Genomic DNA, 71,129 nt, shown 5'->3' on the forward strand with positions numbered 1-71,129 from the left:
ACTTTGACCAAGGTATCAGACAAGATATTTACTATTTACACACTGTGATAGTTTCCAAAGGGGGGGGGGGGCTAGTACTAGCTACTAACTATGCAGGGTGATCAAACCTTAGCTGAAGGCCCTTTTCCTTTTCTGTCATTCTGAAAATGTGAAAGATTATGGATCATTTCATCTTCCACATCTTCCACTTGCTGAATTGTCTACATTTCCAGAAACTTTGACCGGGGGTGTCCAAACTTTTGCATGCTACTGTAGGTTGTGGTTTACATTCAAATCACTGCACCGAGGTAAAAGTTGCTGTAGTCTGAAGTATTGGCATCGTTTTGAGGGAAGTGTTGTCCGTCTGTTGTCGCTGATACACTGATACACACACATATACTGTTAATGAAGGTGACTGCGGCAAGAGGAAGAGCATTAGGCCTCAGCATGGTGTTTACTCGTATACAGAAACAGGCTGTTACCAACTATGATCTGTAGACATGAGTAGACATCGATCCTGCTGAGCATGAATAAGAAAACACATTAACTTCACTGTCAGGTTAGTTCTTCTCTGCTTTAAGACTGCTGATCCTCATCACAGGATGGGTTGTTAAATCAGCACCTTCTAAAGGATTAACATATCGACGTTAACTGTGGTTGACACAGGCACACATTGATTAAAAAACTAATTGCAACAATGACCCAGCAAACAGCACGAGGCCTCTCGTTGGGCCGATACAATTAAAAGCCTTCTGAAACAAGATACAACAGAGACATGACAACACAGGACTCGTGGATCAATAGCAGATGAGGACCGCACCAGCAGGAGGAGACAGTCAGAGGACGGACAGAGCTACAGAGCACTGCGTCTTTAACACTTGCTGTGAACGCAGGAGTGACCGTGACAACAGTTTCACTGTCAAACTTACACGATGCACATCGAAGCTGAAAGATTCACAAATTATGAATTCATCAGTTGGCAAAAAAACAAAACACCTCAGTGAACCAGCGGTGTCATTTTTACAATGTGAGGTCAGGTTTAGAAGAAAAGAATTCATAGCAACAGTCTAGGGCAGTGGTTCTCAAGCTTTTCAGGGCACTGGACCCCCTGCATATTTTTTTAGCTAACCCTGAGGAGCCCATTTGCCCCCCCACCACTACCCAAGCGTGAGGTTGGGGGGCAAAAAAGTCCCAAACCAATTTGACAGAAATAGAAATAGCATTTTTGATTGCATTATTGCATATTTATTAATGGTTCTGTAGGCAAACATGCAATTTCAAAAGTCGCTGTACACTGAACATCACATGTTAGTGAGTTTTACACCATCTTCCTGTGTGATATTTCACAATAAAACCCCAATTAAGTCATTGATGGTGACTGTACACTGGAACGTTGGGGGGTGGGGTGCTCATAATTTGAAAAGAGCACAGGAAGTGTTGAGTTTGTCTTTAAAAAGACAAATGAGAGTGAATCAAAACCATCAAAATGTGGTTTATTATTAAAATATGACAAATAAAACATATGGGATTGAGAAAAATGCCTTAGCTAAGCTTGGCTTGATGGCTCCGGTCACTATTATAGTAAAATGATCAATGTTTGTAAAGGTCAATCACTCAAATGATAGTTTATAGTTTTAAGTACACCTACACCTAGTACTACCACTAGGGGTCCAGGTACCCTTGGTTGAGAACCACTGGTCTAAAGGACAGTTTGGAGCTACGGCCTTATTTTAAATAAGCATTACTGGCTAACTGGCTTTTTTAAAGTCACATTCAGATAATGATGACTCACTGATTCACAGTATTGTACCCTGCAGGGCTCTGTAGAGAACCTGCATGAGGTCGTTCAGTTCTTGCTTTTGCTTTTTCAATTTGTTTTTGCTTCTCGTAGAACTTGGAGAACTTGTTGAAGATGTTGGTAATGGGCAGAGCTACGATCAGCAGCCCACAGATGATGCAGAGCGTACCTATCAGCTTCCCAGCAAACGTGACGGGGAAGGTGTCCCCGTAGCCCACCGTGGTCATGCTGATGGTGGCCCACCACCAGCCGATGGGGATCGTCTGCAGCTCCGAGTCCTCAGACTCCTTTTCTACGAAGTAAATGAGGACGGAGAACACGGAAATGCCGACCGACAAGAAAAGCACCAGCTGGCCGACCTCGCGGGAGCTGTGCTGCAGCGTGGCACCGAGAGAGCGCAGGCCGGACGAATGGCGAGCCAGCTTCAGGATGCGAAACACTCGCATCAGCCTCAAAATCTGAACCACTTTCCCAACGTTCTCCAGGTCCGTGCTCTCACCTTCATCCATGATGTCGTAGGCTATGGTCACGTAGAAGGGCATGACTGACATCAGGTCAATAATATTGAGAGGGCTGCACAAGAACTTCCTGGCTGACGGTGCAACAGCCAAGCGGACAACGAACTCTGCAGAGAAGAAGAGCACGCAGAGGTTCTCGAAAAACGACAGCACCGGGTCCTCGATCTCTTTCTCATTGGCGTCCAGCTGATGGAAGTCCGGCATGCTGTGAATGCACATGGCCATGATGGAGATGATAACCATGCTTAGGGAGGCCACAGCCATCACTTTGGCCGAAGTGGAGTACCCTGGATTCTCCAGTCGAATCCAAATGTTCCTGCGAACATCTGCACACCAGGAGCCTTCAAACATTTCTATGTCCTCCTCTGAAGACGACCGGTCCTCAACCGAGAGGTCCTCGCTGCCGGACTGCAGGTCCTCGCTGCTCCGGTCCCAGCACTTGTCCTCGGCGAGCTGCCTCAGTTCAAAGAACTTGTTGCTGCAGCAGAAGTCCAGGTGCCGCTCCTTGATGCCCCAGTACTCGATCTCTTGACAGAACGAAACCACACACAGTCCGTCCACCAGGTGGATTTTACCTGTGAGGTAGAAGTTGAGAACATAGGAGAAAAAGCGAGGATTGCGGTCAAAGTAGTACTCCATGTCCGAGGGGCTGAAGTCGTCGCAGAGCTCCAGGATGGCCTCGGTGGAGCTGCAGCACAGGAGGCGTCCCAGGCGCGTCTGCGGGAACCTTTCCAGGACGTTGTGTTCCAGCCGTTGTTTGAAGCCTCCTACGTTGATGTTGATGAAGCAGCCGTCACAGCCGTGCTGATCAAAGATCTGACCGTACACCATGGTGCTTGCCTGATCTCCACTGGTCCCCGGTGAAAATCGGTGTGGCGTCGCAGCCTGCACAGAGAAGACACACTGACATTGGTGCATCTCACACTTTGTTGTTTGTCATTTGAGCTTATTGAAGAGCATTACATTAGAGCGGACAGTATCAAGTAGCATCTGGGTTTCTGTGACGCCCTGGCGTGGGATGATTAAGACACAGAATCACTTACTGTGCAGTTTTTTTTAACCTACAACCTTACAACCTACAAACCTACTTGCTTACAGTTCTGCCCTACAAAGGCAAAGTGCAGTGTCTGTAAAAATGCTGAACTGAGAAAAACTGCTTCTTGTGTTTTTCATTGTCAGGTTTAAGCATCAAATTATGAGTAACTACCAAGTCTATAATTGACTAGATAAAGGTGGACTGAATTAAATGTATTTTGTAGTTTGTCTTTCTGACCAATTTTGACAGTTTTATGGCAGAGACTGCACTTTTGCCTTGGTTTTAGCTACAGATACAGCACTTTGCCTTGGTTTTACTCCAGTTGAATTATAGAGTACATTATAGAATATAGGGAGTATAGTACTCTTTGCAGATACTGCACTTGGTTTCACAGTGCTTTTTTTTTTGATGGACAGCAAAATAAAAAGCCCAATAAGTCAGTAGTACAGCAGTACCAATATCAAATTCTACCAGATTGAAGAGGATATGCCAAACTTTTGATTGGTCAAAAAAAAAAAATGAAAAATTGAAAAAATTGAAAAAAATGCAGATACTGCACTTTGCCTTTGTTGGGCAGAATTGCTGAACAGGATTAAACTTTTAAATATTGATATTTTGCAAATATGTATAAGAAATGCATCAAACCTAAATGCGAAACTGCTGGCTCACATGTCATTGAACTGGTGCTACACCATCTGTCTTTCCAATAAATCGGTGATAACCAGCCAATATTGTTTACATGTAAACACTGAGTTTCTGTTGGTCAGCAGCCAGTCATCAATACCCCCCATCTGTCGTGCTTGCAGCTCTTAACCCAGCAGCACTGCCTCACTCCTATTGTGTTACACTGTAATACAGCGTTTCAAATTACAGCGGGTCGCGAGTCAAGATCAGATTTGACACATTTCTACGTTTCTAGGCTAAAAGGTTGTTAGATACTTTACACAAGGAGTCGATGACTGCGGACAAGAAACTGACAAACCAGACTTTTGCACACTTTAAAGCTGCTCTAAAACAAACAAACAAGCAAACACACAATAAATAAATAAATAAATAAAAACAGTGCAGCAAACTCTAAAACTCCGGATAGAACAATAATGCTCTGCAGGAGAATTAAATTCTTCGCATCTGGTAATAATAAACTCAGGAGTTGTGAAGACTCGCAGCAGCTCACCTGTCCATGTGTTGACCTGCAGATGTCCAGATGTCCTGTGTCCTCTGCTGCGCTCCGTCCGGAGAGTGCGGCGCACAGCGCAGTGGTGTGGTGTCTCTGCGTGTGTGTGTGTGTGTGTGTGTGTGTGTCTGAGCAGAGCGGGGCGGGACGCAGCACATAGCCGGTGTCACGGCTGTGATGTAGACTCCACTCACCCTTCAGCCAGAATGATCGCTTTAAATATTTGATCATTCTTTAGACTAAGTGTTCCCATTGTTCTTCTAGGCCGGAGGATTGTTGCTCTTTGTTTGCGTCTTAGTGTGGGATTTAAGACATCTAAACTAAAGTCAGTGCTGCTGAAAACACACTTAAGGAAGATACATACTGAAGATTCCACATTATACATCAGAGGGGATGAGTTTGAACAATCTGTCATGTGCAGGTTTAGACTGATGCTTCGTTTTGTTTTCTTCATCTTCACTTTTCTCTCTACTCTCTCTCTTCTTTATACACATCTGAGCTGTCTTTTTCTTTCTTTTTTTTTTTTTTTACTTTCTCACTCTCCCATCTCGCATGTATCTTTCTTTTCTTATACTCTTTCTCGAGTTCTTATTGACAGGCACATACACATAGGCACAGACTACATTCCACCGCAACATCAATTCATATCCATACAGTATGTAGCCAACAGCACTATTTGCACCAGTATAGCACTTATCTTTGTTGTCTTGTCTTGTTTAACCCTTTAATAAATTGTTCTTTGTATGTTGTTGTTTTCCGCCCCTCTTGTATTGGCATCACTTAATAATAATAATGATTAAAAAAAAAAATAATAAAAGAGTTTAAGACTGATTTAACCTTTGATGACCCGACTGCAGCACAGGAGTAAAGAGTGTGCAGGAGGAAGTAGTAGAGAGTGAACATGCCACATTATCAGATGGCTTACAGCCTAACATCAGGTCCGGGGGGTCAGTCAGAGTGCACACAGTGCTCCTTTTGAAAGTGAGTTTTAGCCAAATGAACTGAAGAACCCCCAGTGTGATACAAGGTTACTTGAAATGTGATGAGAGACTGCAACCCTTCATTAAAAATCTCAATTAAAAATCACCCAAGCTAAGCAAAGACAAAGTAAAGTGAACATTCATCAATGTCAATATTGATTAAGTCCGGACAAATGAAGCTGCATTTGGAACCACCTGAATCTTTAGTGTAATGAATGAAGCAGTCTGATCACCCAGTTTATAGCTAACTATGGACAATAACCTTAAAATCTGCAAAACTGAACACAATATATATTGTATGTGTCACATGAAAGGAGTCTTTACACAGTGCCTGTTTCAGATGGATGGTCTAACTGATGCTGTTTACTCACAGCAGATGGCAGGAGAGGACTGTCAGAGACAAACCGCCACAAGACTGACTTCAGACCAGCCTTCAGCAGCAGAGCCGTCAGCACATGGGTTTAACACTGGGTTGCCAGGTCTGTGAGGTCAAAAGCAACCCAACTCAAACCAATCATAATAATTATTGTAATTAATAATAATTCATGTTACATTATGTAAGTAAGCTATGTATTTACTGTTGTACCTTATTTCAGGCAGGGAGTGGGCACTGGGTGTGGGTGGTGTGGGTGGTGTTGATGTGCTGCGCTGATGTCATACAGCATTGGCATGTCATTAGTGTGTCTGTAGGGCATGTGGGTTCAGGATGATCTAGCCTGGAGTCAGTCTGACAAGATTTGGATATAAACATTTGTCATTCAAAATATGAGTCTTTATTCAGTAGTATTATTCATATCATCTGTATGCAATAGGTCTGCCAAAGCACAACCCGAGGCCATTGTTTTGTTTTTTTTACCCATGGCAACACTTAGAAAGTAGCTAAATTCGCGTGGACCTGGAGACCAGGTTTTACAGCTTGTATGGTCATAGATATGCACAATAGTTAATTCCATTTGTGTCATGTACCAAGTATTAAAGCCACAATCAAAGCAGAGTTTCCCATTGATCCACATCTTTAATATAAACGCTGGTGCTCCTTACAAATGGTCTGCACGGACACAAGTTGTGTGGTAAGATTTCATACGGACAGTTGAAAAAAATGGAAAATATCTCCAATAAAAATAAATTTTTATACATAAATTGTTATATGTGAGGTTACAGTAATATGAAAATAGCCAACAGAGGTTATGTTAATTCAAATGAAACATTTCAACACAGATGTACTCATTATGTTACCACTTTCTTAGCTGCCTATTCAAGCATTAATCACAAAAAGGATGGAGATCATTTTGGTTTATATATTTCAGAAATGCTGCGTGTAAAAGTTTTATGAAACTGCAAAAATTGAGCCTCAGGCTACTGGACTGTGGCATAAGGGGCAGCAGTTATATTTACTGATCTCCTGCTCTAGAGCACAGTGTTTACACACACTGCACATCCAGAACTGGTACTCCTGGATGGGCAGCCCCGTCACGATGCATGTGGGCAACTTTCCTTCACCCCTACATGGGAGAAAAAGAGGATTCATGTCAGTAGTTTCACGGATTTTATGTCGGTATATTATTTATGTTGGCAATTGTAAATGAGTTCAACGATTAAAAAGAAAACAAGAAGCCTCTGACAGAGACCAGTTCAACACTGTAACTATAATTTGACATGATGTTATAGATTTCAATTCATGGCATAGTGAATTTTGAAAAGTGACAGTAATTTATAGTTCAGTGTTACATGGACCAGCTCTGTTAAAGGGATAGTTCAACATTTTGGCAAATTGGCCCATTGCCATAATCCCTATAGTCATAGCAGTAGGTTTGTTACCTTTATTTGTGGGCGCAAGCTATTTTTAGAATGGCAGAGCAGAGCGGCGAGTTGCTCAGAGCTACACTACAGTGGTTCATGGAATTTCTTGGTTTCCCTCATCAAACTCATCAAATACACAATCCAACAACTCAAAGACGCTCTGGTGGACAAGTTGTGACCTGCACATTCACCACGCTATGAGATAATAACAGAACGTTACCAGACAGAGTTGTTTTAGAGGGAAATTCATGCAAAACTGCTGATGGGCGTTCCTGTCAGGGGCAGTCTCTGCATTTGCCTTGAAAACAACTCTGTCTCATAACGTTCTGATATTATCTCATAGTGTGGTGAATGTGCAGGTCACAACTTGTCCACCAGAGCGTTTTGGAGTTGTTGGATTGTGTATTCGATGAGGGAAACCAAGAAATCCCATCAGCCTCCGTATCATAGCTCTGAGCAGCTCGCAGCTCTGCTCCGCCGTTCTAAAAATAGCTTGCACCGACAATTAAAGGTAACAAACCTACTGCTATGACTATAGGGATTATGGCAATGAGCCAATTTGCCAAAATGTTGAAGATCCCTTTAAGTGCTTCATCCTCCTATTATGTGATTGTTTTAAATTCATCTGTTTTAGAGCCTGATTTAAAAACATTTCTGGTTTTAAAAGTAAAAGAGAAAAAAGGGTTCTGCTCTGGCCTCTCTGATTATTGAGCCACTTTTTCATGAATAATTTCACAATTCTTTCCTGATTGTTCAGTGAAGCTGTGGTTTGGTTTGGTCAGTGAATTACAGTAAATTAACAAGAGGTTTAAGCTGAACACCTGGTGGACCACCTGCCTCTGTTCAAACGGACATAAAAATGACATTTGTTTAAATGAATCCTACAAGGTAAGGCTGGTTTGTTCTGCCCTCACCCCTCGGCTGATGTCTCCCGCTCCATCACGTGTGCGTCCTTTGGTGTGTACTTGGTGAAGATCTCCAGGGCGAGGTCCTCATAGAGCTGCCGCTGTTCAGGCTGCAGACTTTCCAGGGACTCCAGTTTGATAAAAGCCTGCGAGCATGTGCCGAATGCCCGGTTGGCTGTGGAGCAGATGGCCAGTAGAGAGTAGATGTCCACTGCTGGGATGATGTCTTCATACTCGCGCAGGTGTAAGGCTTTCAAGATGAAGAGAAAAAGTCCAGAGTTAGACTTCCACTGTTTGCCTGAGCCCACAATGCTCCAGCTGCTGTCTGACATATGACTGCTCTCTGTGTTTGAGATGATATCAGATGTAAACATATCTACTGGCCTCACAAGACAAACACAGCTTTACATGGTAAAAACAGATGTATGCATCTACATCCCATAAAATGGGATTAAAAGAACATGATTTTTAGTCTGTCTGAATCTGTCAATTGTTAATTGTTCATCAAGTTTTAATGTTTTTCTCAGATGATTTTATTTCTCTGTTTGTGTAGTTCTTAATGAAGCAGGATTATTTCACTACAATTTCAGTTGATTTTAGGTAAACCTTTTTATTTTGTAAGTAAGGGTTTATTCCTGTATAATAACCTGCTCATGCTACATTATCCCGCTTATCACACAGCTTATTAGTGAAATAAATAATTGTAGACAGATTTTGGTTAAAATGCTCTTATGATCTACAGTATAAACTGCCCGCAGCGATTGAACAAGCCTAAACCTGCGCCCATAGCAACAGCTGATCAGTGGTGAGTCGATGAGAATTTTATTTATAATCCACATTAAACTGGCCGTTACCATTAATAGTGGAATTAGACGGGGGGATGGGACTCGTTTGGTGTTCAAAGTGATGTCTGTGTTGTTCTCTCTCTAGCCCCGGATGGGACCAAACTGTGAACAATATTTTTATGATGATAAGTTGTTGTAATCACCAAACACCGCTTTAGGGGGGTGATCCCCTGCAGAGATGTTCAGCCATTAGTCATGACTGAACTGTTTCAATCTTTCCTCTCTTCTTTATTTTCTGAAGCAGTAGACTAATGGAAACGCAACTATTGTCAGGGCTGATCAGAGCGGCGTCCCTAGCAACGGTCTGCGATACAGAAATAACAGGCCTTAGAGCCCCCCACACACCGCCCCGACACAAGCTGACAACCGACGGCCTTTATCCAACAGCTCCATCGACTCCCTTCAGAAACAGTTGGCACAAAGGAAGCAGTGAAACACACCGCCTCAGCTACTGCCGACTACACAGCAGCCTGTACGTTCTGCGCTTGCAGGAGATGCAATAAGTCTCCCTAACAGCAGGCGGCGCTAGTCTCATGCCAGTAATCTGAAACATGAAAACAGGAAATGACGAAACAGAGAAACCGTAGAAGAAACCACAGAGATGAAAAACAAAGTGCACACAACATTATCTTGTTATTAGTTTTGAGAAGACGTTTTGGAAAACAAAGCTTGGCAGCAGAATGATCGCTCTGGCTGAGCTGATGGTTGTGTTGTCTGATCTCGTACTCGTTCTTGTTCTGTTTACTATCGTCATTTCCGTACCCGGCGGCTGTAATCCTCCGATGGCCGACGCCCCCCGACTGTGCATGTCAACTCGGGCCCAACGGCGCCCGATGGCTTCCGCGCATGAACACACCAAACAGACACGTACCCGACGTCATCCGACTCTCCCCAACTGTCTCAGGCGGCCAACAGTCGGGCCGGTGTGTTCCTGGCTTTAGAATGCAGTGATTGACCAATCCATGTAATAAAGCCATGTAATAACCTGAGGTAACATCTAATTGTCACTGGGGCAAAGGAGGTAAAACAGCTCATCACTTCTAATGCTCAGGGTTCACATGTTATACTGTAACTGAGCAGCAGGTACAGTAGGCTGCTCGGTGTTACACAACAAAGAGAAACAGTAAACTGTCGCCTTCTAACAGGAAACAGTGAATGTTCTGGATTTTTCCTTGAACCCAACAACGAATTCAGAGCTCATTCTTCTAACACTAACTTCCTCATTTTACCATTCAACTGACTGACTTCTCCTTTCAGCCTGATGCGATGGGTTCAATGTCACATACCAGTGCGCATGGCGTTCTCCATGTAGCCCTCATACAGCTGCCTCTGAGCCAGCAGGAAGAAGTGATAGGCCTCCGCCCCTCGCCAGGCGTTGTCCACGATACGGTTGTCTGAGGAGGTGGCGTCTTCCTCCAGCAGCCCAGCCAGAGCAAACGTTGCCTGAGTCAAACAAACCACAGTTAGAAAATGCATTTTACCTCAATACAATGAAAATCAGAGATCTGAAAAGCCAAATAAAGTGTTTACCTCAGACTTCTTCCCTTTGGTTTTGCTCTGCTGTGATGTTTTCACCTGCTCGTGGTAGTTTTCAACCAGACGCGCTGCCAGGACGTACAGCTTCTTCACTCTCAGTGGACGGCTCCTCTTCTTGGCCTCCTCATCTGCCACCTGCAACAGAGGCCACACAGGAAGCATTTAAAGACTCACTCTCAGTTATGAAAGGACCAAATGTCTTAGCTGTGACATGACTGGTTCTGTTTAATTGCCATACAAATAATTGCGATTAATGATTTAATTGTTTTTTTCTGGTCATTTTATGCCACTATTACAGTATAAGCCTAAACATTGTTCAATAATACACATACACCTTATAAAGAGACATTTATTGGCATTAAACACTGGAACATATAAATAAAAACTGCATTTCTGTAATTGTGCAGCTGCGTCTGTCTTTCCAAGTTCAGCTAATTTGTCTGGGTGGTGGATCTGTAGATGTTTTTTTTAATTTGTGGTATTAGCATCTTTGACTACCACCTTTTTCCTGCAAATCTGACAAATCACCTCTTGCTAGTTACAGTAGTGGTCTCCACTTGTCCCCACAGTGGTGCTGTGGTGTTTGGCTTTGTAACTAAATTCTTGATGCTGATGTCAACAGATGTTCATCAAAATGTGACCGTTGAATATTAGAAATGAAGCTCCTCCAGATAAACAGTTTGTGGCTCCACTCAGGTGTCATTAAACCATAGCAGAAGAAGACTGCACAGAGTGATGATGTCATTAAAAGAGGACCAGTCAAACCTCAAATGGTGTAAAATGACAAGGAAATATAACAATTTTGTTAGTTTCATCCAGCTGTTTTTATACAGATGAATGGAAGCCATTTAAATAATTATACAGGATGACTGTGGTCAGCTCAAAAGATTGCAATCAGGAGATTATGTAATAATTCTGACAGGCCTAGCCATGACATGAAGATGATCTGCCTGTCTCCATCGACTTTGTACCATGTCAAGGATTAAGGGATTCAAGGACAAAAGGACAAAATTTTGTTTTTCAATCAGTGAAACACCATCAAAAAAACAAATAATAATAAATATCATAATAAATATAAGCATGAACATCATAAGAGACTAAATAAGTAAAAATAAAATCCAATAAACCAGTCCATTTCCTCAGTGCATCACTACAGGTTTCTTGACAGGTGCCTAGCTGCCAATGGTGTATATGGGAAGATGGGACACGGGACAGTCCATTTACAGTATGAGTCTTAAAGCCTGTGGAAAAAAGCTATTCAGATTCCTGCTTGTTTTACAGCTGATACAACTCCACTTTGCCCTATGCCCTAATAAAACTGGTGTTTGTGTTTTTCCCCTACACCCGGTGGTTTGCATTTTGGGTCCAGAGCACAAACAAGACACAACAGATTCACTTTTTTCTAAAAATATTAACCCTGTTAAAACTACAGCTTGAAAAGGCCTTCATCAGTGTGAGCTGACCTGCTCAAATGTTATTTTGTTATTTTGAAAGTGACCTATATATTTGAAAACAATGCATACAATGTTACTGGCACAGAGAGCAGGCCGACTGTACCTTAAACATGAGTTTGGCTGCATCCAGAAAATGGTGGGCTTTCCGATACAGCTCAACCACCTCCAGAGTTTTATTCTTCTCAAGAAGATGTGTGGCGTATTTGGAAAGAAGAGATTTAATCTCCTTCATGTTGTGGGTCCTGGCAAGTTCCACTGCTTTGTTCCACTAAAGGAAAATAAATAAATCAGTCAAAAACACAAGCACAACACCATTAGGTTTACCTACAGGTTTCTGGAAATAGAATTCAATGTTATAAAAACAGATTATACTAGAAATGAAATGTCAGTAAATTCCTGTAATGAACAGTTAAAGCAGATATCATCGGCACGGCCGTTTCGGCTAATGCTGTGTTCAAGGCAGGCTTTTGAAACCGTAAGTTACAGCTTCAAGTCACAACTACGACTTGGTAGCGTTCCAGGTAACCCGTAGCTCGTGTTTTTACCGTCCTGTTGTCTGTGAAAGTTCCCTATAACGGCCACTCGTAACTTCCGACCCGTGAACTCGTACCAGATCGAACTGGTATGACTTCACAGGAAGGAAAAACACAAAGTACGAGTTTCCTTGAACGCACCATGAGTTAGCAGCCCCCGCCCTTGTCAGGCATCAATTGGTCCTCGTGCTACGTCACCACATTCACGCGCATCCCTTGGCTGCACACACAGCCCTTCATGCCGTTCTCTCCCCTCATTGGATAACACTTGTATCCCACAAGGAAAATTTTCTCCTCGGGTTACAGCAGAGCAGAGTGACGGAGAGACTCGTGTTTAGGCTGAAATACTTCATGTAAGTGATTGCTGACGGAAAATAGGACTATTTAGGACTTATATTAACAAAAACATTCCACTGATATCTGCTTTAAGTCTGTAGCTGCATGTCCCACAATGAGAACACAACACTCAGAAAAAGACTGTATTTTTTAAACCGTCTGTGGCAAAGCAAGGTAAAGCAGGAACCATCACAGTGACAGCCCATTCATTTCACCGTCGGCAACAGAACATTAACACAGCAGGAGAAAGTGGCTGGGAGGGAGGAAGTTGGATCTGATAACCACTTCTCCTTTTGGATGAACAAAGGCTTGACTCCAGCACGTATTTAACATCCTTTAAAGTCAATCCAGCTGTGGCTGAAAGGTTTTTACAAAGCCTTTGAGGGTGTGTACACTTGTCAGACACAGAATGCTAAATGTTCCTGTCTTGTGTAAATGTTCATCCTGAGTCGTTTTTTTTATTCTTGAGCCAAATGTGGAGATTTATGGTGGAGATGTTTGAGAGCAGCATTCACACTCCTGAGCTAAATCTCACTCAGGATGAGGATGGGAGTGGGAGGACAGCAGGTGCCACGGTGACTGCTGCGGTGCACAGCTGTAACAACTGTGCACCCGATCTGTGGATGGCTGAGGGGAATACCAGATGTGCTCATGGTGCTATATAAAAATAAAAAAAATCAGTGGCGCCACAGGTTTTGTGTCCCGTCTCTCACCTGGTTCAGATGGACACATGTGTCAACGGCGGCTTTGGGCTGGTTGCACTTAAGGTAGGCGTTCACAGCTTGCTCACACATGCCCACGGTGGCAAACATCTGCCCGATCTCCTAACAACACAGACATGGAGAATGGCAGCAGATGAGATGCTGTACAGCACGGTACAGATTTAGAGTCACTGGCTCCTCGTGTATCAAACTTGCATAAGATCTGGGGTAGATTCTGCTGTAAATATCAGCGTGCGGCAACTGTCACGTGTGATTTATGAAAAGCGCGCTTTTACGCTGGCGATTTCGGTGTAGAACCAGCGTGGTGTTGATAAATCAGACAGCTGAAAACAATCGCAATTAAATGTCACGTCCCGATATATAATAATAATAATATTATTTATAAAGCACTTATCATCAATGTTACAAAGTGCTTTACAATAACAAAAATAACAAGGTAAGATAAAAACAACAAAGATTGTACAACGTAATGATGGCAAAACAAAAATACGAGAAGAAAATAGAGGATAAAATGATTATGTATCAAAGAAGGCCATTTGATAAAATTGCGTTTTTGCAAAGTTTTAAAAGTAGACACTGCTTTAGCAAGTCTGAGCTCCTCCGGTAGTTGAGGACACACAGTCATCCCTAGTTTTCAGCTTAGATGTGGGGACAACTAATAAGTTACTGACTGAGGACCTCAGACTGCGAGTCGGCTTGTAGAGAGTTAACAGATCCCAAATGTAACTTGGGGCTTGGCCATGAAGTGCCTTAAAAGTAATCAATACATTTTTTGAATTAATTTTAAAGCGGACAGTCGAGCAAGCTTTAGAGACCGCGCCCTGCCCGCTTTACCACATGGAGACACGGAAGACGGCCTAGAAGAGGGACTTTACTGACATTACCACGTTTAAATATCTGGACATTAATAGAGTGATAGTTTGTGTGATTGATAAAAGCGTCATCACTGGTGGATGGAGGCTGCAGACGCACGTATCACCGATGACGTTAGGAAACAGCGATCTCATGAAATGCTCTTGAAGTTTACTAAACTTAAGTTTGAGAAATCAGAGCCTAGGCCTAATTACTGCCGTGAACATGACTTTCTAACCGTCAGCACTGATGGCATGGTTCGGCTGATGGAGGGATGTGAAACACCGGCTTCTGTCTTTGATCTAACAATAACAGGTCTGTCACAAAATGTGCGTACTCCTGGTCAGAGCTGGCCTGAGATTTCTGCGTACCCTACACTCATGTTCAGATTGATAAATGCCGATCCTTGCAATGTTTTTTTTTGGTGTACGCACGTTTGGTAAATGAGGGCCACTGAGAGCTGTGACTTCAGCATACAGCTCGGAGAAAGGATCAAACTGTTAATATGTGAGGTAAACATTGAACATGTTGCTCACTGGTAAGAGTTTATGATTCTCTGGCAGCACAGAGGTCAGTCTCTCCAGACCGTCGTAGTCCTCCAACATGTAGTAGCATTCTGCCAGTCTTTCCTGGTTACGGCCCTGATGGTAGTACTGCACTGCATTCACCCTGGAAACACAACGAAATGTACAAGTTGATTTATTTGTTCATGGTGGACGGAGGTCACATCTTTTTGTGTCTGCAATTAAAACCCTGTAGCTGATACATAGACCTACGAGAAAGGAATGATCTACTTGGATTGCAGCAAATAATGGAATAATACAAAGTTATTAAATTATGTGGACTGTATATTGTGGTAAATTGTACATTTGCACTACTTAGAACTATAATAATATGTATGCCCTGCACTATGAACATAAAACACCATCCCAAGTGGGGTTTCTGCGAAACCAGCGTTTATCAGGTCAGAGATGGATCTTCAAAATCTACATGTTCTCATAACTTCTCATAAGAACATGACTCAGAGATACATAAATGGTTTTTAATCCACCTGTGAATGATTGTACATGTGTAGAAAAAGTTTTAAATGCTTATATAATTGCTCTATGTGGGAACTGTTCTGTCTCAACCTTACCCTGTAAAGTTCCCTTGAGATAACACATTATAAATTAAAATGGTGCAGTGTTACCAGTCACTCTGTAAGTGTTTATGTAGGTGTTATGGAAACAACAAAACAACAGATCAATTAATATCACATGTTCTTACAACTGTATCACAGTGTGTTAGGAAAGCATGCAATCACTGTTTAAATAGACCATATAATATTTATGTAGACATGTATCAGAAAAAAGGGAAAAACCAAACTCAGTACCACTTCTGTCTGTCAGCAAAGTAGTCTCCGATGGCGTTGTAGGCCTGTTCCAGCAGAGCATCGTCACAGTCACCAGAGCCAGTTTTGAGGAGCTGGAGAACCCTGAACCAGTCTCCCAGCTTGATCCTGAGGCTGATGGCCAGGTCCCTACAGAGAAAGACATGTCCGTTGTCCACTGTGGCAACTCTAAGGTTGGCCTTAAATATCAGATAAACTGAGCAACAAATTAACTCTTAAAGGACAATTCCAGGCGAATTCAACTCGGGGGTGTATTTTCCTATCATTTTAGGTCTAAAAGAATGAATCTGAAGATTTTCAGTTTAATCGCTCCTGTTTTGCGGTAGTTGCGTCTGTCCCCGCATCGCCACGGCAGCAATGAATGGGAGTGGATGTAAGTTCCGCTGTTTAGGCTGTTTCTAGCCCTCAAAGCCGCAATTTTTTTCCACAGACAGCGTCAGATGGCGACTCAAACATGCACCGAGAAGTTTATTTACTTCAAGCAAGCCGACATGTTTGTAAAACTAGATCTAATTCAAAGTCTCCCGGAGTCTCGCGCGAGACCCAGTTGCCGTGCTCGGTGTGTTCAGGTGCAGTGGGAAAAGCTACCGTTTGTGTCATAAACACAGGAATATCAACTCTTTACTTGCTTCAAGTAAAAAAAACTTCTCGCCGCATGTTTGAGTAGCCACCTGACTCTGTCTGTGGAAAAAAATGTACACTTCAAGCAAGTAAAGAGTTGATATTCCTGTGTTCCTTCAGATTCATTCTTTTAGACCTAAAATGATAGGAAAATACACCCCCGAGTTGAATTCGCCTGGAATTGTCCTGTAAGTCCTACTCCAGTGGTATGGGGATAAGTAACTATCATGTGTGTACCTGCGATCCATGTCCAGGTACATTCTCTCAGCCTCCTCAAACCTACTGAAGTAAGCTGCCACCTCGGCCTGTTTCATGGGCTCACTCTGCAGGTTGCCCAGGCGCTTGACAAACTCGATGCCCTGGTAGTCTTTGCAGCGGACGAAGGCCTGCTCAGCTGTCTTCAGATCCAGCTTCTGCAGAGCCGCCTCAGCCAGCAGACGCCTAACGGGTTGATAACAGAGAGAGGCCTGGTTAGTTACTATTACCAATAATGAATAGCATAATGTGAATGCATAACACATTACACCTATTCTAACATGCTTCATCTAGATATAAGTTCATGTAAAGCCATTAACAGAGCTGTCTCTCACTGATGCACGGTCAAGACTGTAACTGCTTGTTGGTTTTAACTCTGGAGCTCCATCAGATGAGTGTAAAACTCATCTTTATGTTACAGACTGGGGGTGACTGCTGGAACAGGAAAGGCCTTTTTAATTTATAAAATTTATTTTCTGAGGCAATAACAATCAAATTGCTAGTACCACAAATCTTTAACACTGTACAACATCAACCTCAAATGCTCAGATGAAAAGTGGCAATAACAGCAGCTCTTTATTTGTGATAACCTGACATGAGAACGAGGGTTAAATTGTTTTTAAATCTCTTGTTTGCTGTTTTCCATCATCAGTATGGAATTAAACAGTTTTGTGGTGCACATAACATGTCTGTTAAGTTACAAAGACTATCAAGTCCATAAATAAATCTCTATTTATCCTTTCCCACATAACCTGAAATACCACAGAAATTCATCTTCCTCATGCAAAGCTGCTCTACAGGAGTCCCACAATAAAATCATACAGCTGCAAATAAGCATAAATATATACAATATATGAAAGCTTTTACATTTTCACTCATCAATAATGTTATTTGCTGATCACAAACCAGAATATCAAGAAAAAAATAACAGTAACAATCACAATGCACTAAGAGCCCCATTCCATATGAAATCTAAAGTAAAGGTGGCCACTTAGCATTTACCAGAGTCTGGGGTGAGGGTTGTCTTCTATGAACTGTGAGGCATCTTCAATTCCAACTTTTTCAATCAGTGCACGACTGTCTCTCAGGGAGCGGATCTCAAAGTTGATGAGGTTGTCTTTGTTTGGCCTCTCTGGATCCTGCAAGACAACACTCCATTGTGTCATACATACAGTATATGATATATGATATGACGATATATAAAGAATCTCTTTTCATGTCTCTTAACACTACAAAGTGATGAAATATCAATTCACAATTATTTGTTATGCATTACTCCAACACACAGGACACGCCAGTTATAACCAGTGTGATTCTTTCTGCTTTAAGATGTATTTAGGAAGGACAATAAAATATGCAATTTACACATTGACAGAATAAGTCTACTTGTGTTAGAATACTGGCTGTTTCCGATATGTGCAGTGCTATTTTGCTTGTTTGATTTCTTGTTATTATTATATGTTTCATCATCTTTAATTTTTTGAAATTGTGTATAACATTAGTGTTGATATTAAGCCAATGCAATTATAACTATAGAGATATAAGTATTTCTTCATTCTGCTCCTTTTCATTTATGGTGATTATGTGTACATCATGTCAATATGTGCAATCGTGTTAAGTATGTAAACCATGAATGGAATAAAACGAAATGAAATGAAAGATATCAGTATTATTGGAGACTGGTGCAACTACTACAGCACGTTTTGTTAGCAGTGTTTACCTTCATGATTTCATCAAGCAAGACAGATTTGATTTCAAGGTCCTCAAAGTTGCAAATGTATCCAGATGTTTGGATGGGCTCCTGTTTTTTAAAGATGTAATAGATAATTGTTACAGTAGCTAGATGATTATTTAGTAACAATACAACAGCTTAAAATGAGACAAACACTCACCTCTGGATCAAGGTTCCTGAAGACATACATCCTGGTCTTCTCCATCATGGCGAAGAGGTCAGGATTGTCATTTGCCCATTTCATGTCCCAAACATCTTTGCGCTCAAACTTGGATGGATCTCCTGCAGACGCCTGGCTCCCTGTGCTGTCGTCTGTGGAGGAACGAACCTCCAGGTCCAACAGAGTCAGCACGCCTGCGATGTCGATTATCGCCAGGCGACTACAGGAAGTAATGATTACAGCTGTTCAGAGCTGACAATGGATATCTGGACACTTTTATTATTACAAAATAAAATACATTGATGCGTACCTGGAGTTGCAGTTCAAGGACAGGTAGTAGGCTCTGTTGTTCAAGGTGTATTTTTGGATAAGAGCAACATTGGGGAGACTGTATCTGTGGATGGTGCCAGACTCCCGGCCCTACAAACACACATGAACCCAGCCAATCAGTGTTTTACTTCAATTCTACAACAGTACTCAGAATTGTACAATAAAAACGGTAAAACATGTACCACAATCAGAGTCTTCTCTGTGGCTGTTATACAGCAGATGGGATCTCGAGTTGCCTGAAAACGCAGAAATAAACATTATCTTTTTGAGAAAAATACTTTTTTCCCCTTTAAATTGATTCTGTTCTGAGTTAATAATACATATTAAAGTTATTTTATACATTAGCTTTATATTTAAACTTTAATTTAATTTAATTTAATTTCAATTAAAAATGTATTTATCCATACTGAGATTACCAATTAAATATAAAATAAACATCCTCTGCACTAAATGAGAGTCAGAAATCCACTTACTGTGAAGGCTTTGGTAAAATCTGGACCGCTGTCGCTGGCTCCAGATGGATTGCTGTCAATGTGATAGACCCTAAAATGACAGGAAGTGGAAACAAATGTGAGAGAGAGGCTGAGAGGCAGCCAGACAGACAAACAGCTGCCCTTTCCTCCGAGGTGACTTGTGATTTCGATACCGGGATGGTCTTGGCAGAACATTAGGTCATGCCCGACCTGTCTGGAACCTCAGTGGCATTTTTATTCAGATGAATGAACCCTTTTCACGGTGCTGTCAGTCCCAACACTCACTACACTGTAACAGTGAGCCAGTAATCCAAAGGTTTCTTCCACTGACTCACAGAATGCAGCCCTGTGGTTATCTTGCCTCCCTGCAACTTTCCATGATCTGCTTGATATGTACTGTTAAGTTCTGATGTGGTCTTTCTACTTTGTCCCCACCTACCTGGATCTGGCTTTTTTTTTTTAATACAAGCCTGATGTCTTCATGACACTGTTCGGTGTAAAGATAATGTGATGCCTTTCTGGGAAGAGGAACACCCACCTCTCTCTTCCCTCCCTCTTGGTTCTGGTCACTTGGTTGATCTCCAGGGCCGTTAGTTTCTTTGCCACTCTGTACTGCCACAGGTAGAAAGCCTCTTTGGATGCAGCAATCACATGCGTCTTGGTCATGGTGACAAACAGTGGATCTGAACCAAGTCAACAAGCAACAGATTTCATTTCAGAGGTGACAATCAACACACAGTGTATATGACTTTGAGTTTAGGAGTAAATGGATTATTAACTATTTAGTTGTGTCATTTGGTAGATCACATGTCTTTAACGCTGTGTTAAAGAGTCACTCATCAAGAAGTTTTCAGGGCTATTTGTTTTTCAGTCTCAGTATATAAATTAACAGTAACTAGTTGATTGTTGGAGAGCTGCATAAAGCACATTTTATACACTTTCAGCGTACTTCACCAAACTGCATTGTAAAATCTGGAGAATAAATGTTTGTAACTTTGAACTATAATAACCATGTTTCCAACCACTTGTCGATCGAATTATCTGATGATCGATCAAAATATTAATGCGAATAATGCCGGTTCAAGTGCATCCATCCAAGACCTTAAAAATCAAATAAAAAGCCGTCCGTAATGACGTCATGTGCTGTTTTGTGATCATACTGGTGTATCGAATCGTTTTCTTGCAATTTAAGGTGTTTCCATTCATTCTTGTACTAAATCGCAAAATAGAAGGACGTCCATCCTTTATCTTTAACTGACTATCCGAGGTCGGGCTGCGCACAGGCCAAGTGTGACGAGTTGCTGGAGTCGTTGCCCGGAAACCACTGAACCATACGCATGCTATTATATTATTATATTAAGTTCTAGGCTATAGGCTGGTGCTTATAATGCAACATGGCTGCAACATGGCTGTTATCAGAGGTGGTTTTAATGCAGATGCAGATGCACCAAGTGTTTAATATTACAGACACCGGAACAGCTTTGAACAGCTGGAATAGAGAGAGAAAATCCGATGAGATCGACAGTATTGTAACTTTGTATCGATATTCATGATATTTAATCGAATTTTACTGTTTCCATAAGGCATTTTTAATTGGATATTGCTAAATGTGAATAAAAACGTGTGGATGGAAACATGGTTTATGACATTCTGGGCACAGCATTTTCTGAGGATTCATTCCAACAGACAAGTTGAAAGGATAATACACTGTGTTCTCTCCACTTTGACTAGTCAGTTGAAAGAAAAGAAAAAACAAGGTCACCGGAGGAGAATTCTCCAAAAGGTGCACACTTGGACTCTTGTTATTTACTGAGGTGGGATATCTCATTTATCTCCTTTCAGACTTTGAGCTTTCTTGGCATTCTCTCCTCAGCAAACATTTGACCATGCCTGAATATCTGCTGAATATCTGTGTGGTATAAAGACGCCCTGTGCTCTCTGTCTATTTGCTATAGGATGCTGTGGAAACATGAAAGATGTAGTCATGGGCAGCAAGAGGCAGAATGCCAACCATGATTTCACATGTACCTTCACACAAGGTGTGATCTCTCACATTGTCTTGAAAAAAAAATGCACCAGCTCTTTGGTAAATTAAGATTTCCTTCAGCCTGCAGTCGTGCCCCAAAAAGTGTGTTACAGAGTTGACTTTTTTGTGCTCAGTTGTTTGCAAGCCTGGAGGACAAAGCAGCATGATCTTAAATGGATAGTCCAACATTTTGGCAAATTGGCCCATTGTCATAATCCCTATAGTCATAGCAGTAGGTTCATTACTTTTAATTGTCAGTGCAAGCTCTTTTTTGAACGTGAGCTGCTCAGAGCTACGCTATGGATGCTAACGGGATTTCTTGTTTTCCCTCATCAAACTCATCAAATACACAATCCAACAACTCCAAAACGCTCTGGTGGACAAGTTGTGACCTGCACATTCACCACGCTATGAGATAATAATGGAACGTTACCAGACAGAGTTGTTTTAGAGGTAAATGCAGAGACTGCTTGCTGAAAAACTGCTCCCGACGGGAACGTGCATCAGAGGTTTTGCATGAATTTACCTCGAAAACAATTCCGTCTCATAACGTTCCATTATTATCTCATAGCGTGGTGAATGTGCAGGTCACAACTTGTCCACCAGAGCGTTTTGGAGTTGTTGGATTGTGTATTTGATGAGTTTGATGAGGGAAACCAAGAAATCCCATTAGCCTCCGTAGCGTAGCTCTGAGCAGCTCGCAGCTCTGCTCCGCCGTTCTACTGTAAAAATAGCTTGCACCAAAAATTAAAGGTAACGAAGCCACTGCTATGACTATAGGGATCGTGGCAATGGGCCAATTTGCCAAAATGTTGAACTATCCCTTTAAAGATTGACTGTAGGTGTAAATCAGCAACAGGGTCCCTCATTCATACTTTTTAGACATGTCCAAACCCTCATGACTACTGGATGTCAGTATTTTTTTTACATTCTCAGAAGATACTTAATACTTATGAAGCAGGTGGCCTCTCCCACACAGTGGGACCTATGAGGTTCAAATACTTGGGGAAAATAGGATGTACGTTGGGCGGCTCTGTAGATATATTTTATAAGGCATGGCACCCATTTCTGACTGACATGCAAACACTAAAACTGTGTCACATTACCATGTGATCTACTGTACCTAACCACTTATCATGTTTTGACTGTATGTATTTCTCTATTGATCACTGATCGCTCACAGTTTTTTTGTTTGTTTCTATATTTTTGCTTATTTTCTTATTGATCTGCTTGTGTTGTTTTACATTTGCACTGTTCGTGTGTAGCTCTGTGGGAGGGTGGGATGTGGGGGGTGAAATTGGGGAATTTATAATACGCCATCATCTGTGTTTTGATATTTCATATTGACCGTCCTGTAAGTTATTGTGTTGTTGTAAAATGAAAAATAAAATTAAAAAAAAAGAATATGTGTTGCCTGTTGCTTACCGATGTCAATGTACTTTGAGTCCAGTGGCGTCCCAATGGAGTTGCACAGAATCAGGACATACTGAAAAACACACAGCACACTAACATTATACTACAGGTCAATCTAAGATCCCATATCAGAACAATTAGTCCTCATTTTGGGAGTGTGGTTTTAATTTGTACATTACCCGTGCATGACTCCCAGACTCTAACTCAGCATCCTCCTGTGTGGCATTGAATTTGAAAAACGGGAGGCAAGACAGTAGAGAAACATTTGTGATCCTTAGCTCACTCTACATCTACCACATATCTGCCCTAAGGTGAGTCTCTAAGTCTGCTCATGAGACGTATTTCATAGAGTAGATAACTAGTAAAGATCACATCTGTTACAGATTACTGCAGACCCAGTGTTTGTTAGCTTCCCTTTCACTTTGTAAGCTGTGTGTTGTGTTTGTACCTGAGGCTGGGTGTCGTCTGCCTTGCTGGCCAGGATGCAGAAGTCCCCCGAGGTTGTGATGGACATCAAGCTCTTGACATATTTGACAAACTTCTCGTTATTTTTGGTGTCCCAGAATACCACGCAGTACTCCTGTCGCTCTGGCTTGGTGTAGGCATACACCACTGTGCTGCAACAGTAGCCCCACTGTTAAAAAAAACATGACAGAGCAGGTGAGATTTACCTTCTGTGGGAGCTTTTAAAACCCTGGTTAGTGTAGTTTGGTAGGCTCACACAGAGGTTGAAAAAAGACACACTCCCTCAAATAAACCATTTGTTGGAAGGTATTAATAAAGGAATACGGTAGTAATTTGGTGGCAAAGGTTGAAGTTACATCCTTCATTTAGTAATTTCACTGTAGATAATAAGCAACAATAAGCCAGCTGACTACATCTTATTACTGTGTTATGCCTCACTTCACCATCTTCCTTTGAAATAGATCACATGATCAGGAACAGGAATATGATCCTATATTTTTGGACAGTTTTTAGTCACATGACTTTAGAAGTGAAGACTGTTTCATAAACACAATATATAAATATACAAATACCAATGACCCCAGGCACAACTGAAACATGTTAGCACAATTTTTGATTTATTGCTATTCCTGATTTGAGTTTTACTACATATTCTTTTCATAGTCCGTTTGCAACTGACCAGCATTTTAACCATGCTCATGCCCCGTTAATCACAGGTTTTTCTGTGTAAGAGGATCATGAAGAATAGTTTCTTTCAAAGAGCGTTAATTAAAACATAACCAAAGGTGTTGGCATTTACCTTGTAATCTGGTCTTATGTTTGCAAAGTAGATGAAGGAGTCCACGGCCAGGCCGATACGCAGCCCCCCTCCCTCCCAGGCCACTCCTGTCATCTGCTTCCCAGGAACCTTCAGAGTTCTCAGATGCTGTGTGAACACCAGATAGCATCACATTGAAACATTCTATCATTTCATAGCATTTGTGGTTCCCCACCTACTCAACAAAGTCGGATGGATAACTGTAGTTTAAAGGTATATTATTATTAATAGAAGTAACAAAAATGCAGTACATAAAGCACAAAAGAGACTGTATTCTTTATCAACTTCTGTTTGGTTTGCTGTGACTGCGTATGTCTTTGCTCATGCATAAATAAGGGAACAGTATCTTCACCCCCACCTCTCCAAATGGCGTGTAGAACTGCACCACATTGAATTCTTTATCCATATTTGAGGCTCTGAGAGAACCAGCCACCGCCAGGACACTGCCGCAGTGATTCCACTGGATACTGACCACATTCATCAGAGCGTCAATACACACTGGGTCTGTGAAACAAGGCAGCAGCACAGCTCATCATTACTGGGAAACATTTCATTGAGGCATAACCTGGGGAACATACTGCAGTCTTTTCTTACTTTCATCATTCTCGTAGCGCATGATCTGACACCGTCCATTGTCGAAACAGATAGCTAGACACGGACAGTCTGGCTCAACGTAGCCCCCGGTCCCCGCGTACCAGTGGATGCCTGCTATACTGACAGCTCCCGTTGCATTAGTGAGGCAGCTGATCGTCATTTTCATCTGAAACGTAACACAGAGAAAGCCAACACTCAACAGTCAGCATGCACTGATATGTTGACTGATATATGACTGTTGAATTCTGGATAAATGAACTTATGCTGCACTACTGCATTTCCTCAGGTCACTTTTACTTACACACTTTTACTTTCTACTATGTTTGCACTTTTGATATATTTATATTTATGACAAATAGCTTATATTTATATTTCTAATTCTGTCTGAGCTAATTGAAACAACCTTTAATTCAGTTCACTTGTATTCTGAATGACGATAAAATCTGTCTAATGTATCTTGCGTGCGTGCAATGTGTCTTGCTAAAAATTACAACAATGTGTGAGGAAATTTCAAGTCCTTTACAAAAGAGCTTTTAGAGCATTTGCAATTATTTCTAGATATCCCTCCACTGGAAGCTTTAAAGAGATTCATCTTTTGCTCCATGTTATAGAACAAACCTGCCATGGTTCCATGAGCAACTGAAACAAAATAAGTGTGCACAGCCATTTACTCAAAAGGAGTCCCTGCACTCAGATCGGCCCCCAAAAAAACCCCGGTTGGGGCTTGAGATGTACTCTGTGCTGATTGGTCAGACGCAAAGCGAGATGACGCCAAGAGAAAGCCCCGAAATCAGCTGCATTTTTTTTTAAAAGTGTCTACACAGCCGAAAAAAGAGAGAATAAGTCACTAAAAGACGCATGAGATACAAAAAAAAGTAAGATAAATACGCAATTGCAGGATTACGCAACGATCGAAACACAATTAAAAACCCAGGTTTTTTAGAAAGCGTCTATACTGCCGGAAAAAAACAACAACAACAAGAGCATTTAAAAGAAAAGCTGCACAAGACTGTGTTTTGATCGAAACTGTTGCACATCACCGCAAGAATCGGAGGTCATACTCCAGTAGAGACATGTACGGCCGCTGAGAGGACCGAATGAGAGGACGGTTCCTGTAATAGTTCCTACTCCCTCCCTTTACCAGGAACTCCTGCTAATGGAAACGTGTCTATACTTAGATGAACAGATGAGACTTATGTACTCACAATGAAGTTCCCTTGATTGTCATAGATCTGGACTTCCCCATTGGCCATGCCAAAAAGGAGGATCTTGCTGTCTGGAGACCATGCCACATGTGCAAGCTGATTTCCCTTTAGCTCCTTTCCCCAAATCCGGTTACCTGCAAAAACAAACCCTTTATGAGTTACTCATTTAGAGAGAATGTAAACAATGCAATCTTTGTCGAAGGAGTTTCGATGATTCTAATCTAAATGGGTTTGAAAAAACTATTGTGACTGATCGCTATTTATTATATTTCTACAAATCACACTGTAAAGCTTTTTACCATCTACGGAGCCAACGATGACTGCTCCATCTTCATACACAATGCAGATCTTCTGACCGTCAGCGTTCCAGCTCATGCTCCTCACCACCGACTTGTTCCTATTGTTGATCATCTCCTCATACCATGCACCTGAGGAAAGGACAAAAGACTGTTAAATATAAATGGCAAATTATTTTGAGACAGCTTGAACTTTCGGTTTGTATTAGTTGTCACCTTTATAGAGCATCCATACAATAATGAGTCCATTCTGGTCACTGGTTGTCAGCTTTTCGTACTGTTCGTTCCACGTGACCACTTGCACTGCACCTGCATGTGTAATAATGGTTTAGCATCAGACAGTTTTTCTAGGGCATTACATAAGCTGTGGCATGTTACTATGTGGACACTGGCTGTTAGTCACATACTTCAAACTTTATTTATTTATGAAGCACCTTTCATACAAAGAATGTAACAAAGCGCTTTACAGTGCCTTACTATAATGATGATCTGGCAATGACTGAATGTAACGTACCACTGTGTCCCTCTAGAGTCTGGTTCATTGACAAATTACTGGGTGCAGCAAGGCCTTTAAGTTTGGCATCATCTGTTGAAAGAGAAGTTTAGATGTAGAACCGCAAGTAATTAACAAGTAACACTCATAAAGCAAATCGTTCAAAACGTGTGACACATAAACAGTTGAATATCAGCACAGATTTCTAATCATTTTTGTTTTGGTTGGTGATTTTTGGCACTGGTTTCACATAATAACACTTAGTCTGTACAACAGACAGACTGACCAAGGTGGTACCATTTCTACTTAAAGTGTCTGGACCCTTAGCTACCATAACAGAGCCAAAAGGCTTAGAAAAGATTACTTACACTGTGTAAGAGCCATTTTCATTAACCCTCAAATCTCAGTCACATGGGTCTTAGATAAGAGCTCGGACTGTAACAAATAAACTTGAACAAGCAGCTTCATCACAAAGAATAATTTGAGTTTCTGTGCTATTTTTCTGTGCCACTTTCATTTTACACTAAAGCAAAACAAATAAATAGAATACATCATGTGAAAAGAGACAGGCATGTTTATTGATACAAAGCACCTAAACCATGGCAATATCAGTATGTAGGTGATTAACTGTTGGCCTTTTTGTAATCAATTGTGCATTTTGTCAATATACACTGTATTTACTGGATGTCAAATAAGTATTATACCAATGTCATCAAAACTTACAAGGGTAGAGGGACTGAATGTGAATGTGTGGGTTTATTAGTTATCTGGATTGGTAGGCCATAACATCCCTACAGTGTGTATGGTGGCCGTGCAGGTCGTCTGCTCCATCACCCTGACCTTACCTGTCTGAGTTTCAAGCTTCAGTACCCTCAGGAGACCGTCATCCCCACCACATGCAATGAACCCTTGGTCTTTGTTCCAGGAGACGCATTTCAGGTGAATGTTGTTGGGGATAGCAATCTAGGAGGCAATGGGAACAAATACAGCCACGTTAACTGACGCTCTACGTTAACTTAAGTTACGTCTTAATAAAAGGTCTGAGCCTAGCAGAATGGCCGTGGCACTCACCTTCTTACTGAGGTAGATAAACATGGTGATAACGGTACAGAGCTCTGTCACTGCACCAGTGAGTTGGAGTTATGTTGACTATCATTAAAATACACTGGGCTAAAAGCAGCTATATTGAGCTAACAAAGCTAACGTTGTCAGCCTAGCTTACATTGTGCAGCCTGGACCTGGGGACTGCGTCGTTAGCCTGAACCGTTAGCTGTTACTAGTTAGCCTGCAGTAAACAAACCGCGACACGGTCTCCTGGTGCTGGAGAGGATGGACGTGAAGTGTAGCCTGACAGAGACGGCGGCTAAAGTATTGAAAAACCAACAGTTCAACTTCGACTTGTCGTTGTTTGTGTTGGCTGACTTAACTAGACAGACGCTGTCGCTTCCCTCGGTCTCCCGTGGTAACCGTAAACCGGAAGTGCCGTGAATGTTGTGACACTGGTAGTTGTAGTTTTTTCCCAGTACGCGCTTTTGAAGAGCCGCCTCTTACCATATCCCACCACGAAGTGCTGCTGTTCATTTGTCTTCACTTGGGATTCATTGCTGTTATGTGTTGCACTTATTACAGACCACAGGGAGACTTTAATAGAAACAACTGACTACCATGAACAAAATCACAGCATACCAACATTAAACAATGCGTAAAAAAAATAGACACCCGGGTGAATAGGGTCAACATGAAACTTCTCGAGTTTATCACTTACATTAAGACAATTATTTTTTGTATTACAAGATTTGTGAAATTGTATGTTTAAATGTGTAAATGAAGCAACATCTAATTAAATATGTGCTAATGTGCCTACCTTTCCAGAATGGAAATCTATTAATTGGAGTCAAACGTTTTTACAGAGGAGATTTTTTTTAAATCAGTATGTAAATGAGAAATACTGTCACCAGCCCTAAAAAAAAATCGAATTTCGCCATAAAATTTTGTATAGGCCTAAATCAGGCTGTGAATTAACAATCAACAAATCCCTCTGTAAAAACACCTCAACACAGAGTATGAGGAAAAACTAATTTAGAGATAACAGCCTTTACTTTAGATTTGTACTGTAAAATTTCATAGATTGTTATCGTCCATCATACTTTTACAATTTGTTGCTGATACAAAGGAAATGGCAATTTCTGGAGCCCATATCATTGTGCAGGAGACAGAGAGATAGCCTACTGCAATAGCCTACCTGACATGACATCAGGGTCAGACAACAGGCAGGGCACAGTATGCCACAAGCTAACATTTGGTGAATTTAGGAAAAATGTACAGAATTAAGTAAAAGAACCACCTTAATATGGATACAATTTTTCTCTAGTCTTGAAGACATGTTAAGCAAGCACATCAGCCCCAAATCTCAAAATTGACCAGTGCATGAAAAAACAATGTTTTTGCCTGTAGTGTCTCTTTATGTAATTGTGTTTCCCAATGCAGCATTACCAAGACTCTCAGTTTCAAAACTGCTACTGAGGGCTCTTATTGTAAGTGTTTAGCATGCGGCTTGGTAACACAGTAAACACAGAGAGCTGAATCCATTGTTTCAGATGTTTATTTTCCATTTGCAGCTTCAATCCAATAGAAAATATACAGAGAGGTTGTTTCTTGCACAAAAGCACCACAACATGTAATGCACATGTCAGTGTACACAGAAGCATACACCACAAATAGGCTACTTTTCACTTCTTCCACGTGTGTTCCACAGATCAGAGTATGTAGTAGGTATGATTGTATGAAGAAGAAAATCTGTGCAGTGAATATTTTTTTAATTGAATGGGTCTCAACTGTAAATGTCCCACATTCAAAACTTGCTTTGAAAATAGTCTTTTATGGCCAGGCTTGCTGCCAGAAACTTTGGTCCATGACTTGCCAAGTATGCAAAGTACTGAAGCGGTCAGAGCTCCCTATCTCCTACCTCCACCAAAACCTGTCTGTGACAGCTATAACAACAATCACCAATACATGTTGTGCAATGAAGTTGTTGAAACTTTTTTTTTAATGAAAGGGATTGTAGTAAATCTGTGATTGAACGCTGCAGGGAGCCAGTTGGATCAGGTTTTATTTTGGTCCTTTCTCTGCGTAATGCTGCAGCCAGGGGGATAGCAACAATGCTCTTGTTGCATAAGAGATTAGTTGTTGTGTTATGGTTGTGGATGGAGTCTTTGTGTTCTACTAAGAACACACAACACAGCACTGACCAAGAAATGCTCACAGGGCAGTGAATAAACAAACGGGGATGTGGTGGAACACGTTTTTCTGATGAAGTAAAGACTGCAACCTTTTCTATAAATTCACTAATTACATTACAGTGCACGGATCTGAACTCAATGGCTTACACTGTTAGGAGGAAATGTTCATTTTCTTACAAAAACACAGGTATATGTAAACATTTTACACCAGTGATACGCAACATTACAATAAGAAGCAACAACAGAGAGGGTTGTGATGAATGCAAAAATGCAGGTTTACAATATAAAATTAACACCACACAGACCTCTATCAAATCTCAGACACGTCATAGAGATTAAACATTGTGATCATTATTATTATTATTTTGAGGCTTGTACAGATGATTTCTGGTGGTCAAAAAAAAAAAAAATGGATACATTGCCAGTCTTTAACATGTCTTCTGATGACATCATACTTCTTAGTACTGCTGTTGACCTTCAATCAGATTCACTTTGTCTGAAAGTTCATCTAGTGAACAGACAGTCAAGGAAATTAAACTTTTTTATGTTGCAGTGTTCATGGTAACACTTTAGACAATCATACAAGGGTCATACAAATAATATAATATAATATAATATAATAATAATAATATAATATAATATAATATAGATGCAAAAGGATATGTTTTCTGCTCAGCTCGTGAATGGTTGACTGTACTTTTCTCTGGAACACAATCTGCGCTTCACACATGCAGGCATCCTGGGTGATTTCACCTCTCATTTCCTCTGAAACAATGAGAAGAGATATGGAGAAAGTGAGTGGTGCTCCATCACGTTTACTGTAGCCTCTTTGAAACGCTACATTTGGCTGCTTGGCAGGAAAGAGCGACACAGTTCACCAAATGTTTCCCAGATCGAAACCCACAAAGAGTTGACCTTGAACCTTTGTTCAAAACACACATTGCACATCAGCGATTTTTCTTTGGTGAGTGAGATTAGAAAATTAATAATATAAAAAAAAAATGTTTCACTCACTACAACTAGTTCATCACAAACTAAGAAGATCAGATGTGATTAGCTTTCCAAAAAAGTACAAAATCACAGACAGCCAGCAGATTCTGAGCAAATATTTCAGGTTTTTTTCTTTTTCTTTTTTGGTCCTTTTCCAGTCCACAGTGAACACACACCACGACTTCCTTACACCAGGACAAGACACTTTTATGATTTCTAACTGTGCTGTGGACAGTATGGCTGGACCAGTGGAAGTTGTTGTATTGCTTGTTGCTGGACACTGTAGCTCGGGTTACTGTCTGCTACAGATTTTTCCACAACTGAAGAATGCAAAAAGAAAGACATGGAATATATGGTAACTATTAAAAATGTAAGTAAACAACTTAATCCAAAGACATAAGCAAAACCCACTTAGTCAGTAGCATAGATTTGACCATGCCCCTGCCCGGAGCACTGCACTGAAATTTGCATGTGCACATAAACAAGACAGAATTTTGATTTGTTCTTTTCTGTGAAAGTTGGCTCTATTTGCTGTGGCTCAGTCTGCACTCACAAAAGCTGAAAATCTGACCCGTGACAGGGTTACAGACCAGTGGACCTGTGGTCACATAATTAGGGCTGCAGTCCTTGTCCCTCTGTTCTGTTTCACACAAGGCAAACTTCAATGTCTCCACTGAAGTGTGAGTCGGTGTGTAACAAACCATGTGCGCTCCATTGAGGGTTCAGCTGCCACCTCCTCAAAAGTGTCGATGATTGTCACAGATTGTTTATATAATTAAAAGGTTAAAGGGGGGTTCTGTAGGTTTTCGTATAGAACTTTAGCCATCACTGCATTAACAGGAGGCTACAGAGAAATTGCTATGGGAAAGTGACCAGTGCTTTCCAATGCTGGAGACAGCTTACTGAGTAAAAGAATACAACTTGATGCTAACTTACAAGTAGCTCCTTTAAACCTCATGTTGAACTATAAAACTGTACTTAAACTGCCAGTTTCTTTAAGAGTTCAACTGAAACATCTTAAAAAAATTAAAAAATATATGATTATCTAATAATTAGAATGAATATAGCTCATGGAGGTTCTACTTGCAAACCTAACTAGAGTTAAGACTTACTCTTAAAGGAGAATTCCGGCCATTTTTGACCCATAAATCGTTTTCCTGATGGTCACCCAGTGTTGGGGGGAGCAAAAAACGTGACTCGAATCCTTACGAGACATCACTGAACTCATATAGTGTACAGTATAAACAGTGTATACTTTGTGTTTTTGCATGTAGTCACTCACCTCAGATAGCCTAACTCTGAAACATCCTGGAAAGACCTTACTATCTGATCACAGAGCGCCTGCTCTCCCCGCCACAGAAACAAACACTTTTTCCTTGTTGTGATGATTTCTTTACTAAAATAAACGGTTGGAGATATTTTGGACATTACCACTGCACTGCTCCACTGTTTATTTTTGTAAAGAAATCATCACAACATGGAAAAAGTGTTTGGGGAGAGCAGGCTAGTAATAGTAATGTCTTTCCAGGACATTTCAGAGTTGGGCTATCTGAGGTGAGTGATACAGTACACATAAAAACACAAAGTTTATACTGTTTATACTGTACATGTACACTATATGAGTTCAGTGGTATCTCGTAAGGATTCGAGTCATGTATACCATAGATATTTGATAGATGTTTTCAGTTCCTCTGTAGAGGGCTGACATGTTGAGCAGTGGCTAAACTTTTACCATGAAAGACATAGGCTGAGCTCAGACAATATCATTTGAACCAAAGTCTGTATATATTCCCCTGTCTAGTAATTCTTCTGTCTAGATCGATGCAGTCTCATTGGGAAATGTGGATATTTCACCAATTTGAGTCAGCAAACAGAGATGCAGTTAACCTTGACTGGTCTTAACTCTAGGTGTAGGTTTGTGATGCAGTGTCAGAGCCACAGTAGTTTTATATAGATGGACAGATCAGCTTTCTACAAAATGATTTTACTCATCCTGAATTCCTGGCCACAAATGCAAATTCCAGAACCACTCAGTGAGGAAAATGGTCAAAGCTAACTTATTAGATGGCAAATATAGAGATATATATTTGCCATCTTATATACTGACATGTACAGTATAATATAATTAATAGTGGGATTAAATAACTTTAGGAAAACTGGCATCTCACCTTACATCATCTCGCACAGTTGTGGATGATTTGAAACTGGCTCATGGGCCACATGCAAACAACATTCAGGGCAGCAGTTGAAACCTTGGTTGATACAGTTGTTGGAGGGATACGTGGAGACCACATTCATTTATGTGTCAGTCTCATACATCAGACCGGCTGCCCTCAATGTTTGCAGCAACAGACCATACTGCTTTGAAGCCCAGGGTTTGGCGAGAAATGCTGGTCTATAAGAACCTATACAATATGGACAGCCTAGGATTCAGTGCACAGACACCATTATGTATTTATGAAAAAAGCAAATTCTTACGTGAGCATGTTTTCTGGTCTGCATTCAATACATATCCCATTCGACACTTGCAGACATACGAGTCATCGCTGCTGACACAAATGTGCTGGCAGTCATGTCCGTGGGCGCACACGTCTGCACCTGAGGAGAGATACTTCCACATCTGACTGACTTGAGTCACATGACGTGAAGTCATTCATATTCTATGCGAGTTAGCATTTCATAGCAACAAGCTACAGTATGCAACAGGTGGCTTCTCTGCAGTGTGAGCATTAGAAAAAAAAGACAACTTCATGGTGATGAGCTATGATATGATATAGTTCATAATGAAGGGGTGCTCCACTGGAGAACACATATCCTGTTTGCTTACAATGACTGGAATAAAAAAAAAAAGTGTTCCAGGTGTGTTGGTTAAAGGGATAGTTCAACATTTTGGCAAATTGGCCCATTGCCATAATCCCTATAGTCATAGCAGTAGGTTTGTTACTTTTAATTGTCGGTGCAAGCTATTTTTAGAACGGCGGAGCAGAGTCGTGAGCTGCTCAGAGCTACGCTACGGAGGCTCATGGGATTTCTTGGTTTCCCTCATCAAACTCATCAAATACAGAATCCAACAACTCCAAAACGCTCTGGTGGACAAGTTGTGATGCACATTCATCACGCTATGAGATAATAACAGAACGTTACCAGACAGAGTTGTTGCCATTCTAAATATAGCTTGCACCAACAAATAAAGGTAACGAACCTACTGCTATGACTATAGGGATTATGGCAATGGGTCAATTTGCCAAAATGTTGGACTATCCCTTTAAGTGTACTGTATGTTGTGTATATTTTGTGAAAAGTTAGAAACTAGACGTCCATGTCAAAATGTGACTAGGTAACCATCCAACAAACCCTTGGCTTTCATCTCTATAATATTCATGGATTCCTAAACAAACCATAACATGCATGTGTATACCATAATACCGGCTCTTGGAGTTGTTACAGAGTAAAACAAATTAGATATTGTGAGAATGTTGAAGTGTCTTACGTGAACATGTTTTCCTGTCCATGTTCAGGACAAATCCCACTGGACACTTGCAGATGTACGAGTTCCCATTGTTGGCACATATGTGCTGGCAGTCATGTCCCTGGGCGCAGGCATCCAACCCTAAACCTGAAAAAGACAAACTCACACTTCAGTGACCCTGTCCTATGGCATTAACAACAACGACTTGGCCTTTTGGGCATCCCATAATGATGTCAATTTCAAGATGTCCATCTACCATTTCTCATTCATAAAGATCTAAATTTGGCACTGCTTGAATCAATATAGAATGATGGATGATATATGGTGAGGCCATAAAAATAGACTCCATCATCCACCCCTATACCATCCATATGGAGTTTTTAAAATTTTGATGAGCCCGTCCTGTTGAGACATTTTAAAAAGTGGTGCTTTGTGGGATATCTGAAATGCTGGATTGATCCCACAGACACCAAACATGCATACTGAAACAATTCATGTGCTTACGTGAGCATGTTTTCTGGTCTGCATTCAACACATATCCCACTTGACACTTGCAGACATACGAGTCATCACTTTTAACACAAATGTGCTGGCAGTCATGTCCACGGGCACATGTGTCTGCACCTGAGGAGAGATACTTCCACATCTGACTACAACAGTCAAGGAACACTGAGTAAGTGATAAAACCTGTGATGACCAGTGCTGAAATAAACCCTGGGCACATCAAAGAGAAAGTCCTCTAAGTTCTCACGTGAGCATGTTTTCATATCTGGATTCAACACGCATCCCACTTGACACTAGCAGACATACAAATCATCACTGTTTATACAAATCAGCTGGCTATCATGTCCTATAGGCACATAGATCAGAGCCTGAAAAGTGACATGCATGATGTCCTAACATCTCACGACATCATCACGGGGACTGGACAGTTTTATGTCAAACTAACTTTAGTCCAGTTCTGTCTATCATAGATAACTTAACTGATTTCAGAGACTTTAATGAGTCACCCTCAAACTCACATGTTACATTAGTCATGGCCATGCGTGTCTCAAGGCTCCGTTTTAACAAACAAAAGCACAAAAAGTGTCAAGTTCCTGGCACAAGTGCATTACGGGTGTGTCTATGTCTTCTTTTTTCCCCGTATTTTAATGGTGGAAAAATAGTTCCAGTGACTGACACATGTTCAAAGAGATTGTAATTAATATATTATTCATGGATGTGTTCCTTTACCTATGCACCTTAAAGGGATAGTTCAACATTTTGGCAAATTGCCCCTATAGTCATAGGGATAGGTTCATTACCTTTAATTATCGGTGCATGTTGTTTTGAGATCAGCGGGGCAGAGATGTGAGCTGCTCAGTGAACACTATGGAGGTGAACGGTACTGGTCTGATGTCCCTCATCAAACTCATCAAATACACAATCCAACAACTCCAAAACACTCTCATGGACAAGCTGTGACCTGCACATTCACCACGCTATATAATAATAATGTTGTACTACAGAGTTGTTTTCGAGGCAAATGCATAGCCGGAACTACATTTCAGACACGGCTGCTGGGCGGAGTGATTTCAAAAGCGCAAGTAGTTCAGAGTATTTGCTTCATGTGTTGTAATGTTACATAATTATACATGATTATTTCATAGTGTGGTGAATGTGCAGGTCACAACTTGTCCACCAAAGCGTTTTGGAGTTGTTGGATTGTGAATTTGATGAGTTTGATGAGGGAAACCAAGAAATCCCATTAGCCTCCGTAGCGTAGTTCTGAGCAGCTCGTGGCTCTGCTCCGCCGTACTAAAAATAGCTTGCACCGAAAAATTTAAGGTAATGAGCCTACTGCTATGACTATAGGGACTATGACAATAGGCGAATTTGCCAAAATGTTGAACTATCCCTTTAAGAACACACTCTGTGTACCTAACAGACAGATGTGCGTGCTCTGTGCATCTAGATTGGTGTATATTAATTTCTCAACAATACAACTGATTTAAAACAACAATAGTGGTCAATTGGGAAATCCTTTTCTCCTGCATCAAAGTAACGCACATCTGACCATACTTCATTTGTATTTGACATTAAATAACGTAGGCACTGGACAGGAAAATGAACACAACCCATATGGTCTAATTATGCTCTGTGTCCACAGTACAACAACCATCATCTCCAGTTGTTCAGGTAAACTTAATGCTGATGTTTCTGGTAAACAATGAGACCCACAGAGATGTTTAAGTTTGTGCTTCACTGTAGTACATAAACTGTAGAAGTAAGAAAATTCTAGTTTTTGTGTGAGCATATCTTGTAGCCTGCAATTGACATCTGTAACTCATGACACTTGCAAACGTAAGAAAAATGATTTTTGACATGAATATGCTGTCAGTCGTGGCCCTACCCAAACTTGCATAGCTAACTCATCTTTTAGTAATGCACAGATCCTGCACTAACACATGCATTTCTAAACGTCTATTACTTCCAGTTTATGTGACAGATGTTCACTTACACCTCAACACTGCTGCAACATCCCAACTTGCAAATAAAATATATAGGTAAAGTTGAGATTCTTACGTGAACATGTTTTCTGGTCTGCATTCAAAACATATCCTTCACGACACTTGCAAAGGTAGGAATCACCATTTGTGACACAATAATGCTGGCAGTCATGTATCTGGTCACATGTATCCAAACCTGAAATGAGACACTTCCACAGCTAGCACTCATCCATCAGGACTGACCAGCCAGATTCTTTCCATCACCTCTTTCCATGCATGCGTGATTTTCAACTTTGAAAACAAATGACACTGCATGCATATCATAATGTGTTCTTACGTGAGCATGTTTTTTGGTCTGTATTTAACACATATCCCACTTGACACTTGCAGATATAAGAGTCCTCAGTGTTGTCACATATCTGCTGGCAATCATGTCCAAAGGCACATGCATCAGAGCCTGAAAAGAAACAGGTTCACATGTGACTGACATCTCATGACATGAGTGGAGGTGAGTCTGGACTGTTGGAGCCTCTTTCTGGAGCATCGTTCATTTTACTCATGTTACAGTAACTACTAAATTACTCAAGTCTCAGTTATTTAAAGGGATAGTTCAACATTTTGGCAATTTGGCCCATTGCCATAATCCCCAGTTTCAGGAGTAGGTTCGTTACCTTTAATTGTCGGTGCAAGCTATTTTTAGAACGGTGGGGCAGAGCTGCTAGCTGCTCAGAGCTACACTACGGAGGCTAAAACGCTCTGGTGGACAATTTGTGACCTAGACATTCACCACGCTATGAGATAATAACGTAACGTTACGAGATGGAACTTGTTTTGAGGCAAATGTAGAGACTGCTTGCCGAAAAACTGCGCTTCCGTTATTATCTCATAGCGTGGTGAATGTGCAGGTCACATCTTGTCCACCAGAGCGTTTTGGAGTTGTTGGATTGTGTATTTGATGAGTTTGATGAAGGAAACCAAGAAATCCCATGAGCCTCCGTAGCGTAGCTCTGAGCAGCTCACGGCTCTGCTCCACCATTCTAAAAATAGCTTGCACCAACAATTAAAGGTAATGAACCTACTTCTAAGACTATAAGGATTGTGGCAATGGACCAATTTGCCAAAATGTTCAACTATCCCTTTAAACTGAGTTCAAAACAGTGTTCCATGCTCAGAGAAAGACATATTAAAAGTCACAAGAGGCACAAAGACTGTGTTTCTGGTAATTCAGAATTGTAGTAACTTCTTAATCAAGTTTCCCACAAAAGTAGTGAGTGTCATAGACCAGACAAACAGCTCTGTAAGTGCTCTATGCATGCACTACACACTCTACTGAAAAAATAAAGGTGCTTACGTGAACATGTTTTCATGTCAGCATTCAGTACGTATCCTGAATGACATTTGCAGATGTAAGAATCATCTGTTTTTACACAAATATGCTGACAGTCATGGCCCTGGGCACATGTGGCTGAACCTGAAAACACACACTCACACATGTAAAACAACAATCTAATTACATCAGCCAAACAGATTATAGCCAAGATGTTAAGTGCTAAACTTGATGGCAACTGGACTTCTTATGGTTCTGAAAGGCTTCTTTAGTTTAGTTCTAAAAAATAAAATAAAAACGTGTGTAAGAGTTGCAGATATTTAACCAATGGAGGGGATGACACCTTGGGGGTGGTCCAGAGGGTTGTTGACTACCATACTCTACTACTCTGACAAGATGACTCATTACAAGCTGTTCCAATATGAAATGGTATACATTTCCTGTCTCCTAAGTGGGTGTGGTCGCCCATACCCCCATCTCTTCTCTAAGGATTGTGAACGTGTGTCGATGGATAAAAGTTGTGCATCACAAGATGTCATTGGTAGAGGTAAGTGAGCTATTTATATTATCTTCTTCGTGAAGCGTAAAACCGGACCGAGTGGACTGCTCTGATTCAGCACCACCAGAGGAGATCTGTGCCAAGTTGTTGAGACAGAGACAGGCCTTGAACAAAGTTAATTTTCCCTGGATTGTCTGTCTGCCATTTCCATGTCAGAATAATCAGAAGATATGTGACTTGTGAAAAATTAGTCCAGTTCAGTGACTATGGGGCAAAATAATCAACCATAATCTGTGCTCATGTTCACTTCCTCCATTGGAGTCAAGACTCAAAACCTGCTGCCGCTGCTGGTCTCCTTGAGGAAACCCATGAAACACAGATAGCTACAGGAAACTGACTCGTAGTGGGGCGTCTTGTTTCTGAACTGTCTATGCCATCATGTGAGTCATATGGGCCAAGGTGTGACTAATGGAGACCCTCTGACATTCAGGACCACCCAAACAGTGTCTTCCCCTCCATTGGATTTTAGCACTTAATGACTATGATGACCTGGGTGACTGAGAACCTTCACTAGACATTATAGCCAGGAATTTAAAGGTGCTATTGTTAAGTTCTCTCCTGCTAACACTTGGTTTCTTGACAAGAGCGGATGGTGGCAACTGTCATTTTACAAGAGTTTATAATGAATCCGCTGAGCCACCCTACATCTTTAGGATTAGATTAGATTGGAGGCTACAGCAAGACTGAGACTGACTGGTTAGCACGCTAACTTCAGTAGGAGGAAAGAGCAAATGGAGATAAGATTCAACACTGTTGCTTTCTACCGCTAGAGTTGGCTTTTGAAGAGTAAAGGAAAGAGGTTTAATACTGAACTTGCAATGTTTCTTCTAGACTGGTGAATATAAAATGGTAAATTAGCACTAGCAAAGCTTACAAAAAGCTCCTTTAATGTCCCATGGGGACATTTTCAAACTGAATTTCCCAGTTCAAACAAATGTTCACTTCTGTACACAATGCACATCCATAAAGTGTCGTAGTAGCTCACATTGTAAAGCTATTCAGACTGTAGGGATTCTTCAGGGCTCCTAAGACTGGGTTTGGAAAGCATAGACACTGCACCAAGAAAAGACTTGAAGCCAACTGTAAGGGTTCTTACGTGAGCATGTTTTCTTGTCTGCATTCAATACATATCCTTCGTGACACATACACAGGTAAGAATTGCCATTTTTGACACAAACATGCTGGCAGTCGTGTCCCTGGACACATGTATCCAGATCTGAAAAGAGATACACCGGCATGTAACTGATCATCACAGAGCTCAGAAACTGAACTGAGGATTCACTTCCCATTTTTCAGAGCAACCCGAACCCGAACCCTGAGAGAATGCCAAGGTTTCTACTGATACAAAGTGACTTCAACAGTTTCAGTGTAAAGGTATTTCTACAGCTTTTTTATCAGTGCATTTTATATGTCCCATCATACAAATACAATGTCTACTAGAAAGGTTCAGCTTCTTGTAAATGTTATCTGGTTTGATGTTTGTGCATGTATGAAACCTGAATTTCCCTTTGGGATTAATATAATTCTTATCTTATTTTATCTTATCCTATCATAGTGCTAAGACACGTATCCAAACCTGACTAGAAAATCTTCCCTGGCATTTTATTATGGAGGTGCTTATAGCAATTATTAATATTCCAGTTCATTACATAAAGCATCATCTGTTTACTGAAGCAAAATGGGTCACATAGCAGCAGGTGACAAGCTCTTGCTTTGTATCTGAAGATGACAGCTGAAGCAGATGTACAGTATATTTATTCAATAATACAGAACATATAACCTGTGTAAATGGCCCAAAGCCAAACAGCGAACTTTGTCAGAAATGTTCTGTGTTCTTACGTGAGCATGTTTTCTGGTCTGCATTCAACACGTATCCAGCTCGACACTTGCAGACGTACGAGTCGTCACTGTTTACACAAATGTGCTGGCAGTCGTGTCCAAGGGCACATGGATCAGAACCTGCAAAGAGACACGGCCACATCTAACCAACTCAGTCCAATCAAACAGGTCACAATGTCACTGCATTCTCAATTGTATTTCATCTACACATCAACTCCATATCACCCACAAATTTGACACCAGCTGAGGTGTTCTTGGTGAAGTCCTGCCAGACTGTGAGCACTATCACTATCACTGTGGATAAGACTGGTTGTTGTTCCTTTAAAAACGTTTGATGCTTTGTTTCACTCTTGGCGTCTGTCCTAGTTCAAGTTTTATGATCATTTAAGTTATTACTTGCCTTGAAGTATTTATGCACTGCATAAACTTTTATACCAACCTATCTGAGATACCCTAATATTTAGATTTGCAGTATGGGTTGAATGATCTAATGTAATTCAATAGATACAGGGCTTCTTTAAGATCTGGATTTTAAATGCAATCTCACACACATCTCAAGATAATATCTATATCTGGGTTTAGACTTTTTCTTGCATGAGGTCATTTATCTCAACCTGTCACATGTCATTTGTGCCTCTCATCAATCCAGGCCTTCATCAAGTCCTCTTCATTCATTTGTACTGAATGGCATGCTCTAATCTATTTAGGGCAACCCAAAACACTGGTAACAAGAGATGGTATGCAGTGTGGCCACACTATGAAATGCCTCACCAACACTCTGCAAAAGCTTTGGAGCTTAGAATTCCAAGGATCCATCTAAATTCTTACTTTTCCCCCCCTCATCTAATTCAAAATCATCATCTAAATCAAATTCTGTCAATATATAACTTTAAACAATGGTCAGCTTCTTCACTCATGGTTTTCATATGGAGAATTGTGCAAACACAAAAAGGGATTGTTGGACACTGCTTCACAAAAACATGAAAATATAGATGAAGATTCTTACGTGAGCATGTTTTCTTGTCCGGGTTTAAGACGTAGCCCGTACGACACTTGCAGTAGTACGAGTTGTCACTGTTGACACAAATGTGCTGGCAACTGTGTCCCTGAGCACAGGCATCCAAACCTGAAAAGAAACATTCCACTCTCTGATTGGCTTAGAGCTACAGTTGAATTAAACATTTCTATGTTATAGGAATATGAGTTGTAAGTACACACTCATTAATTGAGATAATTTTCAGTCTAAAGCCACATGAAGATTAGTTTGCTTGATCTCTCTGCTTCCACTACAGCCATGTTAGTGTGATTTTACTCTTGTTGTCTACACTTCTACATTATTAGTGAAGGATGAGATTTAGTCATTTATCCCTTTGAAATGTTTTACAGGTTTTTCAACTGAGGTCACCTGAAAAAAACTTTCCATTTCATTTTTCAAGAGAAAAATTCCATGGAGAACAGACCACACAAACACAGAGTCACACACAGGCGACATGCTTTCACAACAACACTGTGTTTAGTTGTGAGGTCAGTGTTGTGGTCGACAGAGTTTGCACAGAGGTTGCTGGGACTGACTCCTCAGGTTCAAACTGTCACTCAGCAGCAAGGTTTTAAAATGGACAAACTGGAAATTAGCCATGATTTTCAACATGGTTTGAGTATGGTTACATAAACGAGGATAAATGTTAATACTGACATTTCCATCCAATCCTGTGTGTTTCATGGTGGAAATTTTCACTCCCTCTCAATAACTCCCAACTAATACTGGGCCTTTCATGGGTTGAGATTTGGTTGGATCGGAGGCTGAGGATACAGTTATTTCTAGGAGAATAGCTGCAGCTGTGGCTGCTTCAGATCCCTCCCTAAGTATTAAGACATAATACAAGACACTCATGTCTCAGATTCAGCAGGTGTATTACCAATACACACCAGGCCAAAGCTCAGACAACCCTCTTCTATTGATGAATGAATGGGAACTATATTCCATAGTGATGCAATAAGTTATACAGGGCTGATGAATATGAAAGGGCGGAGAAAGGTATTTAAGATAAAGCAGAATATCAGCCACTTTTGAGGGTTCTGTGCAAAAAAAAAATGTTTTTTTTTCCTTTTATAAAATATTCTACTGATTATTTTTTCCTTTATGCTAAATACAAGTCCGGCATTGACATGTCTTATCTAACTTTGCTACAAAATTAGTAACTTTCTATTGCCTTTTCTTCTAATTGGAGTATATAATAATGCTGCATGCATCCAGAAGCTTTTTCAAGCAATCAAGCCATTAAAGCAATTGAAATATCCCTTAGACCAGAACTTCTCCTCTCAACTATATTTAAGATCAATTAGTTTTGTGCCGTGCAGGATAAGAGTCTGTTAATGTTGGCAGAAGCCAAGCACGTTTTCAGGTAACTGAGCAGGGCACAAGACACAGCGCAGAGTGCAAACAGCAGCGCGCTCCCTGTGCGGAGTAAAGGCAGCAGCATGGAGGGTTGCAGCCATTGTGTGATTATCAGTGTGGAGACTGCTGATCACAGGTCTGTTCTTCTTTATGTTGGTTAGTACATGACGTGTACATTTTTAATGCTGAGTGCATTAATACTGAACTGTTTTTTTCACCATGCATCTCCATGGTGACAGTTAGTATAAATTTTGTGGGAAATGCTGTACACAGCCAGTGGCGGTGAGTCTTTGTTTCTCAACAACCAAAGAAGAGGACCACTGACTTAAGAATGGAGCTTTCCTCTGTGCTGCTGCCCATACATCACAGGTTAGTTTAAAAGATGGATCTGACATACCGTTGTTTCCTTTACCGTCATTTTCATTATTTATTCCATTACCGTCTTTCCTGCCATCTAGGCCTAGTCCATAATCATCAAATCCACCATTTATCGGATTATCCGCACTCCCATTATCATCATCCTTACCGCACAAGGTTTCCCTAAACTTGGAAGTGAGCTTCTCTATAACACCATAGGTCTCCACATAGAAGACATGGTCATCGTGCGGGGGACTGGCCATGAGGCGGAGGGACATCATGTCAGCTCTGTCCACTCCCACCGCGTAGATCTCAATCCCAGACGCCCGGGCTGCTGCTGACACCTCCTCCACCTTGTCCTGGGGCCTCCCGTCCGTCACTATGATGGCCACTTTGGCAATGTTCACAGAACTGGCCCGGGCCCCTGCCTCGGCGGTGAAGGCTTTCTCCATAGCGGTCTTGATGGCCATGCCCGTCATGGTGCCTGAAGCCAGGGGCTCCACACGGGCCAGCGCCTGCTTCAGGGAAGACTTGTCAAAGTACGTCTTCAGCAGAAACTCGATCTGCACCGTGCTGGCGTAGTTGACCAGGCCCACTCGCGTGGCATCCGACCCGATCTCCAAGCTGTCCACCATGTCCTGCAGGAACTCCTTGGCCTTCTCGAACTCAACAGGACGAACACTGCGGGAGCTGTCTATGATGAAGACCAGGTCTATAGGTCGGTTCCTGCAATTGGATCTTGCTGCTGTAAGAAAATAAGTCATTTACAAACAGATTTCTAAACGGACTGTAAAGTGTATTACTGAAGGGTTTGGGGATTAAAGACACAGTAGTAAAACTGTTAGTAGGAAAAGAACTAGCTTGATCTCCTGTAGCTTGCACTAATACAGTTAAGCTGTTAGCACAACAGATGTAGGCCTACATGCGTCTAGCTCTGAACTTTGACCCCAACTGGAGTGTGCTTCCAGAACTTAAAAGGATAGTTCAACATTTTGGCAAAATCGCCTATTGCCATAATCCCCATAGTCATAGCAGTAGGTTCATTACATTTAATTATCAGTGCATGTTGTTTTGAGATTACGTGAGCTGCTCAGTGAACACAATGGAGGTGAATGGTACTGGTCCCTCATAAAACTCATCAAATAAACAATCCAACAACTCCAAAACACTCTGGTGGACAAGTTGTGACCTGCACATTTACCACACTATGAGATAATAATGTATATTTATGTAACATTATGACACATGAAGCAAATACTCACTTGCACTTTCGAAGTCACGTGTCTGGAATGTAGTTCCGGCTATGCATTTGCCTCAAAAACAACTCTGTCTCGTAATGTTACATTATCATTTCATAGCGTGGTGAATTTGCAGGTCACAACTTCTCCACAAGAGTGTTTTGGAGGGGGCGGCGTTTAGCTCACTGGGTAGAGCTGCCGCCCCATGTTGAGGCTCAGTCCTCGGTGCAGGCGGCCCCGGTTCGAGTCCCGCGTCGGACGGCCCTTTCCTGCGTGTCATTCCCCCGCTCTCTGCCTCCCCATTTCCTGTCTCTCTCGACTGCACTATCAATTAAAGGCAATAAAAGCCCAAAAAATATACTTTAAAAAAAAAAGAGTGTTTTGGAGTTGTTGGGTTGTTGATGAGTTTTGAGGGACAGGGGACCAGTACCATTCACCTCCATTGTGTTCACTGAGCAGCTCACGTCTCTGCCACATGGATCTCAACATTCACCGATAATTAAAGGTAATGAACCTACTGCTATAACCATAGGGATTGTGGCAATGGGCGAATTTGCTAAAATGTTCAAACTATTCCTTTAAGTACACACAGCACTGTTACGATGAGTGAATGAGACAATTTGAACAAATATTCTGTTCCTCTGATGATCCTAAATGTAATATAAATACTAATATCTACACTTTTCAAAGAACATCAGTTACATTATTGCCAGCTTGGCTGTAAAACGTCCAGTATCAGCAAAGTCAATCTACAACCCAACTGTTGCTGTTATTCTGGGAGATCTACAGTAAATGAGAAAGTGTTAGATATGGCTACCTGCACCACTGCTGATGGCTGCGGAGGAGCCACTCAGGTCTTTAGCAGGCTGCCAGGATGCAAATGGTGCAGAAGCGTATTGCAGCTGTGAGGGCAGCTTGTTTTTCTTTGGCAGTGGGCGACGGGCAGGCTGATGGCGATAAAACCTGAAATTACTGCCACCAGCTTTGCCAAGGGAAAGGGGGAGGCAGAGGAGATAGCAACAGAGCAGTTGTTACCGGGGTTAAAGACAAACAAGATAAAACGCCACATTGCAGGCAGCGTGAGCAATAAATTAGTTTAATCACATTTTAGCTGTGAATGCCATCAGAGGGGAAAGAGCATGCAGGATGTTGTCAGAGACATTATAGTCTGTCTAGTCTGATGTTACACTTACTTATGAAAATGAATGGCATTTTAGATACAAAGCTAATCCTAAACCAACCAGCTATAGCCTTTACTGTCTTATAAAGTGGCCAATCAGTATATTTTTTTTTATCACCAGAAAACTTAATTTAGGCCGTTTGTGCCTCTTATATATAATTTACTACATTTGAGTCACAGAGCTAAGCATCTGAAAAAAGAAAAATAATTTTTTTAAGGCCATTTAATTAGTCTCACTGCTGTTTGGAAAATATGAAACAATATTCTACTTCAAGTCATGTCTCTGCATTTCTTCATCTAAAAATGACTGGGCATGTTATATCAAGTCATCAAAGAGCATGTTAAAGGTTGTATTGGGTTATAGGCCTTTTATTAACATACAAAATAACATCTCTTCAATTTATTGTCTGGCACAAAAAACCCAGTTGGTTATAAACCCAGCAGGATGTTAAATAGTGGGCTAAGCATTTATTAAACAGACAGAAGGTCTTGCGTATTTATGGTAATTTTATGGTGCACAATACCTTTTACATTGATGTTTGTATGTTAATGTAAAATCAGGTGCTTGGCTCCAGGACTGGACTACAGTACTATGCCAGACCTCCTCAACAGAATCCATTTGAATCAGTAAAAACTAAACTAACAGTCAGATCCATAGCAAATGTGTCCAAGTCTGACAAACGCGTGGAAAAGAGATGGATAGTTAAAAGCTGTTGCGGTGTAGACAACGTGCAGGACAGGCGGATACCAACCTCCGCCCTCTGTAGTCCCTGTCCCCTGCGTCAGGTGGTTGTCTCCACCTGGCCGGCCCCTCTGCTGCTGCTGCTGCTGCTGCTGCTGGGAGCCCGGGACGGTGTAGTCCTCCAGCTGGACCTCCTGGAAACTTTCTGAACTCGAGAACTCGTCTGATGTTTGTTCAATGGATTTGATGTCAAAGCGCTGACGGGGTCCTGCCGGGGACACTTCCGGGGACACTCGGGAGATGAGAGGACGAGAGTGTCCGTGTCGTTGTCCCAGAGTTCCTGACGCCAGAATAATGCCAATGAAGCAGAGCAGTCCCCGCGTTAACCAAGTCATGTTGCCCGCACTCAGCTCCCGTCCCTCTCTGGGTGTCCAACACTGGAGCTGAACCGAGCCTACTTATAGGATCTGATCCACAAGCCCACCGGGCGTGGGGGGGACGGGGACCGGAGGCCCAATCCAGAGACAGTTGGCACTGGTGCAGGCAGGAGTCTTGTCGACGGAAGGCTGGACTCACTGCAGCTGCTACGTGTCTCTGAGTTTACACCTGAACTTGATATTGACCTGATGTTAAAACATTTTTATTATTTTCATACAGGGTGGCCCATAAGGTTGGAATTTTTTTTTTCTTCAGACACATTTCTCTTTTTATTCTTATTATAAAGGTTGGTAACACTTTATAATAACAATTAAGCATTAGTTAAGCATTAAATAGGCTACTGAATTAATCATGTATAACACATGAATACTCATTAGTATGTATTTTATGAAAACAATTAAAAATGTTTTACTCATCATTCAGTACGTTTACATGACACTTGAAAAAAACGAATTATTGCCTTAATCCGACTATAACTGGACAACTGAAGTGCATGTAAACACCTTAGTCCGACTGAAATCGGAGTTGAGAACTCCGATTAAGACACCCAGATAATGCGATTGGAATTCGATTTTCTCCGTCATGTATACACCTTAATCAGAGTATAACTGGACAATGCATGTGCGCATGCTCCACAACCGTAGAGAAGGCACCAAGTGGAGCAGAGAAGCCGCCCGAACCCCGCAAAGTAAAGAAAAAAAAAAACAACGTCAGCGCCGATTCAATGCATTTCACACAGCGCAACCAGCAAGAATGTTTTATTAGAGAGAGAGAGAGAGAGAGAGAGAGAGAGAGAGAGAGAGAGAGAGAGAGAGAGAGAGAGAGAGAGAGGGGAAAAAGGAAGCCCGTATCCTATTCACAGCACGCATCCAGCCCAGACTGACGCGTCTGGTCGGGAACTGCAGTTGAGAATTTATTAATAAGCTTACTAAGTTGTTTATATTCAGTTTTTTACGAGGTGACAGAGAAGTCAACAGGACAGGAGGCGTATTAACCCGCTGAAGCAACAACCGTCAGTTATTCGATTTCCTCAGTTGCATACATTGAGACAAGGACAGAAGTCCGACTTGACGCCAAAATCGAATTTTGAGCATAGCTCGATTAAGCTCTGCATGTAAACGTACTGATTGTCACCATATTTCATGAGAAGAGGTAAAAACATATATTTTATTTCAACTTTATGTGCAACCGAATATATTCACATTTTTAATCATTCATTAAAGACATTAACAGCATGTGCATTTTCATGTCAGACTCTTACTGCAGTTGCAGACAACTCATACATCAGGGAAGGCTATAGGCTAAACCTGCAGAAGACTATATATCTTCATACAGAGGGGGAATCGGATAAATAAGGTAAATGTTCAATGTACTCAGTACACACTCACTCAGTACACTCAGTACTACTACACTGCTCATTATACTTTAAGTCAAAATCTTAGAGTTACTTATTTTAAAATAAATAAAATGCTCTGATATACACAAACTTCATTTCATTCAACTTCATTATGACCATAAACAAACACATACAATTACCTTCTCTATTTATGTTTACTTATTCTCATTACATGAGCAAATCAACCAAATCTTCATCAACAGACGGAGTTCACTTTGTTCTCATGAAGATGTTCAAATTGTCTGACTCTGGGAACTCTCAAGGATTCTTGTTAAGTGATTAACCTTTAATGTGCACTTGAATTAACTTATTAAAATAATGTATATGATGATCTATGATGTCTTCTTTCTATTGTCTACAAATAATTCATTGAACTAAAACAGTTACATTTCCAACTCACATGCGTAACAGGTACCCAGTGCAGGTTATCTGGACCATGCTGCCCTCTCATGGCGTGCAGTGCAGTCTGTGCTTCGGCATTCTCAGGGTCACTGACCTCAGCCAGAGAGACATGAAACTCAAATTACTGTGAAGTATACCTGCCTCTTTGCGGATTGGAGATAGTTCAAACTGATAATGAATTGTATGTCACCGTGAATGAATCAGCTACTGTGAGGCATTCAAATCACCTTGCTGTTTTGGTCATACAATCTGACAATGCAAATGATCTTGTGTGACTTCCTACAAAGGGGCAGTCATAAAAGTGTCTGTCCAGGAACTTGGACGTACTGTGAGGAGAGGAGCGAAGCATCACCTTATGCCTGCTGTAACTCTGTGTCCAAGATGTTCCTGTTAGGGTTACTAGTCACTATCATGAGTGTATTTCACTCATGTGGAGCAGATCACGGACTACTACATGCATACTCTCCTGGGGACATCATCATCGGAGGACTTTTCCCTATTCACAGAAAAACCAACAGAACCACAGCAGCCGGACCTATCCACTGCAGTGCGTAAGTATGTGGAATCACTGAGATCGGCTCATTTCGCACGACACATACACAAAACTGATTTGGAAATTTGTATCCTTCCTCAATTTCCGCAGCTACGACTTCACAACATTCTTACGCACTCAGGTTATGATATACGCCATCAGGGAAGCAAACCAGAGGATTCCCAACTTCACCATAGGATATGACATCTACGACACTTGCGGAGATGTCAGCCTGGCCATCAGGGCAACACTGCAGCTTCTGAGGAACCAGTCTGACCCTCAGGGCTGTTTACTGCCCACAGGCATTCATTCTGCTTTACCTGACCCCCTGACAAAGGTGGTGATTGGTGAGCAGTATTCTGAAGTGTCAATAGCTGTAGCAAGGATCCTTGCTCTGGCATCAGTTACCCAGGTTTGTTCTTCCATGTTGATTACACTCAAAAAGCTTATAATCTAACTAGAGGGTCGTCTAACTTTACATTTGGAACAATACCAATAATGTTAAATGTGAATGCATTGCTGTTGAAATTTGCATGTAGGACAATACCAACATGACTTTCTTCCTGTTGGCTACAGATTAGCTATGCATCGACAAGCGAGCTGCTCAGCAAGAAGCTGAAGTTCCCCACTTTTCTGCGAACAATATCCAGTGATGCATATCAGACAAAGGCCATAGTTGAACTGGTGGCAGAGTTTAACTGGAAATCAGTTGCCATTATAGGAAGTGACGACGAGTATGGGAAGTACGGCAGCGACCGCCTCATGGACACGTTCAGAAAACAGGACATCTGCATCGAATTTACTGACATCCTGCCGGGGTACTTTTCACAGAACGGTTCAGAGACACATGCTCGAATGACTGAGTTGGTTGACACAATCAAAGAGTCCACCGCTGAGGCCATCATCATGTTCACCAAGGGTAGCAATGCTCAGCTCATCATTGAAGAAGCTATTAAATGCAGACTCAACAGAACATGGATTGCCAGTGATGCATGGTCCACCTCTTCCAAGATCTATTCAATGCCGGGCGTCGAGTTGGCCGGCAAGGTTTTCGGATTCATATCCAGAAGGAGTGAGGTGCCCGGTTTTGAAGACTACATCACTTCATCGGTCAACAGCACCATGAACCACACTCATGAGGATTTCCTGACTAAAGCTCTTTTTTGTTCTAATCGGTCTATGGAGAGCAGCGAAAACTGCCTCACAGACAACATGGATGGGTCTGAGCATTGTCTAAACCCAAGGTGCTGGGCCCAGTACATCGACCATTATACATCATACAACGTGTACTTAGCTGTTCGAGTGGTTGCTGAGGGTCTCAGACGCTTGCTGCAATGTGACGACCAACAGTGTAAAGGCAGACCCAAATTTACATCCTCTCAGGTACACTAAAGATATCTTGATGGCATTCTTTATTTTCTAATTTGTAATTATTGAATCACACTTTTTTGCCTTCTGGTGATTAGATAGGAATGGCACCTGCTGGGTGCAGTATGAACCCACACCAAGCAACTGGAAAGCTTGGGGTCATCCCTATTCCCCGGGTTCTATGTTCCCCGCATACTAAAAAAAGATTCTATGTTCCCCCTTTATCAAAAAATAGCAGTAGCATTATGTTGTTTTAACATCTCTAAACACACACAAGGGTTAGGGTTAGTGTTAGAACCTTTTTTTTGTAAGCGGGGAACATAGAACCCTTTTTCTGGTGAGTGGGGAACATAGAACATAGAACCTTTTTTGGGTAGTAGGTTGGTGTAGTCTATGTCAGTGTTTCTCAACCTTGGGGTTGGGACCCCCATGTGGGGTCACCTGGAATTCAAATGGGGTCCCCAGAAATATCCAGTAGCTAACTGATTTAAAAAAATATACTGATAAATATGTTGTTTTAATTTGATGAGCATCTTGATGGCTGTGATCACATGGGGTCACCAGAAATGTGTGATGTCAAAATGGAGTCACGAGCCAAAAAAGGTTGGGAACCACGGGTCTATGTGATATGCAGGAACGCATATCCAATTAAAATGCATAAATATATTAGTGTACCCACTGCAACAAAACTGTTCCACTCTGTGTGATACAGGTATGAACAGTGTACCAACTTAAAAAGCATAAAGATTTCAGTACAACAAATTAGACTACACCACTGGCCTATAGCATAGTGTGGCAAGGTGAAGAGGGCCCGGGTGGGGATTGAACCCACACCTCCCAGGTAAGAGTCATGCGCGCTTGCCACTTGGCCAAAGGGACATCACCTTGGCCAATTAGCCAGGGCGCATGATCAATTGGGGGCATAGTGACAGGAACCTCAACTGTCACAATAGCATAGGACCTCTGACCTCTGTCAAGAAAACCCAGCTCCAGGAAGTGACATTATGTGTCATTTGCTGAATACAGTCCTGAGGTCGAGTCAACACTAGGAGGTTGTGATAAAGCTGACCAACCACAGTTTGGTAGGTATTGTCTCGTCTCTCTTGTCATTTCAACAGTAGGCTGTAATTTTATTTGTTACAGCTTCTCATGGAAATCCAGAAAGTCAACTTCACTGTGGGCTCCACACATGTATTCTTCGATGCTTACGGAGACCCCAGTTTAGGATACGATGTTCTACAGTGGCACATGGACAAAGCCAAACAACGCACATGCATAAATAAAATTGGAGACTACTGGCCAAATGGGAAAATAAAACTCCCAGAGGATCTCGTTGAAAATATGCGCAAAATAAACGTAAGGTCAACATTTCATCAAATGTTATGATCTCCCAGAGTAACTGAAGAACATCATGTCAGACTGATTTTGTCCTCCAAAGGTGACCGTGTACAACTGCTCCAAAACATGTCAGCCGGGGCACGAGCTGACACGACAGAAGGAAGGGTGCTGCAAGGAGTGTGTTCAGTGTGCGGCCGGAGAGTTTTCCCGTGGAAATGGTGAGTGTAATCTATTTCAGTCAATTTAAGTGGATTTATCACTAAGAATATCAGATTTATATCACAGAGGAGAGTTGGGAGGTGTTTGATTATCTGTAGCTGAGTGTGGAAGTCCAGAACAAGGAAATTGTATTTATGTGAAAATGAATCATTTATTTATCGTAGACTATACAAAAATTTTCCTCCTGGTGGACAATAAAGATTTATTGTGTCGTATTTTATTGTACATTCATTTGCATACTAGCTACTAACTGGTAGGTGAGCTGACAGACAATCTCTTTGGGGATTAATAAAGTAATTCATATTCGTATTCGAACATGAGTGTGATCAGATGTTGCAGATACTTCCTCGTTGGGATTTCAAAACAGGTTGTTGCTCATGCTTTGTGTATTTCTGTGTTTGCAGGTGAGGAGTGTCAGAGCTGTCGTCCAAAGACTTATTCAACCCCACAGAGGGACGACTGTCTGAACAATACTCTTGAATTCCTGTCCTGGACCGATCCCTTCATCATCATTCTGATGTTGTTTGGAGGGTTTGGAATAGTTGTGAGCATTGTGTTCACCGTTCTGTTCACCATCTATCGCAGAACTCCCATTGTGAAGGCGGTGGGAGGTTACCTGTGCTTCCTGGAGCTCTTCTCCCTGCTCGGCTGCTTCTGCCTGACCTTCACCTTCACCGGGATGCCCACCAAGCTCTCCTGCATGCTGGGCCTGCCGCTCTTCGGCATTTCCCTGTCGCTCTGCATCTCCTGCATCCTGGCCAACTTGCTGCAAATCTTAGTGGGCTTCAGCTTCGAACTGAAGAGCAGGTCGTGGCTGAAGAAGCTCAATCAGCCGTTGGCCGTGGTGGCCGTGGTCTCCGGGATCCAGCTGGCCCTCTGTGTGCCGTGGCTGTACTTGAAACCCCCATTTCCAAAACAAGAGGTACTGAGCAAGACCATCCTGCAGCAGTGCGATAAAGGCTCCACTAAATTATTCATATCCATGTTATGCTACAACGCTTTCTTGGCCCTTTTGTGTTTCATGTTCGCCTTCCAAGGGAAACGGCTGCCAGATTTGTATAAAAATGCGAGTTTAATCGCCATCAGCATGGGGCTGTTTTTAATCATTTGGATCCTCTTCATCCCCATTTATCTCAATCTGTTCGGGAAGTACAAACGAGCTATAGAAGGAGCAGCCATACTCATTTCTAGTTACAGCATCCTCGGCTGTCACTTGGCCCCCAAGTGTTACATCATGGTGTTCAGGAAAGAGATAAATAATGAGAACGCCATCACTGAGCACATCAGGAAACACTATGAGGAGAGAAACATGGTTGTGGTGAAATCATGATCACACACACAGAACAGAGAAATACTGTACGTCTGTCTTACAGCTGGTCCATCCTGAGGAAACTGATCTTGTTTGATTTTACATTGGAATGAAAAGAGCTTCAGCAAATAGATAATGTATTGATGCTTCATATCCTGTGAGTTATGCTTCTGTCACTGTGTTCTCACCACCACTGCTGCTAAATAAGTAACATTTACATGCAGGTTCAACATTTGAAAACAAGTGACAATGCTGTTTTGTATATTTCCAATCTAAACATGCTGGAAATGTTGTGGCTAACTGAAACTTCCCATTCACCTACATCTTTTTTGTTTATAACATAAATCGGAAACAGAATCAAATTTATTGGCAAGCTATGCTACAAGGAATCTGACTCTGGTTGGCATAGCTCTCTGATGTTAACATAAAAAGACGTACAACAACTGAACAATAAGTTAAGAAGAATAAGAATAATACAAAAAAATAGTTAAATAAAATAAGATAAATAAAAAAAAATCTATTTTTTTTAACATATTGTCAAACATTTATACATAATACATACATACATTATAATCAACTGTTGTTTTTTGTGTTTTTTTATGTATATATTTTTAATTGTTGGGATTAGGTTGGGTTTGTTTTACGTCATTAGCACCTATTTGTCTTGCTACAGTGATTTGTAATGTGATCTTTTAAAATTTAGATTTAGATGTTAGAGAACAGTTACTTCTTGAAGGACAGATATGTTTATGTCTAATTATTTTTGTGAAAGCTGTATTCATGTATCTTGAAATCTCATCCACGGAGTACTCTTGTAAAACAAATGACTGCCTTTTGACATTCTGTTCAGAATAATAATAATTTAAAAAAAATGTAACCTGTGGTTTGAACATATTTAAATACAATGTAGCCTACTCTTTGCAGGGTTTATAAATGCATTCATTGTGGAATACAGGTTTGACTGGTAGTCCAGGTGATCTCTGTGTCATAACTCCCATGAGACACTTACTTTCTGCAGAGCTACAGGTACTAATGTAACTTTAAAACGCACTGTCGTGTCTGTTTGCTTTATAAATTGCAAGAAAAATACCAGTTTGGTTATTTGGTCATCATTTGCAATAATATAGTTAAAAGCCAATTTGGTAACAACTCTAACTCAAATTATTCATGAAAGAAATATTAAATAAAAGGATGTGCATTTACAATACAGTGGTTTTGAGGTAGTGTTGATTCTACATCGGCCTGCAAAATCAATTAGCTTGTGTGTCAGTTGTGAGTGAGAGTGACTGTGAAAAACTGAAATATTCCTCAATGGCACAGCCGTTGTTCTTCGAGTCCACTGAACTGTCTATATGCAAAGCTGAGCATGTAGTTCCCTACTGTGACCACTAGATGGGGCACACGGAACATGCTGTAATCTGCTTTTTAGCAGGTGCACAGCTCCAATCCAAGTGCTTCAATGATAATTTATGTGGCCCCATTAGTATAAAAACACACAGAACACATGTTTCAACTCTGCACCTAAGGTTTTATTTATTAAAAAAATACAAAACTTCAAAAAGTTTCCATAGGAAAGCATTATGAATAGCAATCCCATCTCTTTTGAGTCAATTTCAAATGAATGGTTACACACTGTTTCTTATTAATATCATGAACAGATTTCTTGCCTTATACAAGTTTAAAAAAAGGACAACATAAAAAGACAATAAGATAAAGAGGAGAAGAGGAGAGGGCAGTCTGCGTCTTGAGTCCCTGTGTTTTAAGTGTTAATCTTGAAGAGTTGCTGCTGGCGGCATCTGCAGCGTCTGGTCATGAAAGTATCTATGTCTCATTGCATGTTTCATTGTGGCAGTACACAGCCGTACTACACAGAGCACGATTAATGCATATTACATTTCCTGTGAGTGTACATATTCAAAACTCGCACAGGAAACAGAAGCTCTGGCCATAAGCAGCAGAGGAGCATCTATGGCATCTATTACTTAAAGGACAGTGAGAAAAAAAAGAATAAATAGTGTTTGAGACAAGGAAGCATCTTGAGGATTAACACTTAAGGGGTTCTGTACAGAAGAAGGAGATCATGGAAAATATAAATATTAACATAGCAGCCATATATTTGAGGATTTAAATCACCCCTCCAACCACCTCTTGGTGAGTTACTAGATAGGGATGTGACTTCAGCTGTTAACAGGGCTTTGAAGGGTCAGCAGTTAATCACCAAACCCCTACATTACATAACAGACAGCGCTGGTGACTGCCTTACTGCTACTATCCTTCATTATCAAATGAGCAGCATGAGTAACCCTTCACCTCCTGGACAAATGCTACAGTTTCAAGTGTTGTGAATCCTGTGGTGATGGGAAACCTTCAGCCGACTAGTTTTGTGATCAACTTGAAAATCAACGCCTCACTAGTTTATTCCAATTCTGCAAATAGATTTCATCATGAACTACAATACTCCAGTTGATGCAGTATCTGCCCCAGGTTAGGGCAGTAAGACTGCGCTGCAAAAAAAAAAAAAAAAAAAATTCAAGTACAGAGTTGTTGCCCTGTAACACTCTGCCCAGAACCCATAGAGACACTCAGAGTGTGATTCAGCCTCATTACATTGAGGGTTGATCCCCAGCTTCTATACAGAACACAGAAAGTTTGTGCAACAACATGTCCCTCTCATTCTCCTGTCAAGTAACTGGCCTGGAAATTTCACGTACATTTGAGGAGAAGAGGAAAGGAGGGGGAAAGGGGGGGGCCCAGAGAACCTTAGCAAAAATTTAATAAGAAAAGAAAAAAAAAGGGTGCGAAATGTGGAGAACGCTGCTGTGTTTAAACAACACGGGTCTGGCAAGGCTTGGTGGGCATCTCCAGGCTGCTCTCTTGGCCACAGCAGGCCGACACCTCGAATGGGCCGACCTCCTCTGCAGGAGCTGGGACGCCCTGGGAACAAATCTTCTGCGCTTGTTGCCTAGAGGAGAAAGAATTTCACTTTTAATTAGGATTCTCTTGGAGCACAAGATGCACTTCAGCCTGCAAATGTTGCTAGGAAGACACAATCCGGTGTTGCACCACTTTCAACTTGTCTGACGTCACTCACCAAGCGAGGCGGGACATGACGTAGTGGATGTCAGGTCTCTGGAAGCCGTTGAAGGTGGAGGAGGCGGCCATGGTGTAGGCACCCATGTTCTCAAAGACCAGCCAGTCTCCCACCTGCAGGTCGGGCAGGTCGCACTGCTCAACGATGCGGTCGAGGCCGTCGCAGGTCGGGCCCCAGATGCTGCAGGGGTACATGGCCTCGTCTGGCTTTGGTTTCTTTTAGATAGGAAGAGACAAGACATTTAGCATACCCATTGGTTTCCATCTTTCATATGTATGAATGATGACTTTACATTGCCATTTTCAACCTTTGTGTTCAGTTACCTTGTGTAGTGTTGGCAAGCAGTGTGCATGGTCAAAGAGTATACAGTTGAAGGATCCATACACTCCGTCATTGACGTAGTACATCAGAGTCCTGTCATTGGTCCCTTCGTCCTCCTCTGTGACAAAAGCATACAGAATGTTATTACTGAGCGAAGACACAAAACTGACGTCAGACTGAACTGTGTTAATAAAGCATAACTTTTCTAATATAAGGCCGTTACCGTCAGATGAGGACTCGTCGTCAATGATGACCTTCTTGGCAATGATGTTGACAACCAGTGTGAAAGCAGAAGCTACGTAGAAGCGTCCTGGCTCGGAAATGATCCTCACACCAGAGTCAGCGGGGAAATACTTGTCCAGGGCTGGGTTGAGTACAGCTGTGATCTACAGGACAAAATGTGACCACACATCAATCTAAATGTTTTGTTGCGCTACTGACACTGGCTGCATTAAGGCTATACTGCCTTTTGTATTTGTATTTACCAGCCTACTATATGTTCAGCCGGTGAAATACCACATCATTTAAGTGAAAAAAAACAAAAAAAACAGCATCTTACCTCCTCAAATTTGAGTTCTGTGTTGTCTGAACCAGGGAAACCACCACCGATGTCCAAGAGATCCATGTTGAAGCCAAGCTCATCCTAAAGATGACGAAATTCAGTCTTTGATTAATTTGCTGTACAAATACCATGATAAGTACGTTGTTCATTTATATTTCTGTCCCAACTCACCCCCATGTGAAAAACACAGCGGGCATCAGCGATGGCCTGCGCGTAGGTCTTGGCATCGGTGCAGCCGCTGCCGACATGGAAGCTGACACCGATAACGTCCAGGCCCAGCTCTTTGGCCCGCTCCAGAAGGCCTCGGCAGGATTTGAGCTGAGCTCCGAACTTCACGCTCAGACGACACACTGCCTTCGAGTCATCCGTGGCAATACGCAGAACCAGTCTGGGCACAGAATGGAAACAATGTTAGTAAAAAGACAAAAAGGCTGCAATATGAATAGACAAAGACCATCACCCAAGCTTTCAGATCATGGACGGTTCAGAGTCTTACTTGGCATTGGCATGGCAACGGGCCACCTTCATGAGCTCCACCTCACTGTCAAAGGTCATCATCTGGATGCCATGGGCAGACGCATACTTGATCTGAGAAACCTGCTTGCAGGGGTTGGCATAGATGATCCTGCTTGCATCCACTCCAAGAGACTGGACCAGCTGAATCTCCGTCTGCACAGGGACAAGCACACATTTAAGAACACGGGACACACAGGCTGTTTCAGATGACTACCAAGACAGCGTTACATTCTGAGAAGTTGTAGCGCTTTTTCCCCCCCCAACACACCTTGCTGGCACAGTCAAATCCACTTCCCAGAGATGCCAGTGTCATAACTACGGCCCGGCTGTCGTTGCATTTGACAGCGTAGAAAGGAGTCACACGAGGCAGGGCCCTCAGCCAGCGCAGGTGTTTCTTCACCACGTCGCCCAAGTCACAGACGTAGAAGGCATCCCTGTCATCCTGAAATTAGGTAGATGAAAGGAATGTATTTAATAAAAGCATATTTATATGTGTCAATATACCCAAAGAGAATACACACTACTACTGTAATTAAGTCGATTATGTGAGTAAAAGTCAGCACAGCACACTTACCGTCATGGACTCGTTAATCTTCTGCTCGACAATATCCCGGGCACAGAAGCCCTCCTCCAGGAAAGAGAATTCCATCTCGGTGGGAGTGGTAGTGTTCATGGTCACAAGGAGGTCTTTTGATAAGTCACTAGACAACTGGAAGAGCGAGGAGGGGAGGAGAGGCATATTGAGAATACATTCAGCTTCGAGAACAGTAGATTTAGTGTTCTTCATTACTCAATGGAATGAGTCAAACACTCAGAAAGTTAATAACTTTTAACTTAATATAACTTGTAATTAATTACAACCATTATCAGTGTAATATGGTAATGCAAAATTGAATCAAACACCAAGCAACACATTTTGATACACTTACTTGGAATTGAAAGAGATGGGATTTTGTGTTGCAGTTCCTCAGGTGCAGAGAAGCCAAGGCGGTTCACCAGTGAAGTTAAATCCCTTCAGATAAGACTCAAGGCCAGGGCCTGCTGAGTAGCCAGTGTGTGATTTTCTACAGTTCTGATTCTGTGGACAAAGAGAGTTGACAGAATTTCAATATTAAAAACGGTGTGGACACTTCTTTGATGAGATTTAGACTCATGATCAAATCAAACCAAAAGTCATATATTCATTCAATTTTACAATTTTACATCTATAATTTTGGAACAGAGTTACGGATTATTCGGTAAAAACTCGTATACAACGTGTCACTTCGTACTCTGTGGTAGATACATCCGGACTTCCTCAGTCTTTAACTGCGCACCATTTTATAACTGTCTCATGACAACTTGACACCATATGCAAGAAAAGTCATTGAAACGACCAAACGCTTAAGCCCCGCCCAGTCGGCATTAAACCATTAAGCGAAAGGCCCGCCCTTGAGCTAAAAAAGACCGACACGGAGATGAACCAATCAGCAGCCAACGACTGACGCTGACGTGAATATGCCGGTTCCGTCTCCGTGCCATGAGGTGATCTAGCAGTGGAAGTTCCCGTTAACGTGGTTTATTGAAGTTAACACAAGCTAATCAAAAACGTGTTCTGTGTAACGGCGGCGTATCAACGTCAATGACTTTAAACAATTACCACATCAGACTTACGTTACGCCACATAGTTAGCAAGGCTAGCCTGCACAGATAAGATAACGTTAACGGTCAACCAAGCAGCCGCCTGCCACACCGGCCACGTCGTGATCTTAGATAACACTCGGCTCAGTTTTGTAATATATTAACGTTACGGCTTCTGTGTAATAGTAAGAATACCGAACCCAAGTGACTTCTTCTAATTGTTCTTTTAAAACCGCCATGACGAGACCACCCTGCTAGCTACCGTATGCTAATGTAAAATGGACTAGCAATGTGAGCTACAATGTGACGTTCTTGGCTCTGTGATATCGAAGAGTCTTTACGTACCTTAAAAAGCATTTACAAAGAGTTTGTCCATTAGACCAGAAAGCTGGGATAAAAAAAAAGGAATACAGCAGTTCCCCTTCACAATGAAGTCCGCTGCCGGAGGTGGAGCTTCTCTTACAGCTCTGAGACTGAAGTGGAGGCTAATGAGGAGTCTCCTCAGTATTTATAGAGAGCGCGTTACTAAGGCAACGCAGCCAGCTGAAACCGCCCTCCCATCCACGTAGGAACCGGTTTAAGCTTGTCACCTCATCCACATGGTGGGAAAGACAGAAGGACAGACAGAGAGACAGGGACCGCTAGACAGCTACCACATGCAGATTACTAAATGTAACAGCCAATTCAAACCAGGCTCTCAACAATGTAAACACCTAATAAAAAGACAGACAGGGCTCATCATCATGAACCCTGGCACACACTGCATTGTTACACAAAGTTTTCTTAGCCTACTTCATAGCAAAAATATTTTTCTTGTCTTGATTTTAATGTTAGGAATTGTCTGGATTTGATGCTTTTCATAGTTATATTGGTTATTTTACCTGGTTTTGCAGTGTTGTTCAAATTAAACAATAAATCAAACAATATAGGCATATTTTTATGAATGCATTTTTTATTGAATGGCTTGCAATCAATCAAGAAAATTAATCATTTTATTTAATCATGAAAATATCATTATTGTAGAGCAGGCATGTTAAAACTCCACAGAGGGCTATGTGTGGCTGCACGGTTTTCTCCCAACCAAGAAGCAGCGCACCACACTGGACTCTTGTAATCAACTGATCTCAGTCTTCAGAGATGGTCAAACTGTGTGCTCTTGATTGGTTGGAACAAAAACCTGCAGCCATACAGCCCCTTTGTGGAATGGTTTGGACATGCCTGTTATAGAAAGTGCCCTTGCAGGTCTAAGACGATGGCAGTGATTGTCAGTGCACGCTCCCATGCAGGCCAGCTGTGATGGAAGGAACCTGCTCTGCATTTGTGTTAATCTGGGGGATGCTCACTCACGCCGGCAGACTGCAACAGTCTGCTGCCCTCCACACAGGCTCAGTCTGAGTTCTTGACCTGCCTGATGGGATTAGAGGAGATCACAAGATGACTCGTGATGGCAAGGTGTCAACACAGGAACATATGTCACAACGTCTCTCAATGAAGCCACACAGTGAATGCACCCATGAAGATTTATTGAGCGCAAATGGGGAAAATAGTGTGCAGGATTAGACAATTCTCTCATTGTGCTTGTAGTTCTAAGCAGTAAAATGGCTTTCACCCTTACCGCACAGTCTAATCAGTCCATATATTGCTTTCATAGACATTTGGTTTGCAAGCAGACATTACCGAATGGAGGAAAATGAAGAATTTGGTCAATGTGACCCAACAGTACATGTGGAAATGTTGCACAGACACCAGTTCCAGGATACTAACAGGAAACTTTAGGGCTTCATGAGGACCACATATCTGTGGGCTTAACTTAATATCTTTTCCAGGTCTTGAGGCCACAATCAACATGGCATTCTACTCGGTGCACAACAGGGTTTCCATTCAAATCTTCTGCAGAGCTGGTGAGTGAAGTCATGCTTTCCAAGCAGTTTAATTATCAAAAAGAAAAAAAAAGCAGAGCCCTCTCTGAATTTATCAAAAAGTTAAATGGGGTTAAGTGGCAAACTTGTATGATGACACAGTCTGCAATCGTTTTTATACACTACAGTTTTCCCTATGGTCCTGCCCTGAATCTGAACTTAGCAGGCCTCCCTTAAGTGAACCCCATGCCTCTCAGGCAGGATGTGGGCTTACACTTGGGGAACTAATTTATTTTCAAAGTTCAGCATCACAAGATCACAGAACCTAAAAATGAATGAGCAAACCACTACAGTTCTTCCCCTTGTTTCTGTTTTTGTCTCTAAATGTCTCTTTGTCCCTCACCCCTTTTCTTGTGCTCCTCTTATCCGTCCCTTGTTCTGTATTGACCTCTGTTATTATTACTGTGGACCGTTGTGGTCTGACCCCCACATATACAAGGGTTCTCAAAAGACAAGGGTGATGATTGTTGTGGGCCACCCACGACATACAGTGCAGTGGAGGGGACTTGGTGACTGTGTGCTTGTATTTCCCTGGACTTCTTTGTCAACTATAGTCACACAATGAAATGCAGCAGTTCTCCTACAGGCTACTACCCACCTCGGTTTGCCTAACATATCTGGTGGTGATAAGCAAATTAAACAAGCCGCCACTTTCCATATCGTAAACTGTAGGTTTCTTTATTAGGAAAGAGTGCGATAAAGTTTACACACATCATCTCAGCACCATGCAGTGTTTTGGTTACATCATGGTTGACATGGTTTGATTTGCCCAGCTATTACGCATGGTTTATTGTCACCTAAATATAATCATGTGGCAGTATCCTGCCTATAAACACACGCAGTTCATTCATGCCTTTCCAAACAGCTCGGCGGCTGTGGGCTCAGCAGTGGAGGATTGTAAGTGTTAAGTCTTCATAAGAGGTAGAGGCTTGACCTCGATATTCCTCAGCATTTTTGACTGGCCCAGACAGCTATTTATGAGACCGGAAATCTTAGTGTTTCTTTGCATAGCCTTAGGCTCATATGAGCAGATGGTACCTGATGCGTTTTGTCACTCTTTTGACTATGATTCACTTGTCATTCCAGATCAGACAGAGTGACTTTGATGGGACAAACCCCCATCCCCGTCCCCACCCCCCCCTCCCACAAGCGTGTTGACACACAGATAGCCTAATCAACTTAAAACTCTGATGACGCTACAGACTCCAGCTGGGTAGAGTTAAAACGGTAGTACCACACACAGTCATGACTTGTCAGCCACTACAGGGAAGCGCATTGTTTCGAACCACACTGTCAGTCCGGCGCTAACCTGAGGCCAGCCACATCAGGGCAGGTTTGTCACGGAAGAAGAAGGAGGCGCAACACATCAAACATGAGTCTATTTACTGTAACAAAGACCTTTCAAGTTAATTATTTTCATGGAGATACACACCCAGTTGATGGTTTGTAATTTATATGCTGCTGCAGTGTCTGACATTTTACCACAATAACTTAAAAAAAAAAGTAAATTAAACGTTAGGTCTTGCGGGACTCTGTCGACCGGCCTCATCCGCTCATTCGCTGCGGCTGATGCTACACTTGTGCTTTCTTGACATCTTGTCTAGGTAATCCGTTTTTAGATGCATGTCCTCACCCTCCGTACCACACACATACAGAAATGTCATTTATTTTTTAAAGGGCAGCGTTTGAACTATACTCCTTTTACTGCACGCTGCTGGCATTTATAAATGGCTCCCTACCAACAGTTAAGTCACCAATCTTGCTTTGCTTCTGTGTTTTTAAAGTTGGATTTTGCTGAACAGGAAAAACTGTGCTGCAAATGGCATATAAAGGATACTGATCATTTATTAACTATTTATTAACACATGATTTGTATAAGGACAAATGTACTATTTCTTTAAAAATCTATTGTCACAATTGTCCAAAGTTAATAACAATGAATTTGTATAGTTCTGTTGTGGTTTAATGCAATACACCAAAACACAACTGTCAAACTGTGGGACAACCAAATTTCCTTAGCATCACAACCAAACATTAAAGACTTTCACAGATTACAAATGATTTATAATAGTTATTATTTATTATAGATACGTAAGCTACAAATGAAATAAGGGGATGGAACAATCATTATAATAGAACAGGATAGAATAGACAATACTTTATTGTCTACTAGTTGTAAAAGACAGAAATTTGTCTTTGGCATACATGTGCAGGAAATCAAGTAATATTAATAATACATTTTATTTATAAGGCACTTTACATTTGAAAGCAAATCTCAAAGTGTTTCAGAAAAAAGCATAAAAGGGGATAAACACGCTAATAAAAGGTAGGCTACACTAAAAACATATCACATCCAACCAAAGTCACAAAAATGCATTTACATAAGACAAAATGAAATCTATGTGTAAAGAAAATGAGCATCAGGTTATGTCTGACAGAGTATAAATAAATGTTTTCTAATTACAAGTTGTTCAAAGCCTAGGGGCTCTGTCCCTGCTGACTGTGTCTTTGGAGAGTACACAATATAACCACACAGCCTCAGGCTCTGGCAAACAACCTGCAGCTGTATCATTTAACATCTGTATTGCCAGGAAGTTAAATATGCACAGTGATGATATCTCAGAACAAATAATATAATGACTATATCACTGTTACCAATGACAATAATTACAAGAGTAACAAGAAGAACCTTTCATGTAGCTTTTCAAAACAGGCTGCAACAGAGGAGCATTTACTCATTATGTAAGAAAAATGCTCAAATATTACAAAATGTGCACATCAACCTATCAAAGTATTGCTTTGCACTGACAGAACTGAATGAGATGAGTCCTGTTTTCAGTTTACATGATATCATAAGGTCATTATAATGGAATGATCACTTTGACCATGTAGCTGCCCCACATGACAGCTAAGTCCCTGGAGTGATATGAAGGGAGAGTTTGTTTAATCCAGTTCTCTGCTGACTCATCATTTCTTCTTCTTTCAAGGTTGAGTTGCTGAGAGTTAGTCCGCTCGGCAGTTTGGAGACCAAGGCAAAAAAAAAAGAAAAAAAGAGGGTGATCATATTTTCACTGAACATCTTTTGTGCTTTCCTGGATTGGCCTGGTGCAGGACAGGCTGCATCAGCACATTTCACTCCTTTGATCCTTGTGGATGGCTGAAGAGAAGGCTCACCGCTTCACATTTAGGTGTCATGGCTCTACCATGACTCAGTCTTATTTGCTCTATGAAAGTTCAGATGAAAGCAGAGGAGGCAAAAGAGAAAACCGCTGCATGTAAATGTTAAAACCTCCCGCAGACACTCGCAAAGTCACAGCAAGTCGGCAGTGGTTGACCGAATCAAAGAGGCTGCAGCCTGCAGCCTACACTCAGGGATCTGACACAGTGCAGCTCACTCATAATGTACAATCATATTCATAATAAAGTTCCAAAATAAAACATGTTCCTCCCCTCAACATGCTGATCTCAGCTCCATGCTGCTCGTCTTCATTTCTGTGGGAAAAACTGATTGCACAGACTTAAATTAATTATACACATGAAAAGCAAAGCCAGTCCCAACATGACAGACACTCAAGTCTGTGAAATACTGTTTTCAATATGTATGTTTAAAGGTTTGTAACCTTTAAGGTCAGGTCCCACAACTTCCTGGTGTAATTAAAGATGTTGCACCCTGAGGCCTTAGTCAAGAACTCAACAAGTTTGGCCAATGAACCCATTCACACTTCACTCTACTGTCTCCCTCAAACAAACACTAAATGTTTATGCCTAAATAGGTTTTGTGTTTCCACAGACTTTTCTGTCAATACTCAAGACCTAGGATTCTTAGAGGCATTTCTCCAGGCTATTTTATCACCTAACCTTCACAGTACGCGCACGAAGGTTAAATAACCACTGTTGTTTCTTCAACAAATTGTCTGTGCAGTAGCGCTTCCTGGCCTCAAAAATCTTTTCCTGGTGGTGCTCTCTGGATGGGACAATTATAAAAGTTAAAGAAATATCCAAGGGACTATCTGTCAACAGTTAAAGAGCCCGTATTGCTATGTCTTGGTCATGTTAACCTTTAAAAAACGTTCTTTTCTTGACTCCCTGACGAAGGCGTGAAGCCAAAACACGTAGGAGTTTTTTAAAGGTTAACATGACCAAGCCATAAAATTAAGGCTTTTTAACTGTTGACAGAGTACCTTGGATATTTATTCAACAACCACTGTTGGTTCTTCATATTTGTTGAAGCCAACATGAGCTAAAATGTGTCCGGAACAAATAAAAAATACCACCTAGAGAAAAGTGTTAATCAGTAATCTTGTTAACATTAGTGCCTTCTGTTAATCTGAATATTTTTCCACAAAGCTCTTATGTGATCTTAACTCTAGACAGAAACATGGGGAAGGACATAGAGAGCCTAAGCGGAAGCAGGAAGTAACGTCGCCATGGGACCTCAATTCGGAAAAAGTCTCCATGTAAGTGAATGGGAGTCAAAGTTTTATTTTGTGATCCGATTGAAATGTGCCATGAGAAAAATATATGACTTCTACCTGTTTAAAACATTGCGTTTCATGCCGAGAAATCAGCAGTTTGTTGTAAAACTATTGTAAAACAAAATTCAGAATATCCGTAACCAGAAAAACTACAGGTGGCGTAGGTGACATCACACACCACATGCCGCCCTTTCCCATCATTATTTTTCTCATGACACAATTCAATTGGATCACGAAATAACGTTTTGACTCCTGTTCACTTACATGGAGATTTTTTCCGAATTGAGGACCCATAGCGAGCTTCTCTTCCGCTTCCGCTTAGGCTCGACCTCTATCATGAGGACAGTGTGATGGTAAAAAAAGAAAGAAGCAACCTCAGAATATGGCAACAAATATTATACTATATCTCACTTAAGGTGGGGTCAGACTTTTTGAAGTTGAATTGAATTCTGTACACTTTAGAGATAGCTACATGCAATTAAAGACTTTGCAGATGAGTCAAGCTGAGTCATAGTGATGGCATGAGTGAGTCCGGTGAGTCAGGCTCATAAATTGCGTACGAAAAGTTACATACTCTCAGCAAATAACTTTGTTTGAGCACAAATAAGGTTTGTGTTTCTAGTTATTGTCATGTTAGTTCACACCAACAACAAGTTGCTACAAGCTATGTATCTTTAAACAACACCTATAGCTTCTCTACAAACTGTTGTTTGTTCATATTTGCATGTTAGAGCGAGGCTCAAATGTGTCAGTATGTGGAGAAATGAAGGGAAATGTACCAGTCAAGTGGAGTGAATCAGCCACTTGAGCCCAGTGGGATTCCTCTGGTAAAGAGCAAGTCTGTTGATTACTATGATGATCCACAGTGAGACTGTCAACAGGTTTCAACCTGAACTATCACAATCATTTATACTTCTTCTACTACTACTACTACTACTACTACTACTACTAAAATTAATACTTTTATTTATAATGTACTTTACATTTGAAAGCAATGGGCTCTTTGCACAGCTCCACTACTTCCTGAACTTAATGCTGCTATGACAGGAAATAAAGGATTCACAGTGCTACAGAAAAAAAAGATAATATTATATTGGCCGCAACACTGACGTTATCACAGCAACAGGTTCAAGTGACCAGTATCATAATATAATAATAAATCAGTGAATGGAGGAACTACGTTATGTTGGTTAAAAATCATCAGATTTTTATATATTCAAAGGGTTTATGACACATGGTTTTTGAAAAAGACCTGTTTTTCAAAGACTAGGTCATTATTCTCTATGAAACCTGTTGACAGTCCCACTGTGGATTATCCAGAGAGATCTTTGAACAGACGACTTTTTCAAAAACCATGTAGAATGTACACAAACTTATTGAAATCAGTTATGTAATTGTCAGAATGGTTTTTAACCAGCAAAACATAGCTCCTCCATTCACAGATTTATTATTATATATATATTGGGCACTTACGCCCATGCATTGCTGTGATAACGTCAATGGTAATATAAGAATAAAAATATTTAATGACTGTAATTGTGATAGTTTAGGTCATTAGTACCTTTGAAACCTGTTGGCAGCCCCACTGTGGATTATCATAGTAATCAACACACTTTACAAGTCTTTATCTGAGGAAACAGGAACTGATTCTATGAGGGAACCACAAACTTTCGTCAGATACTAAACCGTTTAATTACACAATAAATGATATCTTAGTTCTGTTTACATTTCAATCTGAAACACACAGACTCTCTATTACGCTCTGTCTAAATGTCTTTCTGCAATCCAGCTCTTTTCCCTCATTGACCATTGTTTAGTGAAAGTAAAACTTCTTCTTTGATAAACGCTGTCTGCAGCAGCAGGTCCACGTCATGCTGTGTGTCACCAGTCTTACACTATATCAAATAGCACATCTCGGCCCTTTCCCTGTGGAAATTCAGTTCGTTGTCTTATTCTTTGTGACAGCTTTGGTTGACCCACTTCCTGTGGCCTGATTGCCAGTTGTCATGGTGAAGTCAAAGCATTGTGGGAGAAAAAAAGGGGCGATTTGCCTGGAACCCAGACTAAAGAACTATATACCAGATGACACAGCTAGATGACAGTGGGGCAGTGGCACTGGTTTCCCAGAGGAAGGAGTGAACCAGGATCCAGCTTTGTCATCTTTTTACTGATTGAATCACCAAACACATAATGGGGTCAAAAAACAAAACAAAACAAAAAAGCTTCCTGTTGATCCCATAGTACTGCTCTGTATTGAATGAATTGAATGAATTTATATTTATTTAAGTGTCATGCACCAATTAAGGCGCCCAGCCTATAAGGGCTTACAAGACACATTATCATCATATTTAGACACCAAACAAAATCATCAGAGCACAGACAAAACAAAACAAAAACCACATGGAATTCACATAAATAATTCACTTGACCAGGCACTTTTTATGAAAATAGCTATAGTAAAGACTTCTTTTCTGAAGAACCATTCCAACTTTACCTCATCATCAACCCAAAACAACTCAGGTTTCACATTTTGCATTTTCTGAAACAAAAACGGCCTGGCTTCATCATATAACGGACAATGAAACACAAAATGCAGTTCATCCTCAATTACATTTAGATTACATAATGTGCATAGTCTTTCATCCTCAGGTACTGAGTTAAACCGACTTCTATTGCCAGAGGGAGAATCCCCGCCCTCAACTGGGCACATAAAGATCTCTTGGATCTATCCAATGGCAAAGTCACATAGGGTTGTGAACAATATAGGTTTTCAACTGGCAATAGGTTCTGAGCTTTGGTTTAAACCAGATATCATTAGCCCATTTTTCTTTATATTCAAGAAATAACTTATGCTTCACAAAATTAACATTACAACGCAAACCATTAGTATGTACAGTAGCTGACTGGTGTGAATGGGACACCAGAAGTGGGAGCCACTGCCTCTGCTGCGCTGCACATCCTGCGTTACATCATGTTATCTGGGGTCAGTTTTGGTGGATAGCTGGAGAGGCGTTTGAGATTTATTCTGGTCGCTCGCTGGAAGAGCAGAGACACATTTTGGTTTGTAGGCATCAGGACACACACTACACACTTACAGTGTTTGATCTGAGCTAACACTAACCAGTATGTTGTGTTCTCTGGGTGGGGAATGCAATTGAAGACAACGTCTAGTGGGCTTTTTCTTGTTTTCTAGGGCGTTACCAGTTATAGGTTTGCCTCTCAGTTCCAGGATAAGGAAGGGTGAGACTAGGATCAGTTATAATGAGAAGGTGGAAATGGGTCGAGAGAGCTCGGCTTCTGTTCTCACCAGTGAACTTGTTCTAGTGTCCAAACTAATATTGATCCCATAAGATTTACAATTTGAAACATGGGCAGTGTTACAGTACATGTTGTAGATGTAAAAGCAAGTGTTAAAAACAACTTTGTTCCATCTGCAAACATACTGATGAATAAGATGAGGAAACACCACACAATTTGCACAAACCCTCCTAGAGTCTTTATTCATGTTATGTCATCTATTTATTGTGTTTTTTCTCTCTTTGTCTTTATTAGGTATTTCATGTGTTATTAATGGTCTTATGTTGTCTGTAAAAGCTGCATCACACTTGTTACCTGTGGGTTCACTGCAGCAACTTGGAACAGAACCTGAAGTTGTTTGGTTTGTTTGCATGAGAGTAGCTGTGTGGATGCAGTCTACTTCAGAGGTGGGTGTCAGTATTGATCTTGATTGTTTTTTGTCATGCATGACAGCTGACACTTTGTTTCTGCCTTGCTTGGTCTCCTCAGGTGTTTCTGGTTTGGTGCACCTTGTTTGTAGAACAGAGAAGCCTTTGGCCGGCCTTCGTTGGTATTTTTTTTTTTATTGGCTGTTAATCAGGTTTTGTGTAGGCAGTGCACTGACTTCAGTTAGGGCTGTGCTGCTTTTTTTGGTCAACAGGCTTAAATGTACTTTGAGTCATCGATTGAACACATCACATCACATCACATCACATACTGTACCTGCATTCTAAGGTGCGGCCATTGTTCGTCTAACCGCAGAGTGGGACATTACACAAGATAAGGACGCTGTGTTCATGCAGTGAACATGGTGAAGGAGATTTTGACATTGACTGAAGGCTGTTGTTCCTCAGGTCTGGGAGATGTTGAGTGTTAGATAACATCCCCCACACGTGTGTATTATGCCCCACATGTTTAACCACCTGAGCCAGGTCTGAACACTTCCTTTTTTGGGGGGGGGGGGTTTGGCTTTAATTGATAGGACAGCAGAGGTAGACAGGAAATGGGGAATGACATGTAGCAAAAGGCAAACTGGAGGATTGGAACCAGGGCTGGCACTATAGCCTCTGTATATGGGCCACCTGCTGAGCTATAGAGCACCCCAATTTCTCTGTTGAGGCCTGAGCTACAGGATGTCTACAAGAATAAAGAAACTGGTTTGGGAGAAATACATTAATTTGCTTTGAGGCTGGGAATGAGATAAGAAGATAAACACCAATGCAGTGCATGTGCAGCTGAAGCCTGGCTGGTGGTTGAGTACCGGTAGCATAGCTTAGCATTAGGACAGGAGTCAGGACACTGTCCCACATACTAACAGTTTTAAAGCTCACTAAATAACAAATTATATCTATGGTATTTTAAAGGGATATTTCAACATTTTTGGCAAATTCGCCAATTGACATAATCCCTGTAGTCATAGCAGTAGGTTCATTACCTTTAATTGTCGGTGCAAGCTGTTTTTAGATCGGCAGGGCAGAGATGTGAGCTCTGCATGGTGCATGGTATTTCCACCTTTCCCCAAACTCATCAAATTCACAATCCAACAACTCCAAAACTCTCTGATGGACAAATTGTGACCTGCACATTCACCCTGCTAGGAAACGGAACGTTACGAGACAGAGTTGTTTTTGAGGTAAATGCGAAGCTGGAACTACATTCCAGACATGGCTGCACGGCAGAGTGACTTCAAAATTGCAAGTAGTTCTGAGTATTTGCTTCATGTGTCGTAATGTTACATAATTATACGTTATTTCATAGCGTGGTGAATGTGCAGGTCACAACTTGTCCACCAGAGTGTTTTGGAGTTGTTGGATTGTGTATTTAGTTTGATGAGGGAAACGTGGA

The 71,129-nt window shown here is 41.4% G+C and overlaps 5 protein-coding genes across 15 annotated transcripts; 1 reads left to right on the forward strand and 4 right to left on the reverse strand.

Moving 5' to 3' along the window:
* Window positions 1-1,767: 1,767 nt before the first annotated feature.
* LOC146964445 (delayed-rectifier potassium channel regulatory subunit KCNS3-like) lies at window positions 1,768-3,126 on the reverse strand. The gene has a single exon (XM_085768123.1). It carries the CDS (start codon window positions 3,124-3,126, stop codon window positions 1,768-1,770), a length of 1,359 nt encoding a protein of 452 aa, XP_085624249.1.
* Window positions 3,127-6,480: 3,354 nt separating this feature from the next.
* Window positions 6,481-28,218, reverse strand: wdr35 (WD repeat domain 35). 2 transcript variants are annotated; one of them, XM_085767026.1, is made up of 28 exons: window positions 27,810-28,218; window positions 27,584-27,701; window positions 26,760-26,831; window positions 26,462-26,554; window positions 26,249-26,377; window positions 25,950-26,083; window positions 24,745-24,910; window positions 24,509-24,654; window positions 24,133-24,258; window positions 23,317-23,502; window positions 23,048-23,083; window positions 22,881-22,941; window positions 19,968-20,112; window positions 19,430-19,499; window positions 19,139-19,192; window positions 18,937-19,046; window positions 18,627-18,846; window positions 18,455-18,535; window positions 17,737-17,873; window positions 16,717-16,920; window positions 15,841-15,987; window positions 15,005-15,137; window positions 13,608-13,718; window positions 12,129-12,293; window positions 10,566-10,706; window positions 10,322-10,478; window positions 8,200-8,440; window positions 6,481-6,987 (listed from the first exon to the last, which is right to left on the reverse strand). In XM_085767026.1, the coding sequence occupies exons 1-28, from the start codon at window positions 27,831-27,833 to the stop codon at window positions 6,837-6,839; spliced, it is 3,558 nt and encodes a 1,185-aa protein (XP_085623152.1). In that variant the 5' UTR covers window positions 27,834-28,218; the 3' UTR covers window positions 6,481-6,836. The 2 variants fall into 2 exon arrangements, with proteins under 2 accessions (XP_085623152.1, XP_085623153.1); XM_085767027.1 differs by lacking the exon at window positions 23,048-23,083.
* A 1,300-nt stretch (window positions 28,219-29,518) lies between these two features.
* LOC146964447 (uncharacterized) lies at window positions 29,519-46,906 on the reverse strand. Of its 10 annotated transcripts, XR_015034730.1 has the most exons (15): window positions 46,573-46,906; window positions 45,458-45,622; window positions 43,443-44,147; window positions 41,657-41,776; window positions 40,651-40,770; window positions 39,908-40,027; window positions 38,277-38,396; window positions 37,263-37,382; window positions 37,002-37,121; window positions 34,941-35,060; window positions 34,458-34,583; window positions 33,446-33,565; window positions 31,173-31,287; window positions 30,641-30,742; window positions 29,519-30,488 (listed from the first exon to the last, which is right to left on the reverse strand). XR_015034730.1 is itself a non-coding variant. In XM_085767455.1 (14 exons), the coding sequence occupies exons 1-14, from the start codon at window positions 46,895-46,897 to the stop codon at window positions 30,436-30,438; spliced, it is 2,307 nt and encodes a 768-aa protein (XP_085623581.1). In that variant the 5' UTR covers window positions 46,898-46,906; the 3' UTR covers window positions 29,519-30,435. The 10 variants fall into 10 exon arrangements, 9 of the variants coding, with proteins under 9 accessions (XP_085623581.1, XP_085623579.1, XP_085623583.1 ...); XM_085767455.1 differs by lacking the exon at window positions 31,173-31,287 and having other exon boundaries at window positions 43,572-44,147; XM_085767453.1 differs by lacking the exon at window positions 31,173-31,287.
* Window positions 46,907-49,101: 2,195 nt separating this feature from the next.
* Window positions 49,102-53,530, forward strand: LOC146964448 (G protein-coupled receptor family C group 6 member A-like). Its single transcript, XM_085767370.1, has 6 exons — window positions 49,102-49,289; window positions 49,382-49,682; window positions 49,847-50,653; window positions 51,782-51,994; window positions 52,077-52,194; window positions 52,600-53,530. The coding sequence occupies exons 1-6, from the start codon at window positions 49,120-49,122 to the stop codon at window positions 53,523-53,525; spliced, it is 2,535 nt and encodes an 844-aa protein (XP_085623496.1). The 5' UTR covers window positions 49,102-49,119; the 3' UTR covers window positions 53,526-53,530.
* Window positions 53,531-55,011: 1,481 nt separating this feature from the next.
* On the reverse strand, window positions 55,012-60,094 carry odc1 (ornithine decarboxylase 1). Its single transcript, XM_085767150.1, has 11 exons — window positions 59,960-60,094; window positions 58,924-59,072; window positions 58,569-58,703; window positions 58,263-58,436; window positions 57,975-58,147; window positions 57,650-57,866; window positions 57,476-57,559; window positions 57,140-57,302; window positions 56,919-57,034; window positions 56,596-56,810; window positions 55,012-56,466 (listed from the first exon to the last, which is right to left on the reverse strand). The coding sequence occupies exons 3-11, from the start codon at window positions 58,665-58,667 to the stop codon at window positions 56,328-56,330; spliced, it is 1,380 nt and encodes a 459-aa protein (XP_085623276.1). The 5' UTR covers window positions 58,668-58,703; window positions 58,924-59,072; window positions 59,960-60,094; the 3' UTR covers window positions 55,012-56,327.
* Window positions 60,095-71,129: the final 11,035 nt, after the last annotated feature.

This window comes from Trachurus japonicus, chromosome 22 (genome assembly GCF_045865225.1).
Source record: "Trachurus japonicus isolate A0001 chromosome 22, Traja_1.0".
Classification (NCBI taxonomy): Eukaryota; Metazoa; Chordata; class Actinopteri; order Carangiformes; family Carangidae; genus Trachurus; species Trachurus japonicus.

Bases quoted from the DNA above. Each gene is read 5' to 3' on its own strand.
- LOC146964445 (XM_085768123.1), bottom strand. From the start codon at position 3,126: ATGGTGTACGGTCAGATCTTTGATCAGCACGGCTGTGACGGCTGCTTC.
- LOC146964448 (XM_085767370.1), top strand. From the start codon at position 49,120: ATGTTCCTGTTAGGGTTACTAGTCACTATCATGAGTGTATTTCACTCA. The intron at 49,683-49,846 runs GTTTGTTCTTCC...TGTTGGCTACAG, and splicing joins CTCTGGCATCAGTTACCCAG to ATTAGCTATGCATCGACAAG. The intron at 50,654-51,781 runs GTACACTAAAGA...TATTTGTTACAG, and splicing joins CCAAATTTACATCCTCTCAG to CTTCTCATGGAAATCCAGAA.
- wdr35 (XM_085767026.1), bottom strand. From the start codon at position 27,833: ATGTTTATCTACCTCAGTAAGAAG. The intron at 23,084-23,316 runs GTACAAACACAA...AATGCCACACAG, and splicing joins CAGACGACACCCAGCCTCAG to GAGGATGCTGAGTTAGAGTC. The intron at 19,500-19,967 runs GTGGGTGTTCCT...CTGTCATTTTAG, and splicing joins AAGAGGGAGGGAAGAGAGAG to GGTCTATCACATTGACAGCA.
- odc1 (XM_085767150.1), bottom strand. From the start codon at position 58,667: ATGAACACTACCACTCCCACCGAGATGGAATTCTCTTTCCTGGAGGAG. The intron at 57,560-57,649 runs GTGAGTTGGGAC...CGTCATCTTTAG, and splicing joins GCTGTGTTTTTCACATGGGG to GATGAGCTTGGCTTCAACAT. The intron at 56,811-56,918 runs GTAACTGAACAC...CCTATCTAAAAG, and splicing joins GCTTGCCAACACTACACAAG to AAACCAAAGCCAGACGAGGC.
- LOC146964447 (XM_085767453.1), bottom strand. From the start codon at position 46,897: ATGACTTGGTTAACGCGGGGACTGCTCTGCTTCATTGGCATTATTCTG. The intron at 45,623-46,572 runs GTTGGTATCCGC...CCCTTGGCAAAG, and splicing joins AGGGACTACAGAGGGCGGAG to CTGGTGGCAGTAATTTCAGG. The intron at 30,743-33,445 runs GTAAGAATTTGC...TCATTGTTTCAG, and splicing joins AGACCAGAAAACATGCTCAC to AGGAAATGAGAGGTGAAATC.